Source organism: Mucor mucedo (assembly GCF_025094135.1).
Source record: "Mucor mucedo strain NRRL 3635 chromosome Unknown EV154scaffold_140, whole genome shotgun sequence".
In the NCBI taxonomy this organism is placed as follows: Eukaryota; Fungi; Mucoromycota; class Mucoromycetes; order Mucorales; family Mucoraceae; genus Mucor; species Mucor mucedo.
The window spans coordinates 50,243-108,554 of NW_026252424.1; the positions used below are offsets into that span (position 1 = coordinate 50,243).

A 58,312-nucleotide genomic window follows, 5' to 3' on the forward strand; every position below is an offset into this window, starting at 1 on the left:
ATAATCCTTTGAATTACGCTGGCAGGCAAATCGGACCAAACAGGAGGCTTCTGTTGATATGTGATATCAATCGCGTATTTGACCCTGAAATAAGCCCCACTTCGTATGTTCGCGTAAATATTAACGGGGTCGATTGAGCCATCATTATTCAGGATCGTGATCGCGTTGATAATATCTGCCTTGGTGATTCTTTTCTTGATATCATTGCCATCCTTGGATACTGTTGGCATAGGAACAGTGCGGGGGTCGCTTGCTGCTGAAATGGCTTCTTGATTATGAGAATCGTTTGCCTCAATGCGGTACTGTTCGATTACCGTTTTCAAACTAGTAATTTCCTCAGCATTTTTTTTTATAACTTCCTCTTGTAATTCTAGCTTTTTGCAAATCTCATCCTGAATGTCTAGTTTTTTTAAAATCTGCTTTAACAAGTCTGAGGTTGATGACTCGAATTTGTTCGTTTTAGGAGGCATGTTTTGTACTTTGTAAGAAAATAAAAGATTTTTTTAAAAAAAGTGGCGTATCTGTTGGTGCTTTGTTTACAAATAGTGACTTTAAATATTTTGACGATAATAATTTAATTTAGCTCAACATGATGTTTTGTTTCAGCTTTACTCTTTAACCTACCATGCCTTTTGAATGCCCCGATTGTAAAAAAATTATCACAGGCAGAAATCGCAACAGCCATATGAGACTCCATGAGTCCGAAAGGGCGATAAATGACATGACAAGCACCGTAATGGATTTTCACGAAACAGAGTTTGGTTACAAACGTCAAAAAGTAAACCAATCAAATTCAAGTAATTTGTACCTTCAATCGGATGTTGACGTGAGGGATGATGTTGTCGTGAATGACGATGTTGATGAGGGAAAGACTGATTTTGGCAGCCCTTTCTATGATGATAACAATGATATGGATTTCGAAGTTCCAAATGATGATAACTTCCATAAAGTATATATTATCCCCGAATCGGACAATGATGACTTTGAAATTATGGATAAAAAAAACGAAGAAATCCATACCATTTTCAAGAAGCATAATGTAACGCAATCAACTATAAATGATATAGTAAAATGGTATAATAAGTATAAAAAAGAAGGTAAACGTTTCTCATATTGTTATCGATTTTGGGTTACTGAAAATTTGTTTAATTAAAGATGATTCCAAACTTCTTTCGCATTGTAAGTACCAGACTTTGTTCAAGAAAGAGTCACCATTCAGGCCCTTTGCTACTGACATCTGCCCGGAAACTTGCCATGTTTACAGCAATGATAATGAAACTGAGTGTCCTAGCTGTGGTACCTCTCAATTTGAAGAGAAGAATTTGACTTTTGTACCAAGAAGAACGTTTTTACAATTGGAAGTGGCCCCCCAAATTGCGTCTTTATATAAAAACAAAAGCTTCGTTTCTGGATTCGACACACCCATTGAGGATATTGTTAAAGGAAATTACATCAAGTGCTTAAGAAACGAACATGGCCTCTTTCAAGGACAGTACGACATTGCACTTACTTTGTTTACAGATGGGTTCCAAACTCATGATAGTGGAGGGACAAAATTAAATTCTGTCATTCTTCAAGTATTGAATATCCCAGATAAAGAAAGGTAATTACTCACAAAACATGACATCAATTCCTAAAGAGTGTGTACTCCTAAATTAAAATTATTTATATAGACTGAAGAAAGAAAACTTGATTGATATAGCCTGTATTCCAGATACCAAACATTTGACAAAGTTTTTGAGTTCATTTATTTTGGAAATGGAGAACCTTTCTACAAAAGAATGGTTGTTTATGTAGGGGAAAAAAGATATGCCTTTAAAGTGCATCTTGTTGGATCTTTTGGTGATATCCCGTCTGTGTCAGAAATGAACTTCTTATCTGGACATATGTCATACTGGGGTTGTCGATTCTGTACGATAAGATCCTCGCGTGTCAAAAACACGATGTGTTTTGGAAAGGCTACCAACGATGAGGAGGATCCTGTCCGTCTCAGAACTATTGATGAGTTTAAAAATGGAGACTTGGAACATGGAATCAAAGAACCATCGATTTTCAGAAACTTGCCATCATTCACAAGCACATCATTTATTGGGTTGGATGAATTCCATATGTTCGGCCTCAGCATTGCAAAGCAACTTGTCAAATTCCTAAAAGGAGAAGGTGAAACGATTTTGAAGCTTAAACATAGATATTGGTCAAGACTTGGAGCAAGTATAAAGGAACAAGGACAATATTTGCCATGTATCTTTGATGGTGAGATGAAGGATGTTCTCAGCAACACAAAACATGCAAGAGGTGTTGACTATATGCTGTTCTTAAAGTATATTGTGCCAACATTTGTTACTGAGCAAATTCAAGTCCAACAAACCGAGACAAGCGTCAAAAAAAATAATCAAGAGGATATAGATGCTGCTATTGAAGCCTTAAGCACCATCTCAAAAATATGCTCAATTGCCACTCAGTACGACATATCTAATGCCGAGCTTCAAGAATTAGACAAGCTTATTCCATTATGGCATAATGTTTTTGTCAAATACTTACCGGAAGAAAAGTATAATATCAATCAGCATTATCTTTTACACGTTACTGATGTAATCAGAGACATGGGATCGTTGAGAAAGATCAGTTGTCGAAGCATGGAGCAAAGAATACATAGGTTTAAATCTAGAATAAACTCGACATCGAGAGCAGAAAAAAACGCCGTCAACATCTTGATCAATGAAGCGTATGACTATTATCAAATTCGAGGCATTAACAGCGCGAACAATGTGTCAGAACAGTCTGTTGTCAACAGTTTCAAGTATGTTACAAGCATAAATCAATATAACAATTACAGATTACGAGTATTATTGTCAAGTTGGTGGGATATCCCTGAGACAAGCGTCGCTGAGAATATCCATTGCGCAAAAAAAATAGACATCGGCAAAAAACGTTTATTTGACAGTAGTTTACTTGTATCACATAAAAAAAGGAGAATGAACCAGTTTGCATTGATAAATTTGGGAGAGGATTCCAATCAGGTTATAGGCAAGATTCTTTTGATGTTTGAACACTATCAATTTCAGTCTAAACAGCAACTAGCATTAGTGCACATTTATCAAAATATACATATTAATAGAGGTGGAATATTATTTGGTGACGTAACAGAGAGAGGAAACCAAGATAAGATTAATTCTTGTTCAGTATTGGAACTTGTTAAAATTGACAGCCTTGATTTCACTGCTGCTGCAATCGTTTCAAATCTGAAAGAAAATGAAAATGTCATCTATTTTTTCTGGCCTGAAATGAAAAGAGTGGATTTTGAAATAGGAGAATCTGATTGCTTTCAAGATGACGACATAACGAATTTTTATTAATAAAATTAGCAGCAACTGGGCAGACACAACTTGTTTAAGGATTTTGCCAAAAGGTGACTTAAAAGCTACAGGATTGCTGGTTAAGTTTTATGTGTGCAACAAATGGGTCAATATTAATGCATTGAAAAGCCACTGAAAACGAACTGAATTTTTAGTTGGATTTCAGTGAATTAAATGTGTTGCTATTAATGCATTGAAAACACACTGAAAATTGGCCGTATAACCACGTCTGGGGGTATCGCAAAAATCTTAATTAATTTTTCAAAAATTACGTAATTAATTTTTGAAAAATACAAAGCGGGCCCGAAGGGCCCGCTGAAAACGAGAATCGATAGCATTCTAAGCTTAAAGATATGGAATTTTATGCTTTAATTTGATTTGGCTTGTGTGTAAATAATAAAAATGAGAAAAATAAAGGTTTTCTGTTTGTGTATTCTTTAAAGGCGAATATTGTATTGAATACTTTGTGAGATTTTTTTTTTGATGTTGTAATAATGTTGTTTACTTTCTAAGACATTCTTTTGTATTTTCAAATCTTGCGGGGCAGTCAGAATTTGCACAGATACCACATTTAAATTTACAGTATAGTGACTTCGAGCTACCTTTACAAGTGGGAGAAGTGTTTTGGCACAATTGGCATTTTCGAGGAGCTCGCTTTATACTTTTCTTGATAGGGCTATTGCTGCAGGCTAATTCTGTAACATTGTTGCTTGAGTTTATACTGGCATGGTTAGACTCCACATCGATTATCTGCAAAGTAGTATTATTTCCAATTCCAAAAATATTAGATGGATGAACTTCGTTTGGAATATCAATAAGGGTAGGTGGCCTAGGTGCAATGTTGATAGGTGTGGAAGTCGTTTGTTCTAAGCAATCACTACTTGGAGTGATTGTTCTGTTAAGTGTGTTAATAGTAGGTTCAAGTCTTCTGTACTTTTTGGCGGCTGTAGATGTATTGTATCTTCGTTTAGATTGAGCAGCTAAACGAATTGATCTTGATGCTACTATGTTGTGCGCTACTGTATCACGGTACTTTCTTCTATCTTCAAGTATATTATTATAAGAGCAAAGATGCTCAGGCGTTTTGTAGTATATGAAGTTGGTAGAGGAGCAAATCTTGGACCAAGCGGCTGCCATTAATCCAAAGTTCACAATGCCATTGGCAGATTTAAGGTATGCGTATTTTGAGTTTTCATTGGAATCATCCAACATAAGATCAAATAATGATTTTTCTTGGGGAGTATGTACCGCAGTTACTGCATATTTGGTTCCTTGACATTTGCTCAGATATCGATAAATAAACTGATGGGATGCATAGTACATGTTGGGAAGTTTCACTATAGGTATAGCGCTAAGTTCAAAAATTCTTTGTTCAGTGATTCTTGTTTTGGCGAATCTATTCAAGTTATTCTCTTTTTTTTCTTCTAAAAAGCGTTTTGATGGATTTTTGTTATTGACTGACTTGATTGTTGTGTTATTTTCAGGTAGACCAGACTGGAAATACGTATTGGGGTCATAGGGAAGCATCAGGTGGTCATTTTTGATATGAGAAGGAATTGGTGATATGCCAAATTTTTCATTTGTATGACCATATAAGTAGGCGCTTTCTAACATACTACTTCCAAAATAGGAATCAGTTCGCATTGGATGCCCAACTTTAGAACGCAGAGCATCAATAGACGAGATAACCAAGGGCTATAATGACTTTTGTGAATAATACCGTAGCGGTTTTTAGAGCCCATCTATGAAATGGCACATTGTTAATAATAGCTTGAATTAAACAAATTGCATTTAAACTTACATTAATGTTGTGAAACAGACGGTAATCATAAAGAGCCATATTAGTGAGTCTTGGCCCAGCATTAAAAGACGAAAATTTTCTGATAATATTGAAATGACAGGATCCTTCCACAGATGAAGTACCTCTACTACAAGCATACCTCATTAAACCTTTTTTATCGAAACCTTTCTCCGTGTACAAAGGCGGGCCATCAACAATATCAGACACATATCCAGCCTTAATCTGATCCATCACTCTTTTTGATGCTGATATAGACTCTTTATCAAATAGAGGATTTCCCGTTTTTATACATACAAGATTAGCATATTTATCAAAGCAATCTGGAACAAGGTTTGCGAGCTCATTTGGCGGCGGTATACTTCTTCTAACCCGCTCCCATATGAAATCTGGATTGTTAACTAAATGAGTTGCCCAATCTGAACCAATGCTGATCACATATTCTTCTACTTTCTTTTTGTCTTCTTCATTTACAGCAAAAAGACAATCTCTAAACCTGCGTTTGAAATCCTTTGCCATACCATGTCTTAGAGATATAGGTATCTGTTCGATCAAATGAAAAGCATCCTTTAATACTCTACTAAGAACCGTTGCTTTTTCGGAAGTACTTCTATGTTCATCAAGTCGAACAGGCGCGTTACTAGACGAGAAAGAGATATTTGCAGGAATGGTTGACTCGGTAAGAGTCTCCGAATGTATATCCCTGAGATTTATAGATTCAGAGGCGGTACGCAGGCATTTGTATTCCACATATGCAAGAAAGGGCACGTCTCCGAACATCTCCAAAGTAACACTTCTGTCTTCACATCCACTATTCGCTGCTTTGTATTTATCCAAAATTAATCCAGGACGTTTAACTTTCACGAACTTGATGAGAGCCATATCAGTTTTTTCCAGGGGAGTAAAAATAGAATTCTGTAAAGAAAAATCATGACTTTCAGGATTATTAGAGTCAGCAATGTAGCCAAAAGCTGCCGCTGTCACTGTTTTCGATGCACTTCGGGGGAATACACCAACAAACGTACCAACTGGAGTATTTTTTGTAACATACTCATTCACCAGTTGCATTCCTTTTACAGAATTGTAAACGGCAATCGCTACATATGCATCCAAAGCTGCGTATCGTTTTTGCTGATCACTTAACTCCAGAGCTTCCCAATTACTTAATCTAACATCATTGCTTTTTGGAAGATGAATTTTAAGAATAACATTACATATGTCACTCAGTGATTTTCTACTACTGCTAATAGCATTACGATTGAAGCAGTAAGTACCAAGCTCTAGCTCGCCATTGGTCTCAGAAACATATCGTTTCAATCTTGTCAAATCTCCACCAACATTTTTTCCAATTTTTCTTATTCTTTTGGAAGCTATGATTTCTTTGAGTTTTCCAGGAAATGTATTTCGATCAAAGCTGAAGTTTCGGAAAAGGAAGATAGTATTTGATTCCTCATGATAAATTTGAACTAAAGCAACATGGCTTGTTGGGGCACGGGTTGTTCTAAAATTGGGAGCGACCCATTCACAGTCAAATCCGACAAAAATCTCGCTGCTGTTATCGTCAACATCAATAGTATCTAAAATTTTCTGACATGATTCATCTATCCCTTGCGCTGTATCTCTTATTTCGATTGCGATACTTTCAGGCAATACTGCTGGAGGAAACTGATCTTTGTTTGATAAATTTGCATCGCCTGTAGATTTGTCAATCACAATTGCTCGTACATTGTCTGAAAGAGAAGGAATATAAGCCTCGAGTGTATTTTTGTCTGCAGCTACGTTGTCAGTATAAAACACCTGTGGCATATCAAATCCATAACGTCGATAACTTTCCATCATAGACCCAAAACTTCCGGATAGTTCCTTAAGAGATTTTGTGTGAGCCAACACTTGCATTCGTATTTCCTCATATTCGTTCATAACAGTGTAAAGAGAAGAAAACACAGATGTACCGTTTGTTTTGCCCATGTGCTTAATTATTTTAAAAGAGTGATCTCCCTTTAATATAATTCCATCAGTCATTGAAGTCAACTGGTCCATGAACGGGACAAATTCTTCAATAAGCGACGAATAAACATGAATAAGATAGTTAGCGCAAGGAATATATCCTGCATACGTTTGCTTATCACCAAATGAAGAAAACTCATCATACGACACACTGCCACCATCTCTTTTTTTTCTTAGGCAGTCAATCATGGTGGGATTTTGTAATTTTTCAACCATTTTGTTGTAATACTGGAATTGAAGCTCATCGAAATGTTCAGTATGCATAACTCGTAATACTTTACTCAGTCGCTGTGGCCCAACACCGCTTTGAAATAAAGGTCGCATAAGTTTTGCAAGCTTAGTAGATATTCCAGAAGATTCGGTCAAAATGGCTGGAAATTCTTTGGCATAAATTCTAGGTAACTGTTGCACTAAACCCTTATCATATCCGTTGAAAGAGTGGGGTGTTTTGTCGTTGGTGCATCTGTATCTTACAGTCATCAGGTAGAAAGAGCTTAATAAAATTTAATGTAAGTTGTCTACAAAGATAATCGCTAAAAATGACATAGCTAAATACTTACTCATCTAAATCAGTAATTCTTCTTGCTCTAGGACATGTATTCCATTCTTTAACAAAAAACGTGGTAGGTGTACTACATTTTGGGCATTTTAAATTTGAAACAAGGTGGTGAGGAAACCACAAAAAGACTCTTGGCTGGTATAAGACATTTGGTGTTAACTCTAACTGATCTTTTAGGGCAAAGACAGGATTCTTCCTTTGTACTCAAAAAGTTCCATTTTGGTATTCTTTTGGTGGCTTTGGAAATCGAGGTGGGTCCTTCTTGTTGTCCTCTTTTATTCTATCTTGAATACTCTTCAAAAATTTATCGATAACACTGTTCTCTTGTACCAATCCAGCATCTCTATCAATCTTCTGCATCATATCTTCGTCAAGTTCTTCCAACAACTCTTCTTCTCCGAAAACATCAGTTGTTGCGTTTTGGAAATCATTTGAAGAGGATTGTTCCTGATCGTTCGATATCTCTCTTATTTCTACATTATCGCTTTCGCTTAACTCGGTTGAAGTTGTGTTTTGGCGGCCGGTATTATTATTACTAGAAGATAAAAATAATAGAATTATCTTAAATGGGCGTTAGAGTTTTAGAATGTATGTGGATCGTAAAGAAGGGTCATTTCTTACTTCTTTATCTGTAGCCGTTGTATTCTCAGGAATAACGTTTGTTTCAATAAAATCTTCGGGATTCGTGTTTGACACAGAGGTAATGTTGTCTGTAGACGCAGTAGTATTACTTTGGTTAGTCAAAAAGGCCGTCATTCTAGACTGGTTCGCACTATGATTTCGAATAAGAGTTGCATTGGTTGTACCGAAAGGACGTCCACGATTAGGACGTACTCTGTCTTTTGTTACTCGTGGTTTAGTGCAATTAAACTTTCCCATCGGTTACTTTGAGGTAAGATGAAACTAGATCAATCAAAAGAACGTTACTGAATTTTTTTTCTTTCTTTTTTTCTTTTTTTCTTTTTTCTTTTTTGACAGCTTTACATGTGACTAGTGTTTTTGCACTAATACATAGCACTATTATCTCCAACCATTGCTCTCTCATATTTTTTATGGAACCGTTAGTAACTTGAATACTCAAGCTTATTAAAAAAGGTGATGGTATTTCATCCGTATTATTAATGCGTGAAAACTAGAAAATGTATCTTTTGAACTCCATTACACTCTTTTTTGTTCTCTTATTGGCTATCTTACACTTGTTTTATGGCCCTCTTATTGGCCTACATATTAGAAGCTGTATTTAGCCTATCAAAGCAGCCCGTTTTCTTTTAAACTCCCTTACACTATTCAAACTCCCTTACACTCTTTTCTGCATTTTTATTGGACAGCATACCCCCATCTACAAGCATACGGCCTGAAAATTAACTGAATCGAACACTGAGCTGAATTTCTGAATTTCCTCTGAAATTTGTCTGAGCTGATTCAAGAACTTCAGTAGCCGTTTAAGTGTATTCAGTGTCCCAAATAAAATTTCAGTCACTTTTCAGATCACTTTCAGAACGTTCAGATAACTTTCAGCATTTTTTTATTTACAGTGAATACATATATAATCTCTCTTTGTCTTGTCCCCACCTTAATAATTATTCTGTTCTGCTCTTGCCCCGCCCCGCTCCTGACAATGACAAAGAAAAAGTGTCCATCGTTCTGTCACGCAATGGAACAAGTTTCGAAAATCAATTGAACAAAAACTCTACCTGGATTTGGAAACGAATCAAACGAAATATCCCACCTCCTCTTATCTTATATTCCAGTTTGTATAACCTTTTTTTGTTATTTGGTTCCCTTAAATGTACGAAATCTGGTTTACCTTTGTTTTACAAGGTGGCATGGAAAAGTGCAGTAAATGTTCTCGTTGCAGTAAAGGATGGGCATGTGTCAGATCCCCCGTGTCTGTCTTTTAACCATGTTCGTGGTAAAGATCGAGACGGTCTAACTTTGTATAGATGTATCAGTGTCGATCTGCTCTCCATAGATTTATGCAGGTTTATTGTGCTTTGTCATTGAACAGATTAGAAAAAATATCTGCCAGGAGAAACTATATAAATGTTGTTGAGCAAAGAAAACTCCCTGTAGAAACATGGCTAGGCGATGAGGAAATGGATTTTCAGAAAAATTGCGTTTTTATAGATGAGGCCGGGTTTAATGTTAACATCACTCGCAACATAGGATGGTCTAAAAGAGGAACACCTACAAAAGCCATCGTTCCATCCGCGCGAAGTACATCAATTACAATTGTGGGTGCTATTTCAGTTGATGGTGTTATATATATTTCACTTAGAAAACCTACATCATCTGTTGCCACTAAGAAAAGAAAGGTTGACGGTAGAAAGGTGAAGATTAATGGCCGAGTGGGCACGCGGTCATAGCACTTCCTTACGTATATAAGCAGCATGATGGATTGCTTGGACCGAAATAGGCTCTTTGGCTACTATCTTGTAACGTATAATGCATCTATACATAAGCCAGCTACAATTCGAGAGCTTATTGAGAATAGAGGATATAAATGCGTTTATGTACCTCCTTACTCTCCGTTTTTAATTCTATACAAGATTTTTGGTCCAAAGTAAAGGCAGGTATTAAAAGGAACGCTTTGGATTCAAGTGATCTTTTAACACCGAGAATAACGGGGTCTGTTATCAACGTAACATTGAACGAATGCTGCGGATGGATTAAACATTCAGTATCTTTTTTTCTTCGTTGTATTGTTAAGAAAAAGATGTTATAATAACATTCACAAAAATTAAATTCTCTAAAAAATACAGACATTTTGCAGAAAAATTATCAACCACATTTGGAAAATTTAGCGTCTTACTTTGGAAAAAATTTAATCATTTATTGGAAAATGAGGTGTGAAATCCGGTAATAACAAAACCCAGACTTTAATAAGGTAGTTATCGTTCTTCAAAATTGGGTTGTAAAAGGCATATTTTTATTTATTTTATCTTTTGTCTAATTTATACTGTATTTGAGTGAGACACAATGTAACTGTTACCACCTAAGGACTCATGTACTCTTCAATTACTCTACCAGTGTAAGGGAATACACTAATATTATTTATCCTTCAATTTCATGTATACTCCGGGCCGGACAACAGCACCATAAAACACATCGATAATGTCGGAGTAAAAAACATTTAATTACATATTTCGTAATTATGCTTAGAGCATCCCCAGCGGTTTGCTAAATTTATTAAATTTGTTTTTTTTTTAACAAAATGAAACTCCAGCCGTTTGTTAAAAAAAAGCTAAATTTGTAAACGATCAATTTTTTTTTAAAAAATAAATAAATCTGACATTCTTTCAATTTTTTTGCCTTTTCCCGATAAATTTTTAAAATAACAATGTCGTATCAACAACAACAACAAAAGCAATAAAAAAAGCAAAAGGAACAGCCCAAGGGTAATAAGCGTGCCCGTGGCAATAACTGGACTTTCGAAGAAGACACCCAGTTGTGTAAATCTTGGGTCGAAGTCGCAACCAACCCAAGTTAGGGCAACGAACAGAAGAGTCCTGACTTTTGGAAGGCTGTCGAAGAAGACTTTGAAGTTAACTTCTTCAAAGTCTACAAACGTCCTCTAACTGAAAGAGCAGAAAACTCTCACCAGAACAGATTCACGACGATTGCATCTGCTGTCAACAATTTTTGTGGGTTTTTTGATACTTGTATCAGAGGCCCTGCCTCTAGTGGATCTGATCCCTCTGACGCCGTATATAATACAACTGAAAATTATTTGACATATGTAAAGACTTACAGTATATTTTTGAAACAAAAGGTTATTAAAGCCACTAAGATATACACTACGCAGGAAATGAGTGACTGTGTAAGATTGTTGGGAACATAGACAAGCATCTTTATAAAATTATTTTGAAGATGAACAAAATAAAACCATCAACTATTTGTGACGGGAGTTGAAGTTTAAACGAAGCTAAATTTTTTCCAGCATGACAATAACCCTAAGCATACCTCCAAATATGTCAGAGCATACCTTCAGTCCCAAGGTTATCAAGTTATAGATTGGTCGCCGCAATCACCTGACCTCAATCCAATCGAAAATATGTGGCGATCATTAAAAATTAGATTGAGCGAGTACGAAACACCGGCACATGGTATACAAGAGCTATATGAACGGGTAACCGAAGTTTGGTATGACCTTATAACAAAGGAAGAGTGCCGAAAGGTCATTGAAAGCATGCCAAAACGTATTGAACTGTGTATAAAGGCTAAATCTACTGGACCAAATGTTAAACTCAAGTTACCAAATAAAAATCCATTTTTTTTCACCCGTGCAAAACTTTTTCAATGTAACGCTTGATTTTGATTATATTAGAACCTATCCATTTATAACTCGGACTTATAAATTAAAATTATATTATTGTAGTTGAAACGTGATGCTTTTTAATGATATATTTTGCATTATATTTGTTAACTGGGAGTTTCCTTAATAACGTAATTTCCAAAAAAAATTGTAAATCGTTGTAGCAGTTTTGCTTGACACTGTAGGAACTATTTTGAACATGTCTAAGCTCATGATAGTGGGATCACTGCCAGTGTCAATCAATGTTGACACACTAATGTTGTTACTTTGATACAGATTTTTGGCTTTGTAAATTGCGTGTTGGCCACTTTGGTTAAACAAACCGAACATCCCGCATCATCTGTATTTGTAGCAGCATCCACCTGTTGTACGGATGCTGTGTTTGGATACTTCTTTGAATTTCCGCTCTTTTTCAATTTATCCTTGCGGAAACAAACCTTAGACTCATGTTTATGGCCGCGAAATTCGCAGTAAAAACGGATAGGTTTTCATTTCCGCTCGTATTGTCGTATATAAGTACCTTTGTTTCTTGCTGGCATACTTGGTTGATATGGATGATGAGCTACAGCTAACAATGTATCCATAAGGTTCATGTCGGTGGGTTCTTCATCATCCACATACGGTTCTGCCGTTGTACCAATTGGCTTCAGATCTTCTTCTCATCCACCTTTTTTTTCCGATTCTAACACCGACTGGGTGGCATATAAAAGTGTATCAAAAGCTTTCACCTCATTTTTACTGAGTACAGTACATCTATTTTTTAATGAACAATTGTAGTTAAAACGGACATTTTCAGAAGTTCAAAGCCCGCTTTTTACACTGGTAATTTTCATATTTTTTGATGGGCAGGTCTAACTTATGGAGGTAAAACGTTTTACTGGGGTATATTTGATGGATTTTTACGAATATTTGCATTATAATAAACCTCAGGGACATCTATGGGCCTGCCCATTGTAAATATCTATTTTTTATCATCTGTAAAATGTTTTGCAAAAATTAAAATCTTGCTCTATTTTTTTTTATGAAGAATTCGATGACAAAGAAGATAATAAGGGGTTTCAGTTTTAACCCGCCGGACTGTTCGAATTTTGTTTAACGATTCAGTTAATTAACAAGAGCCAATAAAATGCTTACAAAATTTTAACAAACTGAATCCCGATAGCGACCTTTTCATTTTCAAGTTTATGAACGATTTTTGTATTTTAAAATCCGAGCGAATAGAATTTTTCCTGACTCCACATCGTAATAATGAGTAATAGTTACAATAAAAGAGTTCAGATTTCCCGTACTTTTTGTAGGAAAATAGCCCAAAAGAAAAACGAGTTGCTATGAGCAATAAATCAGAAAACTTTTAATCAGATTAAAAAAACCAAGCATAATTATTGAAACTGTTTTTTTCTCATGTTCAAACTCAACCGTTAAAAAAAAAAAGTCGAAATAAGAGTCGAAAATATCAAACAACAAAAGAGTTGGTGTGGTATTTGACAAAATATTACATAGAAAAGTAATGAGATAAAAGTATCTTTTTATTAGGGGTGTCAAAACACTGGTAATAGTTCTTAAAGGATAAGGTGGATATAGGTTATTAACACTGATGTTAATAATAAAGTAGTTATGAAAGTGAGCACCAGACTGGAAGTAGTCAACTTAAGAAATTTTATAACATAAAGTTTTTAGGATAAGAAGATAATCAACGATGATTTTAAGAGGGCGTAAGTAATATAAATATAAACTGATTGCCAAGATTAAAAAGAAAAGTAATTATGTTATTATAAACAATATCTTATATACGGTTTTAGTAATAAAGAGATTCGAGCCGAGTGTGAAGTATGAACTTGGAGTTAATTGTTATATGAAAAGTATAGACTTAAGATAAACAAGAAGTATGAAAGTTGAGGGAAACACAAAGGAGTCAATTACAAGTTATTAAGAAACTAGATTTTTAGTCAAGATAAAACTGAGGGAATATTTATTAAGAAAAAAAAGGGACGTAATTATAGAAAAGATCCTATCCTGTGTAACACCAAGTCAATTTAGATTGGCTGCAACAGGGGTCAAAATAGACTGAAAGAACTCTTCTGCTATGAAATAATTGATCCTTTTTATATTGCACAACTCTCCTGAGTTTTAATGATGAGTCAACCTTCCTGGTTTTGGAATAGATATATACTTTGTTTCCTGCCTTGGGTTAAATGTATACTACTCGTTAGAATTGTTTCCAGATAACGTTGTCCCATATCAGTGGATCGGGAGCATGAGTATTCTAATAAATCTTTAGTATTACGAGACACTTATTTATCAGATCATGCAACGGTTACTGTAAAAGATGCATACTTGTTTGTCAAGTGTAATTGGCAATATAACATAATAGTTGATCATTTATTCTTTATCTTTGTAATGAATAAACTACGATCCCAAATATAAAATGTCTTATCGATATTTGTATATTTGGTTGTAGAAGCTAAGTATCCATTAATTCATACACTATTTCTTTATACTCTCTATCAGCAGTGTAACTATATCAATATATAAGTAAATGAACCATTTATATTAATAGCTGTTCTATTCTCTCTCTGGGTAGCTAATCCATTGAGAGAACTATTAATATTAAGTTTCTCTTTCTTATAATTCATGATTGATATGAGAAGTTTATCTTCTCGATCGGTGATATTGTAACTCAGTGGTATAGCATTCTGCATCCAACTGTCATTCGTATATCGTATTTAGGCCAATCATACAATCTTTTATATAGAAGTATGTACTCGAAGTAGGATAAGTTGTATAGCAGTATACAAGCGTATGCTGATATGCAACATCAAAGGTTGTTTTAATTCCATAGTTTATTTATTTAAACGATTTGCTTAACTATTCTTAAGTGAATCGTACCCAAATACGACAGTTGGTCGGGTGTTTTTTTTCATCGAAATTTTTCGTTATTTTGATTGGATAATTTTGAAGTCACAAAACATTAAAAGAAAAGTTGAACAGCCTGCGGGTTAAAACTGAAACCCATTAATATTGCTGAATTTTGTGTAGACTCTGAATTCATCTGGGGGATAAGTTTTTTCTTTTTTAAAACATCAGAGTAGAAAGTTGTTAATTTTAAAATAGATGGTCGGTTTTTCATTGTCAACTGTCCGGTTGACCAGTCGTTTTTAATTTTCGAACGGCGGGTTGACCGGTCGTCTTTTAATTTTCGAACGGCGGGTTGAACGGTCGATGTATAAACGTTGAAAATTGGCCGGAGCGGTTGGTATATCTAAGCGTATACGACGTATATGCCATCTGAGGTTTCAGCTTCATATGTTGTGCTAACAGTTGTTCTAGTTTACCACAACAACTATTTGAGACAGATTGGGAAGCAATGTGTCACAAGCGTTGTAATAGGGTCGGATTTAAGCCATAAAAAGTTTTATCAGAGTTTTAGAGAGGCTACAAGAACTAGTCTAACAAAACCATAGCGACCTTGGGTAATCTACATTATTTGATATTTAGAAGATATGTCTGAATATTACAGTGTTAATTCATTTTTTGAGGCGTGGTTAAGTAATTTTCTCGGTCCATACATAGCATCTATTTTATAATAAACATTTTAAGGTGAAAACGACAGTTGGGAAGTTTAAAGCCCGATTTCTACACTAGCAATTTTTAATTTTTTTGATAGAAAAGTCTAATTTATCGCAATAAAACGTTTAACCGGGAGATACCTGATATATTTTTATGAAATTTTGCACTGTTAAACACCTCCAGGACATCTTTGGGTCTCCCCACTATAAATGGCAAATTTTGTTTTGCCATCCGTAAAAAAGTTTTGTGTGAAAAGAAAACAATCGGGCTCTATTAGTTTAAGAATAACTCTGTAATAAAGAACACAATAGAGCCATGTTTCTGACACATGTTAAATTCATAGAGGAGATAACGTTTTTTTTTTTTTTTTTTTTTTTTTTTTTTTTTTTTTTTTGTTTTGGAAATCGAAGCCAAAAATTGTTCATTATATAATATATGCACTGTAATAAAATCGAAAGAATAAAATTTGTCACAAAACCATCAGTTTCTTTATTTTAATTATTTAGCAATCTGGTTCTCCCCAAAAATTAATAGTTATGATGTTCGATAATGACAACTATTACGAGCTATTGGGGATTTTATTTTTAATGATTATCTTACTATTCTTCAATTTTAATTAATTGATTGCACTCGATTTGAATTAGGTGCTGTACTTGCCCTAGTTTAGGTGTGTTTTGCACATTAATGCTTGGGTGGTTTGTCGTCATGAGCCTTTTTGCAAATTTTGGATTAAGAGCTGAGTTGCCTGTTATTTATGGCGTACTTGTTAGCTTTTAGACATATTTTTTTATTTCTTTGAAAGAAACTTTATCATATTTGCCTCTAGAAGGCTACTTTTTTTCCCAGTAATGTATTTAACTTCTCTAAGTTTTTGTATTAGTTTGTTTCCCTTACTTATGTAATGTTATCCTGAGAAAAGTGCCAAAGAAACGTTAATTTGAATTTTTTTACACATTAACAGGCAATTTAATAAGTGACTATGTAATAAAATGCCATATCAACAGTGGATATCTGTAGGATAAATTGTTAGTTTTTTGCTTCGTGTAATTTGATGTTCTACTAACTATCTCACGTTAGGTTTTAACCGATAAGCAAAAGCAACACTTTTACACGCATTAGCTGTTATAGAAGCCGTACGTAATGCTGTTATTTCCTGTATGCAAAACATTGCAACGTGTACACAGTTAGTATTGTAGAATCCGTAGTATGGGTTGGTTTTCTGGCAGAGATATTATTTTGAAATGCTAAAACTCAGTCTGAATATTATTTCTTCTATCTTGATGTATCAATTTAGTATGTTGGTTTATATAATTTTATATGTTTAAAAACAAACTGATACAAGAATATGCGTTTATAAAAATTTAAAAGCTTAATTGAATAGAAGATATTTACTTAACAAATTTTACTATAACTAGAGCTTTTTAGCTCGCGATTCCTGTTATTTGTTTCTCGTGGACAGGGTAGAATATATTTAACTCGCTGAAAACGTGTTGAGGTTTGTACAATTTTTTTTTTTTGTACAAAACTTGAGTCCACTGTAAAAGCATTAATGGTATCAAAAAAGGCCAGGTATAGACCAGGTTAAATATTAACATAATAAAATGATACCGTATTGTTTCCCATTGTTGCAAGGCGTGTACAATATATTGTCTTCCTTTTTGGTTTATTAGACGGAGTATAAATTACGTAGTTGTAAGCCTTAGAGATTGAATGGAAAAAAATAAACAATCCCAAAAATGACCCATATAAGGCAAGATACCCTCTGCCATATAAAAAATAAAAACCTTCTCATTATGTTCCAAGTGTTGGTAATTTGAATAAAATGCTGAAACGAGAACTCAACAATGTGAGAAAAAGAAAGGAAAAGATAAACAAAAACTCTAGATGGTGACATTAGACCCTATATAAATGACTTACAATGATGTTGAGTCAAGAAAATCTAGTAAGCTCTTTTTTCTTACGAAGAACGGCTTTCCCAATATTGACATAATAATGTCTTGAGACTTTATCAATGCTGTTTTATTTGTACAGAATTATCTCTCCATAACAGCAGTTGAGAGCAGCCAATTTTGAGAACCATTTATTATGTCATCTTACCCTCCGGGAACCACGTATTTTTACCGCAGCGAAGCGCAGATCAAAAAATATGTGGTCGGAGGGGCCGTCTAATAAGCCTTTTAAAAATGGGATCAGCGACCCGAAGGGGAGCCCCATTTGTTTTTCGAATAAAAATTATGAATACAAAAATCGATATCAGACAATGCGGGAATTGCTCAATCACCTTAGCCTGTAAAAGTCTATATTTCTAAAAGAGAAACCATGTTCGATATGGCGATATAAGAAAACAGTGGCATGTTTACATTGAACTTCGTTCGTACACAATTAGTAGTTCGTTTCGATTTACAGGTGATCTTTTGAAATTTGTTAAATGTTTTGGAACATCCCACAACTTTGGCAAGTAAGAATAATATTCAGGTCAACAATAGTTCTAATGAATTTCATTTCTTTGCACGAATGACAGACCTATATTAACTGATTGTTAGTCACAGTCATATGTGTTATTGTTTCTGTAAATGACCTTTGAAATGCGGAATTAATCAATACAGGCAAGTACAAATTTCCGGTTCTGGCTCCCTATTCATACCTGGGGTAGGACAGAATTTTCAAAAAAATTGACCAATTAATTTAAAGGTACTTCATCCAATCATATCCTCAATTTTTGATAAGATGGGCGCAAAAAATGTTAAGATAGGCGCAAAAATGTTAAGATTTATTGTTAATCTTAACATATCATTTTTTTTATCTTAACAATTTGTTCTGTTTCATATTATCAATGTCGTCGGTGATGGGTAAAAAAAAAAATAATAATAAAATACGGAACCATATTTGGTGTAGATCTTTAGAGTTTGTATTTAATTCGCTTATCCATCGCATAATGAGTTAAATAAAAGCTCAAAGGAGCACTTATTCTTTAGTGTATAACTGTACAATTAATTTCAATTTACTTAAAATTGACATATCATAAAAACTTTAATTGGTTGATTTGACTCTTCCTACTGTCTTCATTCCAGTGTTCTTTTTTCGAGCTTTGACTTTACTTGATGATACGTAATGGAAAGTGTTCTAGCATCCTTGTATTTGTTGTAGTGCCCGTTGGCACGTCCTTCATTGAAACACTTTTTCCAGTCCATGCGTTTGTGGTCTTTCATCCAGGCCATAACAAATTCATCAACTACATCCATATCACGTTTTTTTCTTGTGGCTTGATTTGTTGCAGTACTTCAACCGTTTGGTTTCCGGCTTTTGGAGTCACTCCATCAGGAAGATCTGGAGGAGGAGGAAGGGCTGTTACTGAAGTGCTTGAAGATTGCTGTTGGTACTTGTACAAACATGTATCCATGTACACCAAACCTGCACGAGCATAGTCTATCGCGTGTTTCGACGACGAGCCATCTTCATTCATAGCTTCAATTATTCTTTCGAATGGTGTTTTGATTTGAGTGCAAACATCCTTGAGAACGTCAATAGTGGCATCATGTAAACGTATTTCCTGATCGACTGGTTGTTTCGCGATGCTATATTATAACTTTACAGTGGAATCATCCCTGTACTCAAGACCAAGAAGAGAACATTACTGCGCTGAGAACACATACTCCAGCGCAACCATGGGAGGAAGAGGCTCGTGAAGATGGTTTGCAATGGTTGATGGAGTTAAAAAAAGATGTTGCTGTGCCCAATACTGAGACGGTAATTGTTTGAAAAATTCACCTTTTTCAGTATCATAATAATCCTTTGTAAAGACTTCTCTTATCGATTTCAGGCAAATGGTCAGTGCAATTGGTTTAATATTATCAAAAGTTTCATAAACATGGTTACAGTATTTCTGAATGCGGTGCATATACAACTCATCGACAACGTTTTGGACCTCTATAATAACTGGTGGTAGCAAATGTGATGGGGGAGTCACTGGACCATAAATCATATCAGCACGTTTACCATCGATCCACTCACAAGGGCGTGGCATATACAGACCCTTGGCGTGCTTGCCTTGTGATAAAAAATGTTTTAATATATAATGATAGGACGCTTTAAAATAGCACAATGATTAACAATGATTGATGTTAAAAGCAAGTTCATTACGTCTTTATTTGCGAGCATTGCCTTCAACATTTGATCACTTCCGGGTTTATGTTTTTGAGGTATCATAGCGTTAAGAAGATTGTAGTCTTCTTAAGAAGAAGATTAGTGAGATTTTCCTTTTTATATTTTATTGTTTTTTTTGTACCCATCACCGACGACATTGATAATTATGAAACAGAACAAATTGTTAAGATAAAAAAAATGATATGTTAAGATTAACAATACATCTTAACATTTTTTGCGCCCATCTTTTAAAAAATTGAGAATATGATTGGATGAAGTACCTTTAAATTATTTGGTCAATTTTTTTGAAAATTCTGTTCTACCCCAGGTATGAATAGGGAGCCAAAAAAAAAGTAAAATAGAAATGACTGTTGAGGACGTCATAGATTACAATAAAAGAATCATCACATTAACATAATTATGGATGATCATGTATAGATATTCATGGCTCACACTTCGCCCCATTTGTTATAATCAGAACCGTTGGTGTCTATGCACAAGGTGATTCGCCTTGTGACGAGTAAAACATTATAATACCATAAAAGTATAGTACAATCCCATAGGCGGAATATTCGGTTACTGAATATTACACGCACTAAACTTTCTCTTTGGCATTTACGTAATGTCACCTGCGGAGATGAATTTAGATCCTCACGTACTTTTGTTTTTACTTTGTAAGGCAGGAATTACTTCATAACATATTTATTTAAACAGACATTACGTATAACATTATATCATATTCCTCTAACGCGTCACATATATTATCCGAAAGCCATTTAATCATTTAGTATAAATACATGTAGTTTTTGCTAGTAGAATTCCCAAATCTAAATTTTCTCGAAATAACAGATATACACAGTTCTAACAGTATTTTCTTTTGTTCCCTTAATTTACATTTTTATCTCCATCCCAAACAATGACCTTGTCCAAAATAAAATGTACAAAGTCTGAAAACCAAGTAAAACACTATATTTTCTAATATTGACCTTTTTGGAATAAAAAAAAACCACCTTTTTAAAAAATAAAAACCGTCTTTTGGGGAAAATGAAACTGCCGTTTGAGTAAAATCAAACCGCCTATTGGATAAATCGAAACCGCCCTTTGTGAAAATTTATCAACCGCACTTTTTTTTAAAAAACCGGCCTTTGGCGTTGGAACGACCGTAAAAGATTAAGAAAATATGTATATACCACCTGAGCCATACTATATATAGTAATTTCTTTTATATACCACCTGCCAGATTGTACCCGGACAATCGATACCCGGTAGGTGGTAGATAGCCCATTATACGTGTAGATATGGATTAATAAAACGGCATTTTTTAGGCTCTTAAAGTCAATTACCACCTGTTTGTTATGTGAAGTCTGGCAGGTGTTAAATAGGCAGAACCCTCCTACAAACAATTCTTTACAAGATTGACAATGCTCTGTCTAGTAACGTATTTTCTTTCATACGTTCCATAGACAAGAAATGGCCGTGCAAGTGTTCTCGGTTAACCTTATCAGATTGGTCTACTGCTTGTACCCGTAAAAGCTTTCAATGCTTGAATCTTAATTGGATTGGATATTTATTCTTACATCTTGATCGTTTGTTCTCTTTTTCCTCAACGATTTCAATAGTAGTCTTACGAGCAATTCCATGCTTACAGCGAAAAACTAAGTATGTTAATTCACTTTTATCGACATCTAAAGCAAACCTGTTTTTGAAAGCCTATATTTGAAGTACTGTTTAATCTGTGCTAACTGTCGACGAAAGGCCTCATTTGTAGCATTTTAACAGACGACATCCAAATTAATTTAATGTAAAGTAAAGTGAAGCATAATATAGTATTACTGTGTTCCTATTAGCTATTTACGTTTACCGTAAGTCAAAAAATAATAATTTATTGATCCAGCTCTACACCTTAAAAAAAAGGGTGATAATTAGCTTTATGAGCCTAAAAAAATGCCGTTTTATTAAGCCATATCTACACGTATAATGGGCTATCTACCACGTACCGGGCATCGATTGTCCGGGTACAATCCGGCAGGTGGTATATAAGAGAAGTTACTATATATAGTATAGCTCAGGTGGTATACAGGTTCTCTATATGCTTTTGCTTTAGATCCAAAGCTCTCAACAATATTGTTGGTATACGTCGTAGCCATTTCAATGCAAGAAGCAGTTACGTATTTAAGAAAAGGACCACAAAGCAGTCAATAAAACAGGAAGATCTGAGGTCAAGAAGACCAATAGAAAAAAAAGTGATGTTTGAGAAGTATAAAATAGATAGAAAAACAGAATGAAAAATTAATAATAAGAAACGAGTCTCTATTAATACTTTATTAAAGTTACAGAGAGAAAGTCATTGAAAAAGGGAGGACTCTTTTTATATCAGACATCTGGCAGATTGAATCTGGTGATGGATAAACAATGGCTTGTTTCTATCTTCTGAAGCATGGCAATTAGAATTACATGGTATGAAGTCAAGCCATATTTTCGTATGTTGATTGACCCTAATTATTAAGTGACAATTTCCCAATATATAATTTGTTAGTATGAGAGTACCGTTCGGATATTATAATTCAACCATACTGAAGGTCATTCTATACGACATTTATTGGAGGAAAACGACAAAAAAGAGCGGTGCCAAACAATGTGACCTTTTCCTTCGCAATAAAACAAAAACAATCACTAACCAGATTGTATCAATAAAAACAACATTCTTCTGCTAAATGTCATACACCGCCTAGGTTTCAGTTGCATATAATCATGCAAAATGTCTCAGACAATTATTGAAACCCAACTAGCCCGTTGTCTCTGTTCCACCTGTTCCCTGTTCTCTGTCTCCTGTCACACATGTCACTGTCAAACATCAATATTGTTTCCTGTCTATCGTCTCGGTTCCGAATAAGGTATCTCCGTTATCCCTTGTCCTTGTAAAACCCATTTAACTTCCGTGTCCTTTGTACCTCTGACTTTGAACTCCATTTTAAATCACTAATAATATCAGCCCATGTTATCCTCTGCATCTATCCCCAAAATTATCTGTATCTAAGCCCGCTACCCCAAAGATGTCCCAAACTCAATATGACTAATAATCTGTCTCTGTAAATCTGATCCCCGAACCCTTCTTTACCTGATCTGTCAATTAATATAAATAACAGCAAGTTTATTTATTCTTATTTCTGTATTCAAGATCTTATCTATTTTTCCTGCTTTTCTGAATAAACCTTTTTCTACCTTCATTATTATATTAAAATTATTGGTATCGTAACTACGCAGTCACAAGGCGAGCTAATTTTCAGTCACAAAAGTTACAAAAGTTAGGATTTTTAATGGGGATGCGGGGGGACCCCTTTACCCAGGAATACGGCCCATAGTATTAGCATGAAATTGTTACCTTCTGAAAAACAATGTTCCTTTTTTTTTCTACAGCATAATATCTTAAAGTATAATTTTTTTTAATACCGTGAATTCTGTTACAGCCCTATGTTTTTAAAGCGTTATTTTTTTTTACTTCGTAATATTTTTTAGCAGAGGTACAAAATTAGAGGCTTGGAAAAACCCTCCTTCGAAGAATACGACCCATAACATTGAGCATTAAACTAAAAAAAAGAGCGTATATAAAAATTGACTATTTTGGAGAGAGTCATAATATAAAAGTGACTTTTACTGAAAAAGTCATTTAAAAAAAAGTAACTATGGAGATTTTGTGTCAAAGGTTACCCTTCACCCCAGTATAGCAGCCAATAGCATTAAACATTATTTAATCGAGGTTAGAGAAACAGTCTATGAACACGTTTTCACAATCAATATGTTATTATTCGAGTAGAACTGAAAAATTGTTTGTTTTAGGTCGATGGAGGGGTCGCCTTTGAAATTAATATTTTGGATTATGAAGTCTTTCATTATGAAGCAAAAACATTGCGCATAAAATAGTTAATCAGATATATAAACAATTAATACTTTTGCGTAGATCAACTTTCTTGCCTGAGTCTAGGGATGTCGTCTTTTTCCAAATATTTATACATGTATTAAGAAACATCAAATTTTTCTCCAGTGTCAAACTGATAATAGGCAGTGTAGCTTAAGCTATAAGGGTGCATTGATTTTATGATTAATTAATATATGTTACGTTCTTTATTTTAAAATCAGGCCTGCGGCAGCACGAGGCTTTTTCAAAGCACAGCGTACCGAACCATAGTGCAGGTCAGAAATTTACCGCAGCGCAGCGAAGGTCAAAATTTTTACCGAAACGGAGGTTTGGTTTAAAAAAGCCTCGTTCCTTTTTATATATATATTAATACTAATAGATATATAATTTTCTCTTTGCCTTGTCCTCACCTTAATAATCATTCTGTTCTGCTCTTGCTCGCCCCGCTCCTGACACTGAATATAAATTCAGTACCAAACCCAAGGAAAGAGCACTAGGCAACATGCTACATCCATAGTCTCGCCGATACAAATGTTATACAGAAGTGGAACGCATTGTTTATTTCTGAATTTCTGAAAATCATAATGCAGAACTTTTTTTTTGTTGTATTTCGATTGAAGATATTAACTTTCTAGAAATGTTAAAAACATTTCCTATACTTGTTCTTCTTTGCTGTGTGGTATAAATGGGTACACAAAATATTTCCATATATGTCGAGTTCACGATCACATTTTTGATCTTTTTATTGAGATGAGACATTGCCTATGTCTTTAAGAAAGCATCAATAAGACCTGCTAAAATTCCCAAAGTATGTAGATCAAAACCTGTAGATATATACCAAAGCATTGAAATTTGGTCGCCATATATAGAAGTATACAGTTGAACATATACGGGGAGTACAGGTTCACCCCGTGGGATTAAGATAATATTAAGTATCATTGGGTATCATGTTCTGAACAGGCCGTACTTTTAGTTACAGGTGAATCCCGTAAAAACTGGGGCTTCATTCAAACTTTTTATTTTCCTTTAAATTTTACTCGACATAGATAGAAGGTATACAAAGCTTAAAAAAGGACTAGTACCTCCTTCGGAAGTACAAGAATCTATAAAAGATGATTTTGCAAGCAGGGAGGTTAAGAAAACGTACTAAATGTAAATATGATTGGCTAATCTTAGTTATATTTATATTATAAAGTAATTCAGGGATAAAAAAAGGGTAAATCTTGATGCACGGTCGATTTACACGGTAGATTTGAAGTGCCGGAAACAAAAACAGTTTGTCAAAAAAGTACCCAAAACGTTTTTTGCGTTGCTTCGATTACTTTGTTTGGATTAAATGTTACCAAGAATAATATAATCCACAATCATCCAATTTCACAAGACGTTACAACATATGCCATTCATCGCAAGCAAAGACCCGAAATTAAGGCCAGAATATATTCTCTTCTGTCCAGTGGACTTAATGAGCCTGTCGCCAGTGTTATGGATGTAAGTATTCTTTTTAATAACAAAAAATAACTCATGGGGTCATTACTTATACGTTATTAGACCCTAAACGCTTTCAATGTAAACAATATCATCAAAAAAAATATCCAGAACATCCAATCTTTGTAATTATACGACAATGGACGAAAAGAGAAGTATTCGGTTTTCACCGAGCTGGAAAATCTTAGGTACGTTATTTGTATCCAGGTCAAAGAGAACGAAGAAGTAAAGGGAATATTTTTCATTCACGGGAAAGCAATTTCTCAAGCTAGACGCTGGTCCGAAGCTATAAAAATTTGCGCCACCTACAAGACAATTGCCCACAAGATGTCCCTCGTGAACCTTGTTGGAACCAGCAACGCTTCCGCATTCAAAAAAGGAAACAGTTTACAAACCTTTGCTGTAGCAGCTGATTTTGTGAAAAGCGTGACTGAAGATACTTAGCAATAGATTTTGGAAGAATTAAGGGAAGCTGTTTGGCCAACTGAAACCAGTTTCAGGTTGCCCTCCGTTATTGTCACTAACAACTAACAAGCTTGCCACAATGCAATTGAGACGGTATTTCTAAAAAACCAGCATCTGCCTTGTCCATGTCATTTTTGAAATACGATGTCAACAAAGTCGGCTATTGGCAAGGTCGCTTCGGTAGAATACAATTAGCTTATCGCTAAAGCAGAAAGTGAATTTACGGCTATTGTGGATAGCTCGGATTTAACTTCCTTTCAAAAAGCAAGTGATCGCTTTCAGCAGATCATCACAACTGTTGGATGATTTAAGGAAGATGGACATATAGCGTTGTCATATTTGATTGATGTGTAAGTATTTGTAATTGTACATGCTCCTAAATTATGAATCAAACTTAGATTTGTTATTTTAGTTTGATGAAGAAGGACGAAACGAAACGATGGGCTCGGTTTTATGCCAACCAGCTTGTTCATATGGGAAATAGAATTTTTGGCAGAGCCCAAAGTTTCCATTCCGGATTGAGGAAAGATTTGGGAGGCCGATCTGCTTTGAGGAGGTGATTGACAACCAAACCGATGCTTGCGTACTATTAAAAAAAGGTATGATCGATTTAAAATTATTTGTCTTCGGAAACGTGGTAAAAGAATATAACGCAACTTTTAATTTTTAGAGAGAAGATAGGTACAGAAGATTGACAATAGAAAGAATAAGTATCAGCTCTAATATTTTTGATGAAAGTCGGGCGTATCAATTTAAGGTCTCGCCTTTAAAATTGTCCGTTTCGCGATGGATAAGATAAGAACAAACCTTGATGTTTCGCTGCAAGATTTGTTTCTGTCGAAAGGCAAGGACTGCAACTGCTGGGATCATGTTATTTATAATCTAATAGGCCCATGCATTATCAGTAACAATACCGGATTGCTTCCGTTGTTGATTGTGTATAAAAGTTGGAGATTTGAGCGTGATTAAGGTATGCTATAGAATAAGAACAGAAAGACACTAGTCTGCAAATATAGAAGGCAATAATGATTTGTGCCTTTTGGATTACGAGGAGGCTTTAAAAAAAACGACGATGACGGTAAAGCCATGGCTGAGAATGTTAGCGAGATGAAAAATGTTAAGTTCTTTTTTTTATCTGGCAGTTATGGGAAGTAAAATGAGGGGATGGGTCTGATATAACTGTATATTAAGGGGTCTCAGTTTGAAAAAAAAAATGGGAAACTTTTTTGGGAAACTTTTTTTAGCCAATCAAAGCGCTTTCCCACTTTTTCAACTTTCCCAAAAAACTTTCCAACTTTTTTTTGGGAAAAGATAAGTACAATTCTTTCCCATTTTTTTTTTTTTCAATAAAAGTTACAAAATGCCCAGGATCAGCAATAAACAGGCACTTGTACAGAAACTAAAAGATTGCTTACGTATAGAGGAGAAGTACTTGACCGAGATTCTTCATGATGACAGTGACGATGAGGAATCTCAGGCAATTAGTGCCAAAATTGTCAAAGAAACGTTAAAACGACACAAATATACGAAAGCATTGCGTTTTTTGAATGAGAATAGATATGTCTTCAAGCGAGTTCATTCTCATAAGCGTAAAGGGGACTATCTCGAGTGGCTTATGCTACAAACTGACAGAGTATTTAGAAGGGAAACTAGAATGCCAACCAAGCAAGCCTTCTATAATATATGCGATAGAGTAAAAGACCACATTTGCTATAACGACTCTGATGCTGCCAGAAAACAACGCAGTGTACATTTCCAGGTTGCTGTTGTTCTTTATCGACTGGGTCTTTCTGGAGGTGGATCAAGTTTGGAGAACGTCGCAACGCATTGTGGAATTGGAGTAGGAACTGTCCAGACGTACACCAAACGTTTTTTTACTGCCATTTTGTCAATGTCGAAAGAGTGGATTTGTTGGCCGAAGGAAGACGAAAAAAAACGAATCATAGAGGCCAACGAGAAACGATTTGGTTTCCCAAACTGTGTTGGGTTTGTAGATGGCTCTTTAATGGATTTGGAGTTTCGACCCAAGTGGAGAGACCAAGAGTGTTATACCCGAAAGGCAAGCTATGCCATCCAGAACCTGGCCATTTGTGATGATAAGCGAAGAATCAGGTACTTTGCTACAGGTATCTTTGGATCAGCTCACGATTCGCGTGTATTTACCGAAACAATGGGGGTTCATCCAGAACGTTATTTCGCCGATGGGGAGTACATCCTTGCAGATTCTGCATATGGATGTACACATTATATGATCCCCCCATATAAGAGGCCACCTAATGGAGAATTAGATTCAGAAAAAAAGAGATTCAACAAGATGCATTCTGGAACAAGAATTGCCATCGAGCACTGCTTTGGTATCTTGAAGTGTAGATTTGGAAGTTTGAGGATGATCCGTCAACAAATCCAGAACAAAGACAATATGGCCAATGCTTCAGAGTGGATCAAAGTCTGTGTAATTTTACACAACATGTTGATCGATGAACCTGAGGATATGAGATTGGTAAGAAAGGCGGAAAGACTTCTGTTGATTGAAAAAGCAATGGGAAACACGGAAGAAGAACAGGAGGACCGTGGAACTATGTCTTTCACCACCATAGACTCTCCCACTGGAATCCAGTTAAGAGATGGAGTGTGTCGATACATACTAGCACGCAACCAATAAACATGAATGAAGTATATCAATTTTGAAAATTATAATTTTTTATTTTTAAGACAAATTTGAAGACTCTGCTTCAGGTTCAGATGTGCCAGCGTTATTCAATAACTCCATGATTTTCTTTATGAGATCTTGAACAATTGATGAGGTAGGATCTAAACCAGACTTCAACAAAGTTTCAAGAATTAACCTTGTTTCAGTCAGTTGCTGCACCTTCATCTTCATCTTAGCCATCTCCTGCTTCTTTTCCAGCATTTGACTGTAGATGGTTGTATCTACGGGTTCATCCAAAATAGACTTGAAGTCCTGGTCGAAGGTAGCAGCACCAGAACTTTTCTTTGCTTTCTTGGCAGGAGGAGCAACAGTGGCTTCATCTTCACTGGAGTCAGACACCGTTTCCACTACACTGGTACTCACAGGCTCTTCAGTGGGAGTAGACTCAACATGTCTTGTCTCATCTTCTTCCTCTTCTACAGTTTCTTCCACTTCAGAATCCTGGGCACCTAGAATATCAGGAACACCGAGACCAACACGACGATCTTGAAGAAACTCTTCCAATTCATAATAATAAGGAAAGACAGCTTTAACCATTTCTAATGTAAGTGAGATATTAACAACTTAATCTGTACCCATTTTGACTCTTTACAACTTACTTTCGAATTCTTTTGAGCCAGTATCCTTAGTTTCTCCCTTTGCGCCGTTTCCGGTTTGCAAAAAAAGTAAACCTGCTTTACTGTAATCGACCATGTATTTCTTCATTCGTGCACGAATGTCTTCCATCGTACGGTAATTTACCTTTTTTTCACAAAAATAATCTAAACACTTTAAAGCTAATCTTCTCTTGGACATATGAACTCTATATGCGCCTTTTTGGTTTTTGGTTGGTGTGAGAAGGTTCAAGTTTTTTGCATTATTATCCAAAAGGAAAACAAGAAGGCGGGCATCTGATGACAAATTATCATCGCCTGCTACATCAGTTTCCCACTTAACTTGAGCCTTCTTTGTTTTGGTAGCTGTGATGGGCTTGGAAGGTGTCTCCTCTGGTTTAGTAGCTGTCTTTAAAGGCTTGACAGCTCTTGGCTTGACAGCTCTTGGCTTTGGGTTTGGCTTGACAGGTGTTGGCTTGGAATTGGCAGTACGCTTGGTCATGTTAATAGTATTAAAGAAGTCTATTATTGATCCAGGTTCAAACTTTCTTCTTTTATACTTTTAAGATAGACACAAATAACCAATCGCTGACCTGAAATCACATTGAGTCATCAGTAACGGATGTTATATTGGTTGCAAACATGCTCATTAATTCTATGTCTTTGTTCGACACTTTTCTATCTTATCTAAAATTGATACGACTTATCGGATACACATTTATAATTTTTATTGCGTATATTACTAATAGATACAATCATACTTGATCATTAAATGTGGAAATGATTTGATATTTCGGGTTTTTTCTTTGCATTTATAAAATGGGAAAGTTATCAGGGGAAATATGGGGGTCTCAATTTGAAAAAGTGGGAAAGCGATTTTATTGGATAAAAAAAAGTTTCCCATTTTTTTGGGAAACTTTTTTTTTTTTCAAACTGAGACCCCTTATTGTTGAATTGCTATTTCGGTTAATATTTAAATAAAACGAACTCCTTCCTCAATTGTGATATATTATAAATATTACACTACAATGTTTGTTATATTGCTTAAATGTAAGTGATGATCATTATTGTTCGATATGTGTTTTTCAAAGTTTTATGAAATTATATCCTACTATATTGTGAGTAATTAAAAAAAAATAACTAATGAAGTTATTATCCCAATTATTTAATAATAGACGAAGTGAATATGGAAAAACACGTCAAGGCCGAAGTTACATGTACAAACGAGGCATGAAGGTAAGTTAAACAGAAACAGTATTGCTGCATTAAAATTAGATAGACAAAATAAAAACAAAAATATACGACGAAATTGTAGATACCACTATTCGGGTTCAGGAAAGTAATTTTTTGAGAAAGAAAAAGCTGGAAAACGCAAATTCATACTTTTTTTAAATCAAAAGTTGATGAGGATGAACGAAGTGTAGAAGACTGTCCCAATGAGGATTTAAAAGGTATGCCAGCTAAAAATTATACACCTTTGTCGTCCAAAGGTAGTTTTAAATTTAATTATTCAACAAGTAAAAAAAAAATAGGAACGCTCAATATTTTATTGTTATAGAACGTACAGAAGAGCGCCACAAAACGACAGAAAAACGATGATTCTCCGTGTTGAGGAGCTTTTGCAAGGTATGTTTACGAAAATAAACTCTTTGGGAACGCGACAAGAAGTAACTGATGCTATTAAAGTATTCGAAAATGCCGATTTGGATATCAAAGGGCCTGTAATAAAAAAAAACGAGCTGCAACCCCCATATGTAATTACAAACGGAAAGAGAGGCAAGTCGAAACGTGGTATTAAAGTAGCGCCGAGAAATTGAAGATTGCGAACGATCTATTCTACAAATTCGAGCTGAAGGAGATAAAAAAAAAAGGAGAAACAAGAAATAGAAGAGGAAGAATTTGAAAGAAAAAGAAAAAAATTGCTTCCCGAAGAAAGAGAGGTACAGTAGTGCTAAAAACTGTCTCACAAAAACTAAAATTAATATCATATGGCGAAAAACAATGATACGGATTCCAAATTTTAAAGAGTAGTTGTTAATGACAGTTAATTATTTATTCTGGTAATTGGAGCTATGCTATTTAAGGCAACATGTAAACAATCACAAAAATGTTACTTTTAGGTCAAAAGAAGAGGGACGATGTTTATTTTAATATTTTGTATAACCACCTTTTGGTTTAATAACTGCCTCGATTCTTTTGGGAATACTTTCGTAATACCTTTGCATATCCTCCAAAGTGAAACCATTCCATTCCTTTTCGAAGCGGTCCCACAATTCATCTATATTCCTTGGCTTAGTCGAATAGCTGTCTAACTTAACTTTTATGTGTTGCCAAAGGTGTTCGATGGGGTTCAAGTCGGGACTATTGGGTGGCAAGTCTCGAATATAATTGATTTTATTTGTTTCCAACCATTGCTTTGTAAATTTGGAGGTGTGCTTCGGATCTCCGTCTTGTTGGAAAATCACATCCGTACCGCTTAATCCGTAATAATCAAGTGTGTCCTTGCATGTTGTGCCCAGAATGTGAGTATACAGCTCGGAATTCATTGGGTAATCCACTATGCGGCATGCGTAGCCTACTCCAAGTGATGTCATACATCCCCAGACCATTATAGAGCCGCCAGCACCTTTCAATCTTGTTCGAATATTATGAGGCTGCAATGAGTCATCTTTATGTTTCCAAGTAATTTGAGCTCCATCAGATCCCCATCTGTTTACTCTTGTCTCGTCCGAGTAGATAACTTTTTTCCAGTCATCTACGGTCCAGTCTTTATGTTCTTTAGCCCAAAGAAATCTTTTTTTTCTATTGACATTGCTAAAGAGTGGTTTTTTTTTCCTGAATGATGATTTAAGTTCAAGAGATCTCATTAAGTAAGTGGTCGAAGAATAGCCGTAAATGTAACCAATCTGTTGCAAATACTTCTGAATATCCTTAGCTGTAGCTAGATAACCCCTTCGATCTTTAAAACTAACTACTTGTTTTGTTCTCTTAGGAATCAGACTTGGTCGGCCACCATTACATTGCTCGCGATCAGGATCATTCACATTTTTCATTCGAACAACTTGAGCTCGGGATACTCCTGTTGTTTCAACTATTTGCTTAGTTGTTTTTCCACTAGCAATAAGGGACTTCACGTTGTTTCGGGTGTCTTGGCTAAGTTTTTTAGGCATTGCAAGTAGAAATAATACGAAAATAACAGTAAAACATTGTTGTGGGAAAAACACGTTTTTTAGATGGGATTTTTATAGCATATGGCTATCGAAGCCCCAATTGGATAACAAAAAAAAGTTTGGGGCAAAGCCCTTATTTGGAAGCCGAAAAAAGTGTCCGTAAAACGCCATAAACAGAAACAATTTCATGTGAAAAAGACGTTTTCTATGTTTGTAGTGCATGTAACACCGGCAAAAACGTCTAACTACTGTGTAACGTGTCAATAACATCCCTCTTCTAGGAGCATTTTTAATTTTTCGAATACTGTAGTTAATGCGGATTTTATCGTCGATGTAAGTTTTGTGAGACAGTTTTTAGCACTACTGTAGCTCTTGAACAAAAGATAAGAAAGTTGACCCTTTTTGTTTCTCTAGACCCCAACTATGTTAAAAGTTATTTGAAAATTAAAAAAGAAACATCACATTATGCTCGTTACGAGAAATGCACATATTACACGTTATATATAAACTTACATGTAAACGGTTGTTAGATTTACTTCTTACCGTAATGCCAAAAGAATGCAGCATTTAATTGGATTTATATCCAACCTAAAAACGTTATTGCTGCAATTCGTGACGTCGGGGATGATGAAAACTGTGGTTTTAGAGCTGTGGTATTAGAGTTATTTAACGACCAAAGTAAATGAATAAAGGTTAAACATCAAATGCTTGCAACCTACCTCAAATACCATGATACATTGTATAGGCCAGTTGATGAAAAGGTAATCGAATTGGAAAGAATTAAGATGGTCAAACGGTTCAACTCTAATAAATCACCATATCTCAACCAAGAGGATCAGATATTGTGGTTTAGTATGTTCGGCCGTTCACAGGTTGTAACCGATACATTCGAACGTCCGGTAATCCTCTTTCGTATGTCAAATATCCGTTGAAAAAACCTGGAGAATTCAGAGCGAATCGTGAGGCACAAGTTTTTTTTCCCTTGATTAACATGCAGCTTCAAAATGTTGATAAACCAACTACGCTCCTTTACTCGTCGTCTCATTTAAACGTCGTCGAGTTCCATTGTACACCAACAGGACGTATAAAAATTTTTGGAAAACCTGTTGTAGATATGGATCATGATCGTTTAAGACGATCATACCCTGATATCTGCAGCGAACAAGATTTTGCAATCCTTTATTACATGCTTCCTCAAACAATCTTTCTTAGTTCTTCAAAAGAAAAACATTTACTCTCAATAAAAATTCGTATCACTTATATGTCTTCTTTATATTTTTTTTAATTTCGTATCGTATTTTAAAGATTCTTTACTTTAACAGTTAATGTTTCTTAGCTTTAATCACTTCACACATACTATGTTTTTTTTACCTTATTATCTTCAATTCTTTGCATTACGAAACTATTCCTAATTCAATTACAAGTTGTACATAATTTATTTAATTTGAGTACCTTTTTAACTAATCCATCCGAAGCACTTTCTTTGTTTGCAGCATTCAGATAACTATTTTAATGCCAAAACGTTATTGTTTAAGCAAATGCTGGAGCACACAATCAAAGAATGACTCTTGTTGATACTGCTTATATGTCAAAACCTTTTTCCCAAACTTGTATCTTTTTCCATTTCCCCGCATTTTTCAAATACACGCTCAGTACATGATCTCTCAAATATGAAACGTCACACTTTTTATAGTTACTTTTGAATCGATTCACTTATATACCCAAATTTTTGGGCGGTTTTTAAAAGTACAGGACTGCTTTGCTTTTGATTTTTAGGCAGAGGGAAAGGGACACGCGTTTATTATTAAAAAAAATGTTTTTGTTATCTTTGTGTAGTAAAATTAGAATTGGGAGGAATGTTTGTAGAGACGATACGAGAGAGAAACCAGTGATTGAAGCTGTTTAATTCTTCGAGCTCGGTTTCGGTCAAAGTATAGTGTTGGCGTTTAAGTTTATGAATGTTAGAAAGCAGAGTGTCAAAATCTGTTGAGGAATTACTTGGGTTGATGGAGAATGGTTGAAAAAGTGGGGTCGAAAGAAAATATTTAATTAAAGGTTAGTAAAAACATGAAGCCGTAATGATTTCAATAGTATTTATGTTTACCTTCAAGTACAGAGAACATAGACATATCAAGCTTCAACAAATACATGTGTTTGCATTATTACACGGTACTTTTTGTCGTTTTAACTTAAGATTTTTCAATTTTTTTAACTGCTTTTTGAACCTTTTTCTATAAAAGGTTCCCAAAAATTCATAATAAAATAACTAGTTTTGTTCTTTACTTTAATCTGAATAAGTCTTAATACTTTAAGTGTTTGTGATTTTGTATTTATTATAATTGCTTGTAATTTCCTTCTATAAAATCAGCATTGTAGCTATTCCATTACGTATTTAACTATACTTCTTCGAATACCTCTCTTATCTGATTTCGTTGTATAAATAACCCTCTTATACAAATATATTTTATCTTTTTAAGTTGACAACTATATAGTCTGGTGCTCACTTTTTAAGAACTTTTATCTTAATCTCTATTTTTATTTTCTTCTATTACTTTTACTGAAACTTGCCAGTAACAGAATGCAAGTGATCATTTGAAATTCTTCCACCACAACATCATACCTTACACCAGAAGTCGTGAAAGAAGAAACAACATAAACACTTCTACCATCAGAATCAGTGGTTGCAGTTTCGATCATATGTTCGAAAGCATCAGCACTGATGGCCTCTGCCTGCATCTCTCTTTTGCGATGTCGTCTTTCTTCAGGACCCATTCATCGAACTTTCGAAAAGATACGACTGATGTTTTTAGCATACTTGGGCAGAACATTCGTCTCCAAAACAAACACCAGTCGATCAACTCTACTGTTTCTTTTTCTGCCAAGATAAGTCGTCTTCAATTGGTTGTGCCAACTCTCCACATAGTTGTTCGTCTCTATATTAGTGTACAATGCCAATTGGTATGCGGCGGACCATCGCATAAACGCATTGTCTTCCAGGTACGGATTTGAAGTACTGCAAAAAATTGCGATACCCGGATAAATCGGTGATGAATGTTGTAAGTTTTCTTTTGAAGAAAGGTCTGTCATTTTCCGACATCATTGCCTTCAGATCCGCAGTGATATTGTTCTGAACGGTGTTGTTGTGGTGGGTATCACCAGGATTTACCAGTTGCCGGATTTTTCCTGTCCAAGCTCTGGCCACAAGAAACCAACACCATTCCACACTTGCGGAAGCGTATACTGCTTGGATCGCACCCAACTCGGTACTACTAACATCGATGGTGATCTTCGCGATGTTCAAAATCCCAGCTTGATTTCTCAGGAACCTCCAGAAGTTCGCCAATGGACCCATGGATTGATCGATGGTGAAAAAGAAAGCAACAGAACAACCAGTGCCAATTAAAGGATGGTGTGTTACAATGGTATAAAGAATTCCGTTGGAAGAACTGGTAGTGCTGTGTGTGGCGTCAAGACATACACTACGAGCTTGGAGTAGGAGATTCTTCTGGAAATGGTAAATAAAGCCGAAAAAAAAACGAATCCATAAAATCGCGGCCTTCAAAAGTCTCGAAATTCTCTTGTTGAAGCTCGCTTAAACAAGCACGGACAGATTGGTGATGATTTGGATGTCTTTGATAGCTTGCTTCTTGAATTCTTTTGTAGATGTTGTAGATTTCATCAGCATAAATCAAAGTAGGACGGTGGGTGCTATCACGAGCAAGAACATTATTTCTAATGTGAGACATTAAATTTCTTTAAATGTTCACTCTGGTTTCTCTTTGACTGTAGCCTTGCCGGAGACGCTCCTCGAACAAAGCCCTTACGGAGACCAATACAGGCAAAAATGGCAATTCTCTACTTCCAATTTCGTGGTTCTGGTTATCAGAATGAGTAATTGTAACCATTGAAGGATCACTTGGCAAACAGACGACCTTTAAAGTGGCTGGGCAGTTGCTCTTCTTGCTTCTCTTTTGCAAGCCGCGTACATGGCCGGAAGCACCACCTCGAACAACACCAGCATGTACTCTTTTAGATCCTGAAAGATGGCATACATAGTATTCTCTGAAGACATATGTTTGCTGTTTTTGTCCACCATTTAAGTATCCAGTAGGGGCATCTTGATGTTTGTCAAAATTCTATTTTACACCGTTTTTGGAAACAGATCTTGAATCACAGTTTTGTATGCCTCGATAGGAACTGTTACAGTAACACGAATATGACAATAAGGTTGTAAGTCCATTGATATTTTATTCGAATAATTGGAAACGTAAGTTGAAAAAGGAGACATGCAGGACAAAGATAATTTTATAAAGTCTGTTACTGGGCCCGATTGGGAATTAAAACATGTACAATGCAATAAAAAATATAAATTTCAAGTATCCATTATGTTAATCAAAACGTTGCTTTTAAAAGTAAATAACATCAAAGGCTTACATTGTACCGAGTTGAATTATCGATGCCATACAGAGTTCTTTACTACATTTCAAGAGTATTTACTGTTGTGTTTTGAGGTAAGTAAGATTATAAGGCAGTATATTAGTAATTCGAGACTGTTCATAAGATTGTCTTTATTATGAAATAAAATGAACAATTATTTATATAAAAAAGGCTATCTGCTGCACCACTATCTTTAGTGTATCTTTGAAGTTGTTATGATTTTCCCAGTGTGTATCCTGTTACCTTTAACTGCTTATTTTGTAAATATGTTACACTTGGAATTACTGTCATCTTGAACACATTGTACTTCCATATTTTTAGTAAGCCTTAGTCACTGTGTTCTTGTAACCTTGTGATATGATAGTACTAACTATCTATATTGGATAATTGATTCCTTAATCATTCTTAATGTATTGATGTCATAGATATGGATTTATTTAATGTAGCAACAATATAGCAGATCACCACATTTACTTAAGCTTAAAATATCGGGGTCTTTTTTTTTATCCATATAGAATACCTCTTCATGTATCCATAAAAATATGACATTTAGGTTGTTCTCAAGCAAACAAAAAAAAATTCTGATCTGATCTGATTTGAAGTGCCGAGTTATGTTCTATAGGGTTTTGTGCAATAAAAACTTCGGTGGACTTCAGATAGATTTTTTTCATCTGAAGTTTACTGAAGTTTTTATTACACAAAATTCCATGGAAGGCAACTCGCACTTCAGATCAGATGAGATCAGAAATTTTTTTTTTGCTTGAGAACAACCTTAAAAGAAGAACAAGACGGGACTAGGCTACAGATTTTTGATGGGCAAGGAAACCATGGAGTTTCTGAACCGGTTTTTGAAGCTAATGGCTACATTTATTCTCGCGTTAGATCAAACGCCATGTTTTTTCTACGTCTTTACGATGAGCCTTTGGTCCCTAATTAAACTTAAATATCCAATAAAACTTTACATATGCTATTACTTCTTTTTTTTCAGTCAGTTCCTTACTTAAATTTTGGATTTTCGATTCTCAGTCAGCTCCACAACCAAAAAATTTCGGGCGTTTTTTCTCCTTAATTTAAAAATTTAAAAATTCTTACTGTAGTTTTTGTAGCTTGGTGAAAGTATTCGGGTATTTAAGGGCGTGCCATTTCGTTGATAATGAAGAACTAAGCCTTCCTTTATATATTTGTTGCTTTTAAATGATTTATTGAAATGACAGGTACACGCAGTCAGACTCCCGCTGCCAGCAAACGTCAGTTACTGTCATGAACCAGGTACTTTGCACTTTGCCCCTGACCACGAATCCCCGACTATTGGAATGTTCTGGAATCTCATGCTGAGATTGAACAACGCCAGTGTCCAGAACCTTCCAGGACCTTCCAAGACTATCCACGCAACGAACCTCCGCTTCCAAGAGATTAGTAATCATGACTCGTTTCCAAGTATCTCCGACGCCAAGCAATTAGTAATCATGACTCATGGGTTTCGGCCACGTAAGCTGAAACCAACACTAAGACTAATTAAGTAAGCCAAGATATTCTTAAATGCAAACCCATGTTATCTGAAAAGATATAAATACTCCCCCTTTTCATTGCCTTCCCCGTTCCATGTCGATTATCTTGTATCCTTCCCCTTCCCTGTATAATCTATTATTATTATTAAATACTTTGTAAACCACTCTTCCTTTGTCTCGTATAACTAGTAGGTATCTTCTGATATTATTGCTATAATATATTCCTAGCCACGTTCCTGACAGTTACGTTCTAAAAGTGATAAAAACACGAAAACAGCTAAGAAGGACGAACAATCACCAGAGCCGGATACGGCACAGAATCGTAAAAGAAAAACGCCCGTCAATCCGAAATCAAGCGAGAAGAGACCACGGGTGTTAGCAGCTGATGTACAATGGTGCATTCTGAACGTCAGTGATCTTACTTTAAAGGTGTTTGCCCTGGAGTATGGCCACTACGATCGCAGGCGCTGCCACGCTCGCTATAAGACAATGCTTACTAACATGTCCGAAGAAGATCATTCTCGCCTCCTTGAGGAATTTGAAAATTGGTGTCTCACGCTTGATTGCACAGTGTTTTGGAAGGAACGCCAGCGAATTCATTCTTTGGAAACTACTGCGTCCAACTGCTCCCAAGTGATCAATGATATATTATTATCTGATTCCTAGAGCCTTTTGGAGCCTCAGAATCAATCTCCAACAGTAGAATCACCAACTCCACGTCCAACACAGGAAACAACTGCATCACAACCTATAGCAGCAACAACTACAACTGATTTGGATCAAGAGCATGCTAACATTCGAAAAGGGAGTGACAACGAAGAGAAGCATTGGATTGTTGATGGGAACGATATTACTTCTCTTTTCCAAAAATACCGGCATCAAGCAAACATGATTCCTAAGCCTGTCCCTTTGGAATCGAACATCCAGGAGATATTAGCCTTGTCGGGTGTACTCTTCCTGGCGAATGAACAGCATAGCGAACGCAAAGTGACTGTTTTTGGGGAACAAGTGCTCAAGAATTTGCTAGAGTGTCAGACTCAATCGCTACTGAGCAAAGTGCCACACAATACCCCGAATTTTACCAATGATGACTTCATGGAAATGGTGAATGTTGTATCCGCTATTGACGAGGAGGGTATGTCTCCAAAAAGTGCCACGCTCCGCCTCTTGACTCTGGCTACTAGCATGGATCAATTCAAGTCTAATGTTGTCGAAGGCATTGCTGATTTGTAAATATTGTAGTGTGGTAGAGAAAAGTGCGTCTAAGTATTAATATTCTTCCCCATCTATTTTCATTGTAGGTTGGTGAAACTACCGCTTGACCCCATCGCAGACAAGAACCAATTTGGAGAAGTAGACTTACAAACCAGGTATTATGATCCATTGCTGTCTTCCATTTTGGCAGATACTACGAAGAAGGTCGTGTTACGATGGCCGAATAAGAAGGATACATTAACCATTGGCATTCGTCCAGACGCCATTGTATCTACCTTAGTCCAACGTGCCTTTGGGCAATCCCTTGGTTTCGGGGAAGTGAAGCTTGGAGCTGAAAGCACGACCAACCATTCCCTTTGTATGGACACGGTAAAGCTCACCGTATTATCACGCAACAGCGTACTGAAGTGTGGCCACCCCATTCTCACTTTTCAAGTTAATGGTAAGAAGGAAAATGTTGCTACAGTGTTTATGGATCATAACCATTTCACAATGTTTTGTAGGATTTCATTTAATTTTTTACATGACGCAAATGATACATACTAATTTCTTTATCATGATTGAAATTGGCCGCATCACCCTGCCTGAATCATTGTCCTGCCTTCACTCGTTCGTCACACTAAAAAATATCCGTACGCTATTGCGCGTCACCCTTATATTTTGGCATTGCTGTTACCAAGCAGATTCACCAACAGTTGTCGTTGCACCTGTCAGTACGCCATCCCCAATGGTTACATATCCAATCCAAGTCTCAACGTTTTCTCCCTCTGCAACTCCAGATACCACACAATTATTGCAGATGATTAATAACACCACTTCGAAGTCTCGTGACTGTAGCATCCAGTATAATTAAAATCCATGCTATCAAATATATTTTTACTAAAAGTATTTGGACAAAGTGACCAAATAAAAAAAAAACCGACTTAACTTGACTTAAATTTATGCCTGGCATTTCTTTGTCATTTTTTCATCAGAAGTATTGTATTCATCTACATATTGTATACTTGCTGGCTTGGTTGATGCGAAATAAACGACGCTACTTGTTAATGTGCTAAATCACACATATAGATTAGAAATGTAATAAATTCATGTCTCATCATCACTAATATAAAATAGCTAAATCATGATCAGGCATAAAAAAGGAATTCGCTAAAGACAGTCACTATTTAAAGTGTCACGGTGTCGTAATACTAATGTCCAAACGTAAGACATGTTATTGTTATTATTCCTCTATTGACTATGCGTAGCACTAATTGTCCAATATAGATATTGTTATTGATAGCATACTTATATCGTTAAGAGTAGTATCCTCAGCCTCGTCCATTCCATTTATTATAAACACTCTTTATTTTTTCTCTTCTTAAATCTTTAGTTAACTTTAACATCAAAACATTCTGACAAGAATTCCAATTGATCCAATTGTTTTTTTTATACCGTTTTTCTTCAAAACTATCCCCATTAAGTCTACGTTTGCTACAAAATATACAAACATCGATAAGAAGTTCTTTATTTAGGATCACATATCTACCCATGTCTTAGATATGAATAATCAACAGAATGGATAAATGATCAGACATAACTACATGTTCTACCACATCCAATTATACATGAAAACCTTATGCATCTTTTAACAAGCTACCGTTACACAAAATCTTACCGGTATTCTGTATTTTAAACAGAACAATAAGAGTGGCCCAAATCGGTTGATTCAGAGCGACGTTACTTGAAATCAACTCTAACCAGTAGAATTCATTTAATGTAAGGCGGGAAACTTAGTATAGATTTATTACAAAACCAGAAAGGTTGACTCAACACAACTATCAGGGGAAGTTGTTCAATGAAAAAATGATCAATTATTTCATCGCAGCAGAGTTCTTTTAGTCTATCTTTACCTCCAATAAAGATATTCTTTTATCTCATTACTTTTCTAATGTAACCATTTTGTCATATACCACACCTTGGTTTTGACTTAATTCTGATTGAAGTGGTTTGGGCCATTGGTCGGGGCTTCAAAAATATAGTAATGGCTAATCTTGTATAGGATTGTCTTTGATAGATTTGACCGGTTTGCTTAAAATTACGGAAGATGTATCAGTAGTAATGTTATTTTTGGTTGTGTTATATAAATATGTGGGTTGAACAGAAGTAGCAGCTGGAATACTGTCAGGACGATCTCTTCGTGATAGAAAATTAGGGGATAAGTTTTTAAAACATCAGAGCAAAAAATTGTAAATATTAAAATAGATGCACGGTACATTGTATGGTCATTTTTTAACTGTCAACTGGCCGGTTAACCTGTCAGTTTTTTTATTTTCGACCGGTGGGTTGAACGGTCGATGTATAAACGTTGAAAGTTGGCTGGAGCGGTTGATATTTCTAAACGTATACGACTTATATGCCATATGAGATTTCAGCATAATATGTTGTCCTAACAGTTTTTGTAGTCTACCACAACAACTATCTGACACAGATTGGGAAGCAGTTTGTCACAACTGTTGTGATAGGATCGGATTTAAGCCACAAAACATGTTGTCTGATTTATAGAGAGGCTACAAGAACTATTTTAACAAAACCATAGAGTCCTCGGGTAATCTATATTATTTGATATTTAGAAGAGATGCCTGAATATTACAGTGATAATTCTTTTCTTGAGGCGTGGTTGTGATCGAGCTTATATACAGATATAACTTTATCAACAATTCTTTCTTTCCTATTTGATAACCTTTCTATAAATCATTATTGCATTACTATTTAATTAAATACATGCTATTACACTCTATTTACTACGCATTGACTACTAATCAATATATAGAAAACAATAGTCATATATTTGTTCCAGATAATACAATCCAATCATATGATTGCTCGTCAAAAACAAGATTCTCGCAGGTACCATGAGATGCTCGATCTTTAATGGACAATACGCCTATTGTATATTTGACAGGCTTCACTCTAATGATTGATATTCAGCCAGCCCTAAATATATATGTAAAGAACCCAATTTATTGTATAATTAAGACACTAGTTTATTTTTGTAGTTTGATAATTTTACTTCGTCAAATTGCTTATTTTTATTCTTAATTCGTTGCTGTATCTCTCGAATTTCTCAGGTGACTTAAAAAGGCTATAACCATATCAGAGCTAAAAAAAGGTTTATCCATGCTCATACCATTTGTGATATAAGCTTAACAATAAATGTCATAGTAAGAACTATAAGGATATTATATCACAAGTCTAATTTAGTATGTCTGAGAAATTCTTAAAATTTAGTTTAAAGCAAAGATAGTTAAAAAGACTTAACCTTTATTAGAACAAAACTAAACTGGTGACTATGTAACAATCGTATACATTTTTGGTTAATCAATGATAACTTCAAGTTAGCACTAGAGATATGACCACATCAAACAGTCTTTTATATAAATACTCGTATATTTTATTTATTAATAAAGAAATCAGTTAAACAGTCTCAAACTACCCTATAGTCCTTTTATAATTTAACTTTACCTTAAAACACAAAAGTGGCTAAGTAGTATTCTCGGTCGATACAGAGTATCTATTTTAGAATAAACTTTTTTCGTTAAAAAATAAACTTAGGAAGTTTAAAGCCCGATTTCTACATTAGCAATTTTTAAATTTTATGATAGAGAAGTCTAACATATCGCGTAAAACGTTTAACCGGGAGATACCTGATATTTTTAGGAATTTTTGCAATGTAAAACACCTCCAAGACATCTTTGGATCTCCCCACTGTATATGGCAAATTTTGTTTTGCCATCTTCAAAAAACGTTGTGTGCAAAGAAAACAATTGGGTTCTATTAGTTTAAGAAGAACTCTATAATAAAAACATAATAGAGCCGCATTTCTGATTTCGAAAAAAAAAAACGCTATCTTCTCGATGCATTTAACACGTATCGGAGCCAAAATTTGTTCATTATAACATAGATGCATTGTAGTGAATATTGCAATTGTTGATTGCATAAAGATTGCAGGAATTTGTCCACCTGTTGCTCGGTGAATAAAGATATGGATAAGAGACTGTGGCAATGAGTCCAATCTGATATATGCAACATCAATGCTTTGATTGACCTGTATTTGTCTGTCGAAGCCTCATTTTGATCTTATTGTCATCATTTGTAGCGCCTCGAGAGAGTTGTCTCATAATCCTTTTTGTAAACAGTTTCCAGCTCAGCAGTACAATGTCTGGAAAGGTGAGTATCAACTTAGTAATTGGACGAGGTAAGTTTAATTGGACATGGTCGATCCAATAATTCACGTTGCTCACTAGGTATTGTTAGGCCTCAAGCTCAAAAGTTTTGAACCACTGACGAATGTTATCATCGCTAATACGATAGAGTGCATCTGCTTTTCAGTAGTTGCTAACGTGTTTTGTGACAATTTTGAGCATTCATCTCCGACTAGTACAAGTAATTTAAAAGGACAATTATTCTTAGCCAGATTTTTTCATGTGGGGGGATTTTTTTTTTTAAGAAAATTTTTCAGCGTAAGTAACATTGAGCCTCCGGCAGGGATTTCATAGGCCGGCTCTAAACGACTTCAAATCAATATTTCAAGCCTTTGAATACATAAATTAATTTTAAAAAGGGTCACGCATCTTAAGAATATTTTTTATAATATATATTCTAAATTACAAGTAATTTTACTTAGTACATAAAAAATGTTTAAACTCTTTTACCCTTTTTTTTAGTGTAAGTAATATTGAGCCTCCGGCTGCGATTTCATAGGCCGGCTTTGAACAACTTCAGATCAATATTTTAAGCCTTTCAATACATTTATTACTTTGAAAAAAGGTCACGCGTCTTAAGAATATTTGTTTCAATGTATATTTTAAAATTGAAATAGCTCTACGAAGTACACAAGAAAGGTTGAAGTCGTTTCAAGCCATTGCTTATGATTAAATAGCCTGTGCGCGGTTTTTTAAATCCTTGAACACAAACAGTGGATTATTTCAAAATCCGAACACGGCTAATGATATTAGCGGCAGGTTATTATTGGCCTAAAAACTTTTTTGTACAGGTTGTGACATTTTTCACCCGCCCCCACCTAAAAAAAAATTGTTGAATCCAGAATCTTTTATGTTTTTTTATTTGATATATGTAGATTCATTAAATAATTCCAGAACGTTGACGCCAAACGTTTTCCAAACAGAAAAAGTCAGATCCTTGACAAATAAACCACCTTGACTGATATGACAAAGCATTAACACTTCGGCAAATTGAACAGCAACATCTCCCCACCGTTCTGTCTGATAGTATGGCGCAACAGCTCAAGCATGAACTTGTGTTGCTGCTTACCTCTTTCAGTCTCGGTATGAGGACCACCGGAAACCCGTTCAACATATGGTGAAACACGGATCGATAAATGGGATTTCAGTCCGTTGCACAATGACGAAAAGTTCATTTTGGTGGTAGCTTCTGTTTCATCAGCAGCAGATCTTCTTCTAGTCAAAACGGTCGTACGATGTAATTCATTCATAGCTGTGATAGTCTTTAACACAGTTATATTTAATATTTGCTTGTAGTAGTAAGAATTGTCAATTTTTTCCATTTATACCACTGAAGCGAGTAAGCCGAAATTGTCAAAGCATTCAACCATCGATCTACAGGAATCATGATTTTCATCGAACAATGAAGGGTTAAAAAAGATTGCTTTTTGCAAAATTGTTCGGAGTAGTTGTACGAGGATTTTGAAATCTCTTCCGACAAAAGAGCGAAATGCGGTTAGTAAAGATGTAAGGTGGCGATGCAATGCTTTGGAGTTGCAGTTTCGAAAAAATTAAGTTAACAGTTGAAGCTGTTCAACGTTTAAAAAAAAGTCATGAGCGAGTTTAAAGCAGTATTTGGTTATTCCCAAAAGCAAAGTTTGCAAGATTTCTACAGACAAATCTTGAGACGAATCGACCGCCTTCAACTTCAACAAACCCTCAGTACCTGTCAGCTTGAACCCGATTTTTCCCCATTTGTTCGAACTTCCAGCTTCTTTTATATTACCTTGACTTGTTACCCGCCCTTTGTTAGGAAGATAAACCGGGGAGGCACGCTCTGGTTGTTCCGGGTTTACAAAAGAAAGAAAATTTTCTAATGCTCTTGACTCAGCATTGTACGTTTCGGAGCTATACCTCAAGGCTATAGGTTTTTTTCCAATGGTCATAGGCGTTGGGATCAGCTTGCCGATAACCAAATCTACATGCGTGATTAGGCCTTGATCCTTTGCTTAAGGCTAGTTCCGCCTGACGAACGTTGTCTCAACAAAAAAACAGTACAGTTGCAATCACAAAAACATTTTTTTGAAGTTCGGCATCATACATCACTATTCCTTTTTCCAACTCGAGTAAATCTTCTGTAAAAGGCCTGAACATTTCCACTGCGGTGACTTTGTGATAACTGGTACACAGAAAGAAATGATTTTCGTACTTGTTGTTCTCCTCAAGATCGAACGCAGCAATTTTCATCACCCAGCTGTCGAAACAGTTCCATTTTTTTAGATATATTTCCTCTATAACTCCGAACACAAAGAAATAGGAATTAACCGAACTGTCATTTGTCAATTAGAACTGACATAGGATACTCGCTCACGAAATATAAGGCCTTCAGCCATCACGACCAAATGGCGTGGAATCAGTTGTTGAAAGATGTAAATCTCACTTCACCATTATTGTCAATTATTTTGGAGCATAATCGAGGATGGCAGTGTTCATGAAGCTGCAAAACCGTCATACAAAAGAGTATATCTGTTACAGAAATGTTGGATCCAGTTGAATCAATAACTGCTGACAGAAAATTATCTGTAAAATCGTTGGGAAAAACATTGACAAAGAGTCCATCGTTCACTGTCAAAAATTTAGCGATAATATATAGCTGTTGTTGGCGTTGTCGTTGATTTGGGCGGGTACTGACTACATCCCCAATCCAAAAATTCGTATCAGCATTTGTGAATTCTTTAGCTACTAATGGTGACTGGAAATGTTTATTATCTTCCCTTTTCCGTCTTTGATTCAAATGATAACACTGGTTTGGAGTAAAATCTGGCAACTATTTAAAAAGTCTAGTTTCTTGCTGATTAGCCATAACCAAACGCAAATGATGCGAGGGCTTTATGAAAAATAATTCCACTGACCGGTCATATTCGTTTGGAATAGTAGCCTCATCAACTTCAAGACGAGGGAATTTTCTTCTGGTATCATGGCTTTTGGAAATATGATCATCCTTCGTTACGTTGCGCAGAGGATTAAATCCTTCTAGTTTTTGCTGAATATAATCCCTTTCTTGATGGGATATCGTAATCAATTCACGCAGCAAATGCGTGGTTTTCTTTATTAATCGGATGGATGTTCTGTCACGTGAACCCTTAAAGAACATCAAGATCTTCATCTCCATTTCATTTTTAAAAGGATACAAAGGATTAGAGTTAAAGACAGACGTACTTTGATAGGTATTAGGTCCTTCCACTTGATCATTGCCTGACTCAGAAAGAGACTCATCATCAGATTCAAACTGATAGGCAAGGTTAGCATCGTCATCCTCTTCCGAGCTATCAAAATAATCATTGGCATCGGCGGTTTCAGTGGTTTCATCTACTGGATTATGGTTATCGTTTGTAGGAGTGCTATCATTAATTTTTGGTACGTATATGTATTTTTTGAAGTCTTTTTTGTTTTTATAGTAATTCTTACTAAACACGTGCGTTACTTGCACGCCCATGGATAATTCTTTGATGACGGTTAAAGTTAGTATTCGTTGTGAGATTTATGTTTTAACCTGTGCAGAGTGTATCATTATTGTGAATAGAGAATACGTTCAAAGACATTGCTTTGCGTTGTGAGTATAATTGCAATCATGAAGTTTGACAAAAAACTTTAAATGCCTTTATTTATAGATTTGGTCTCATCCAGTGTAACAAAATGCTGATGCTTTTAAATTACATTTTTTCTTTTTTTTTCTCCTTTCTCTATTCTTTCTCCCTTTTTAATAAAAAATATGATTAACTTGGGTTTTGTTTTTAAGAAGCCATCGTCACAAGATAATTAATAAACATATTATAAGAACCTTATTAACTGCTGATTAATCAACAGGAAGTTGAATGCAAGTATTTCTTTGTGTACTTTAGGTAATATATACGCTTTTTTGTTAATCCAGATTTTCTGTGCATTTATTAACATATTATATCTTCTCCAAGGCTGCTTTTCACTCTTGGCGTTCAGAATCCTAGTAAGATATGACATTTCCATCTTTTTCATATCATTTTCCCCTCTGTTTCTCCCTCTCTTAAAATTACAAGGTACGCGTGTTAAGAATAATACCAATACTACCTTTATGTTCTCTAACGTGCCTTTTACAATAGTGTCTTCCTCTTTTATATTTTGGTATTTGCTTTGATCGCGTTACGACTGAACATCCCCATCCAAAGCAACCGTTTTTTTATGATAATTTGTATACATTTTTAACCAATAAAATTTTAGTATTTTGATGCTACGTAATCGCTTTTATATCGTTTTTTGACGCCGAACAAAACCACCAATAGACCCCCTATAAATTCCTAAAGAGCACCCCCAAAGACCCCCCAGCTCACTTCCCTCCATTCCCAAAATAGTCCGAAATCATTCACCGATGTTTACAAATAAACCTGCAAAACATTCCTCTGGGTGTGTACATTATTATTGTAACGTAACTCTGCATATTAGCTGATAAATGTTACTATCAATTTGTACAAATAGTTATGAATAATGTTACCTTAGTATCTGCTAAGGTAAAAGTTTGTAAGTAAGGAAAATAAGCTACCCAAAGAAGAAAAGTAAGATAACGAAAAAAAGAGAATAACGACAGGGACTGAAGATTGACTGCAAGCAAAGCGAATACAAATTCAGATAATTGAATACAACTTCAGTGCTCTACCATGTTAAATTGGATGCCACTTTTTAATAGCTGCACGTCAATTTAGCGATAATATAAAAATGGCTCTTAAGCTAAAATACACACATAGTTCATGACGACCAAACACTCAACTCTTAATTCACAAAACACACATAACTCTGAAAAAGTCAGTGCTAAATTTTAATCCTCAATTTTCGTTGTGGTCACAGAAAAAGATTCTTTCCCTTCGATTATTATCAACTTTTCACATCGGGCTACTTTTTTTGTATCAACTAGATTGCTAGTTAACACATTGAGACAAGTAACGTTTTACAAATCATGATAATTTTTCTATAAAAAACGATTTCTTTGCGATTTTGCTGCTATTTATTTAAGAAAACTAACTAATTCAAGACAAATCGTAAGAGCTACATGGGACAGAGTTGTCGTGACAGAAAGCGTCACAAAAAATGAATGATTTGAGTGGACAATCAATTTCGCTTGAATCCAAAGGTGTTGATGCCAGTTTGGGACTTGTGTCCGTGGTATCTGGCCTCAAATATCCGCTGATATTCTACGTTTTGAGGTTTTTCAGAAAGGGAACGTCTCATAGAGTAATTGGTAATATATGATTTTAATCCGCTTCGAACTTCGCCTTACTGATAGAGTCTATTTTAATATAATCAAGGTGTTTAAACGTCTCGGTCTACACGTTTGAAGATTTCAACAAGACTTTGGCTTCGGTAAGAATTGGAGTAACTTCTGTCTCTCCAATTAGGTAAGTTGACCATAATTGTCATGTAATTCGTGTTGCTTTTCTGCGGGTTGTATGCTCGCCTCAGAAGATATTTACCCTTCATCCGTGGAGTACATGAAGTGAACATTTATTATTTTAGGTATGTCTGGGACAACTGGAACAATATCCACTTGATAGACGGAAAAAACAAGCAGATTTCCAAGGAATCTTTTTGTGAGATCCTTGAGGATCATTTCGAGGATTTGGCTAAGCAAATTTCCAACCCATAAATAATATTCAGTATCACAATTTTACTAACAAAAATTAAAGTTGTATTGAAACTCTTGGTGCCAATGTCCAATCCCATCGCGGTTCCAGAAGCAATAGTAAAGAGATTGAAAAAAAACTCGGCCGTGGCCCGATCTGAAAAAAGAATTGTGACCAAAACTCCGAATCCTGGAGTTAAGACCTCCAATGTCCTTTCGGAGTTTTTGATCTTGTCAGATCTTGCTGATGATACTATTCAATTTGACGCTACCCTCTTTGGTACTTCCAACAACATGACACATTTCCTAATTTTAAATATTGGTGATTAAACAACTTTATTGTGACTTAAAAAAACCCCACGTAAAGTAAAAATAACCGTGAATCAATTATAATGAACTTTTCTAATTATACATAATTACAATAAGCGCTAAAATGTCTACAAGCTCAAATATGAGAGACTTCATGTCCAGATTCCGTGTTCAAGACAATTCTCTAATGTCTTTTTCTTATGTGGAACGAAAATAAATTCTTGATTTTTAAGCCTTTCACCTTAAAATAAATCTGCGATCAAAAATTGAAAAATATCGCAAACAAATTAGAGCGGAAATAACGATCTTTTTCTAAAAAATATCGCGATTGGCGATATCGATAAAATTTTCTAAAATATTGTTATTGGTAATATCGATCAAATTTTCTAAAATATCGCGATTGGCGATATCGATCAAACTTTCTAAAATATCGTTATTGGCAATATCGATCAAACTTTCCAAAATATCGCGATTGACGATATCCATCCATAAATCAAAAAAACAAAAAAATATCGTTGGATGGGGTAAAAAAAATGGGGTAATTGATAATCGATATAAGAAAATCCGTCCTGCATGGTAGTGACTTTTATTAAATGTGCTTTGATCTGTTTTTTTTTACGTTCTTGTTATTGTTATTATAATGTCCGTTCTCGAAAAATAGCACTGGGTCTTTAAAATCTTTATTAAGAGGTATTCAATTGTTGAGTACACTACTTTATATATTAAGCTCTTATGACTAAGAATTTAATAATTAACGCAATTTCATGTTTTACATTATTTTGGCCAATCAATGCTAATCCTCGCCGTCCCTCCCGGGACGGTAAGCTAAATGACCCCCTCACGGGGATCCTAGAAAGGGTAAATGGGGTCCACAAAAGGAATTAGGCTAATCTGACGTGCGCAGCTCAAGGCTTGATATTATGATATGGTTTTTATTTTAAAAGATATTGATAGTGTTTGGTTAAAGTATACTTGTTATATGTTTGAATTAAATAATGTATGCATCAGAGTAGCCTGAGCATATTTGCTATACGGGTTTTCTTCTTTTTCTAATAATTTCAACTGCATCTGCTTCACACCCGTATCTTCTTTTGATACATATAGGTAAATCGGCTCCAAAAAAATATAAGTCTTCCATTTTTCGAACTCAAGACATTGCAACATACAGCTGACCATGGGTGAGCATGTCATCCAGATGAATACCAACGCAATCAATGGTTGCACTTTGAGATTTGTGGATTGTTGACGCAAAGGCAGGTACAATCGGAAATTGGGATCGGGTGTAGCTGGTACCAGGTACTTGTCTTGTGATTGGTTGGATCCAGTAAATTTTCTCTTCTTCTAAACCATCTGAATTTCGGATTATTTTTTTTAAGCAGATATTATCATCTTCGATAAATTCGATAGTAGCGCTTGTACCGTTGACCCAACCATGCGCAGTGTTTAAGTTTTGAATTAACATGATTGGCATATCAACTTTTAAATAGAGAAACTGTAGTAACCGTGTATCTTTCAATGCTCGAGCTGCTGTACCTTTGGTTCCAATATATGTATCGTGGGATTCAATGGCGTAGCCTTCACCCGGAAATTCAGCGTAATCTTTTTCGTTTGCAGTTCTTACTCTATTTCTGGTTGTATACAAGCGCAAACAATACACTGGTAAATTGGATTTCAAGATGGTCTGTCGTTGATAAATTCAATGACTGATTGGTCAATGTTGTATAATCGAACTTTATCTAAGATTTCGATAAACCGGATTTCTTTTTGGCGTATAGGATCAGCTAAATTGTATCTGTTGACGGATTTATAAATTTCTGACTGCCACATTGTTCCTTCATGTTTTTGAACAGGTAAAAGCTGAGCTATATCACCAAAAAAAATTGTCTTGACACCACCCATTATAGAAGATCGTTGAGTTGACTTTATAAGTGCTTCATTTATGGAATCTAACATCTTTGAACTGATCATGGAGTATTCATCTACCAAAAGCAATAACTTTGGATATAACTTGACATACTGATCCAGTGACTGATAATTTGGTACCATTGACTTGTTGGTCATGCCAAAAAACGATGCAGGGTGAGACCTGTGATATTATGAGCGGCTACACCGGTTGGAGCTAATTTGAAGACCTATTTTTAATGGGATTTATTAAATAAAAAAGCTTGATGGACTTTTTATTTCTTACAAATCTTATACCCTTTCAAGCGGAAGTATCTTTCTAGCATACGAAGCACATACGATTTTCCAGTACCAGCAGCACCAGAAACAAAAGCAGCAGAATTAATTTTTATTTCTCTGATTAATTGATTGTACAGGCTCTTCTGATCTCCTTTTGCACTACTCAACATAACCCGAAGTTCGCCTCTGCAAACTTGAAGTCCTCGTTCTACATCGGCAACGTCGTCAAGATTTTGAATATTTACATATCTACTTAAAGTAATACCCCCAACTTCAAGATTTACCAGGTGCTCATAAAAATCTGAGTACGGATAAAAATTTTAGCTCAAAAGATAATTTAAAAGATTACAATTAATTACCTCGCCATGTGCCAAAAGGCTCCTTAAGCTTTTCAAATGTCGTATTGAAAATTGGATATTTCAAGACAATTTGCTGATAGTAAAAATTTTCACCGTTCATTTCACTTTGGTTGAATGTTCGCCGGAAGAGCCGTTTACCACGTTTTAAAACATATTCATCTTTACCCGAATAAACAATTTTAGGTAAATCGCTATCATGGAAATCAGTGGCAACGTGATCAATTTCATCTGGTAGAACCTCAGGTCTTTCATCAGAATCATCGTTGGTACCAGCAGCCCTGGTATAGAAACAAAAAAAATCAGAAAATTTAACATCTTTTGCACCAGATCTCTTTTCATAGATTTCTAAAAAAAAGATCCGGCCATACTCAAGGCTAATCAGCCTTCCCGGGGGCATTTTTTCTATCCGACGTAACAACTTTTAAGCCAATCATATGACATAGTTTTTTATTACATAAGCATACGTATTAAACATAAATCATAAGTGTATAATAATAATTGGTAAACGCATAATTGCTGATAAGCGGAATATTTCATAGTTTTTTAAAATGTAATATAAAGAGGATCATGGTAGCTTGTAAATGATATGTATCTGCCACCGTCTTGAGTAGTAAAGTTGGTATATATATTATCAATGAAGGTCCCATTGTTTGTCGTCGATTGCATATCATCTGGCATAGCCGAGCGGAGACCATATTTATTGAGAAGTTGAATAAATTTGGTTCTTTCAGTTGATTCGATGTTAAAGTTGATATTAAAATCACCACCGATTATTATTTTGTCGTTCCCAGTAATATGCAATTCTATAATAGGGTGAGCTTCATCTATTTTAAATTTTGGTGATATATAGATGGATAAAACAAGCATATTAACTGAACTAAATCCGGCTATAGAAATACTCCCTTCACTGGATAAATTCAATACTTGTATTTTGTGAAGTTCGGCGGTTGAGCTAAATAATTTTTGATGAGACACATGGCGCCATAAGCTTTGGAAAACCTCAAATCTATTGTATCGACCCTTGCAATTTCGCTAAATCCTGGAATATCAAATTGTTGATTTTCGGTTGTCCACGTTTCGGACAGCAATATTATATCTGATGACATATAGGTTGCATCATGAACTATTTGATCAATATGCGCATTTAAACTTTGAACGTTATGTGATATGATTTGCATTGTTGTATGGGGAAGACGTAATTCGCGGAACTTAGGCTTCAACTGAACTGTCTGTAATCTAGCCAATTCTATTGCAAGATCATCTTTTGGATCTGGGGCTGTTGTAGGAATAAATTTTTTGGCGATGATGAAAAGGCCAGCAGCAGTGGTGGCTCTTGAACAGGCAACGTACATTTTAGATCTCTCTAACTTCTGACCTCTAGTTCTGCTGAGATCTAAAAGGACGTTGGGGTATGTTCCTCCTTGACTTTTATGTACTGTCAATGCTTCTGCTACAACCACCGGGAATTGAGTTCTTTGAACTTTTATGACAGGAGAATTCCTATCCACTTTAACTGAAAAGTTGCCGTTTGTGTAGTCTAAAGGTACCCAGTCGTGTGGCATACTACTACTGGCGGCTACTTTGTTTCTTTGCATCTTTCCCGATCGTTCATCTTCCATCCGTAACCATATCCGAAGGGGTTTTTTAATACCTATCAAAGATGCTGTTTTTGATGATCCAAAATCAACTTGTTTTAAAATCCCAGAAGTTCCGTTTACCAGTCCATCAGATGTATCGATGTTAATGGTAATCATTTAACGTGCACCAATACGCAAGTTCAGAAGAAAAGGTAGACCCCCTGTTTGTTATGCGGAAGTTCTTTTAATTTTTCAAGCAAAGAGTCTTTTACTGTAGCATCTGAACGTTGTAGGGTCACTTTATCGTAACATGCCGACTCATAAATAGCAGTATTCATGCTACTCAGAACATCTCATTACATTGAGCAACTTCATCATTTGTAGAGTAAAGTCTGATTATTTCCTTTCCATCTTCTCTAGCTTCATCAGGTATTGAAGAAACGTACGGCTTAAGAACAGTTTAATATCTTCTTCAGTCATTGTACCACGAGCCATGTTGTTTAAGGCTACCGCAAAATGAGCATCATCTTTTTGGCGCATGATTTCTGTCAGATAATGAACTTCAAATGAGAGCCACAATTCTTCAAATTTTAATTTTTTAATAGCATCACCCGGAAAACCTTTATAAAACGCATAGTCATGTACGGGAGCGAGTTGATAAAAATCACCAAACAAAAGCATATGTCTTCTTCCGAAAGGACGGTCATGCCCAAAAATATCTCTTAGTCGTTTATCAATCCAAAGAAGATGTCTAGTGCTCACCATGCTTATTTCATCGATTATCACCACTTTTAATTCAGCTAAAGCAACAGTCATAGTGTTAGAAATATCAGCCGAAAGTTCGTGGATATCTGCGTGATTATTAGGAAAGTGAAATGCCGTATGCAGAGTTTGACCATAAATATTAAATGCAGCTTTCCCAGTAAAAGCAGTCAGAATCACAGAATTACTTGTCAAATCCCTATCTCTGTCAACATCGTAATGTCTGATGAGAGATTGAAATACTGTTTTAATGAGCATGCTCTTTCCTGTTCCAGCGCCACCCGTAATAAACAAGTGCAGAGGTTTTTCGTCACAATTTTCATGGCGGACGTGATTCATGATATGTGTTAAACAGTCTCTTTGCTCTACATTTAGCTTAGCCAACAAGGATTGATATTCCATGTTTTCAATTCGATCAGGTCGGGTATATCTTGCTGTTGATACATTTCCATTTCTACTGGACGATGCACTAGAGGAAGTTCTCGTGGTTTGAAAAGTTTCAACAGGAGTTTGTTCATCTTCTGCACTGGGATATCCATTAATTTCATGGTTTATATCAACTGCAATATCTCCTGGTAATGCGTACATTCTGAAATCTTTTTCATTCCCGCTGTTAGTAAAATCAGACTGGTCGTGTTTATCCGCATCATCTTCATCATCGTTTTCTTGATTCATAGCATCTTGAGCAAATTTTTCAAGCGCATCTTCATCAAGAACACTAAATTCCCAATGCCGTAATAGCAACACTTCAAAATTGTCTTTGTAAAAAGAAACAACATCAATTTCATCCAATTCTTTCTTCTGATCTCTCCAAGGGTGATACAACATAAGCATATGATAAGCGAATGTATATTCATCTTTCATGGAATCGGGTTTGTAAAATCTGATAATTCTCGATCGTTTTCTTTTTCTTATAAACCCCATTTCTTTCTTGAGATCTATCCAGGGATTGCTGCCACCATCTTCTCGCTCTTCTTCGTCGGCAGTATTATCTCCTTGATCGTCATTTTGCAAATCAGGGTCACGGTGTATAGCTCTTTTACTCGATTTGGGCCTTTTTTTAGAGTATGAGTAGTAAGCAGTAAATTGAGCAAGGTTGGTTTCTTCGAGAGAATCAGGTCTATTTTGATAATAATCCAATAAGCCAGACAAATATATGTCTTCGGAATCAGGATTAAGTTTAAGCAAATCAGCTTTAGGTTTTAACATTCGACATCTGTTTTCTTCTTTTCCGGTAGGAATATACACCGTTGAGCGGCTAGTTTCACTCATTCGAAGTTGTAGTAGATTATATGAAGCTTCTTGTGATGATACTTCGCACAAATTATAATATTTGGATGTTAATGATCTCAATACATTTTTTATTGGACCAGGTTTGTTGACGCTTTCAGCTAAAACTGTCTCAAGTACTTTTGTCATCTCCTTGTTTGATTTGTTGATGTAGTCAACGATGTACATACAACAGGCGTAAGGATCCAAATGAACTGAATATCCATATTTGCTTGATGCATGTGAAGTATGATAGAATTGTAATTGTTTATAAAAACTTCGCTGACGCTTCGTTTTAACAACACTTTAGTGCATGGCAATAATGATCTGATAGCAAGAATATAGTTTTCATAGTTGATGTCAAAGAGAATAAGAAATCATCAATGATAACCGTTCTCTATGGTCGATAATGTTTCGGCTTGTTCGGATAATAGTTTTTTTATAGATTTACCTAATTCTATATGCTGTCCTCTTTTTTCTACTTCTTCAGGAGTTGGCTTTCAGGTAATTCGGGTAATGTAGTCAATATTCGTGTTTCTTTCATCGGGAAAAAAAGGAATATTAAATCTACAGATTTTTTTTTCCATTTCTCTTTAAAGACTTTTTTGAAACAGGTAAGTGTATGTTTATGTGTCTGTCGTGATTTCACCAAATTTGTTAATCCAGGATAATTGTTTTCGGCTGGATTTAGTGTACAAGTAACCATCTTATCGATAAATTCCCCGACAATATCTTCATTTGATCCATCAAAGACAGGAGCATTTGACAGCCATACCACATATGTACATGAGGGCTACCTCGATGTTGAAACTCTATACGATAATAATAATCATCTACCGAATGATCTCCAAATGGTCCATATGGAGGTTTCCATGTTGATTTGAGATGACGGAAACGTCTGTCAAAATACCGAGCACATGTTGGAGCATCAGCTTGTATAAGTCTAGCAATATCATCACTCGACAGAGCTGCAGCTTCTTCTTCTGTAATGTCATGTTTGTCAACCAGTTTTTTAAGGATCACAATCAATTCCAGCCACTTGGTCTCTGCAGCTGACAGTGTTACAAACAATGTTGGGATTCCGAGTTGTCTAATCATGGCCATAACATTACATTTTTCGGTTTTCCAGTAGGCTGGTGAGCTTCGAACACCACTAAAAACATTAAAAGCCTCATCCTTTTTGATTTTGTTTAAAACAATATCGTCTTGTAGAACCTGATTTGCTTTTAATGAATTATTATTCGGTCTGCTTTTACGCATAATTGTTGACACACCTCCAACTAAACTTAGCAGTAATCTTTTTTTATCCATATAAAACAGGTAATCTGGACGTACTGCACGACGATCAGCATTTCTTATGAGGGATTTTGTTAGACAAGCATACGATAAAGGTTTTTCATTGTGAGTAGGTGTTAATATTTGACCACCAAATATTTGCGGGAAAGCCAAAAAATCTGTATCTTCGTCCATTAGCAATGATAATGCAGCTGATTTCTCTCCTGGCGCCATCTTTAAACCACTATCATTTGCATCTGGTACTTCATCACCTGAAAATAAGGTTTCACTACCACCAATGGGTATGTCTTCCTCGAATATACCATTATCGTCTCCAACCCTATTATTATCCTCATCTTCATAATCTTCAAATTCAAAACTACCCGGGATTTAAATGTGCATGACTACTAAGCCAGCTGTCATCAATAGTGACATTATGTTCTGATATGCAGGCTGTGATTTCAAATAATGGATAGCCTCCCATACATATCTGGGATTAACATTTCCCTCCATATAATTATGAACATCCGACATTTTTCTTGCTAATCTAACTGGAATAATATTTGTGTCGCTCAAAGGACGAGGTAAAGATGATACAGATGTGTCAACTGACACAGGGATATTGTTAATAGCCCCTTTGCTTTTAAACTGGCCCCTTACACCAGCAATAGTCCATACTGACATAAAGACGTGCCTTGCTGCAACAAGTCGCTCTTCGATTCGATTTAATTTTGTAATAGCACGGGGTAATTCCTTTAATTCAAATCCATTTGCTGTACATAATCTGGGCCGTTTTAACATTCTGATATCAAGAAAACATGTGTTACAAATATCCCCTCTAATTCTAATTCGTCCATATCAGCTTCCACAACTGATGATGCTACTGAGCCAAATACATCCTTAATAAAATCAAGTGAAGCTCCCTTATCAAAAATAACGCCTGCTTTTAATTTTTTCGACTGAGAAGGAAACCAGGTTCCGTTGCAACAAAGACAATACATGTTGGCCCTTCTTTTATTAATTTTTGATACTTGGATCTAATATCGTTAAATGCACTCTACAATAAATTTCTCGTGTTAGCATAAAATGTAAATATTAAAATAGTATTTACCTGGCCTGTATCTTCTTCGATTGCCTCCTCTTCATCGACCTCTTCTTGTTCTTCCAGCACTTCCTCCATCCCTTCGCTCTGATCAACTGGTTGGGTAGAGCTTCCTTCTCCATTGACGATGCTCTATGTATTTGATTAGACATAAATACCCAATAAAATTTTAAGAAAACTTCGAGATTTCACTGATAACGAGCACGCCTTCTTTCATTTTCTTCATTTCTGAACTTATCGGTTTTCCTTTGCTTCTCTTTTCGTGAATCTACGACGCTCTCGTTTTCTTCTGCCGTTAAGTGGTCGCTTTCTTTTTGACTACGCTTGTTTTCTCTGTCTTCTAATCCGCACTTGTTAATCGTGG

At 35.5% G+C, this 58,312-nt stretch overlaps 9 protein-coding genes across 9 annotated transcripts; 4 read left to right on the plus strand and 5 right to left on the minus strand.

Moving 5' to 3' along the window:
- Window positions 1–3,857: 3,857 nt before the first annotated feature.
- Window positions 3,858–7,869, minus strand: EV154DRAFT_569009 (uncharacterized protein; the record flags this gene model as incomplete). The annotated part of the gene is made up of 5 exons (XM_051606110.1): window positions 3,858–5,011; window positions 5,077–5,098; window positions 5,158–7,654; window positions 7,722–7,793; window positions 7,850–7,869. 5 exons carry the CDS (start codon window positions 7,867–7,869, stop codon window positions 3,858–3,860), a joined length of 3,765 nt encoding a protein of 1,254 aa, XP_051452623.1.
- A 10,965-nt stretch (window positions 7,870–18,834) lies between these two features.
- Window positions 18,835–19,808, minus strand: EV154DRAFT_486298 (uncharacterized protein; the record flags this gene model as incomplete). Its single annotated transcript, XM_051598836.1, has 3 exons — window positions 18,835–19,177; window positions 19,256–19,644; window positions 19,743–19,808. The coding sequence occupies 3 exons, from the start codon at window positions 19,806–19,808 to the stop codon at window positions 18,835–18,837; spliced, it is 798 nt and encodes a 265-aa protein (XP_051452624.1).
- An 853-nt stretch (window positions 19,809–20,661) lies between these two features.
- EV154DRAFT_486299 (uncharacterized protein) lies at window positions 20,662–22,030 on the plus strand (the record flags this gene model as incomplete). Its single annotated transcript, XM_051598837.1, has 5 exons — window positions 20,662–20,703; window positions 20,986–21,010; window positions 21,209–21,404; window positions 21,593–21,607; window positions 21,706–22,030. 5 exons carry the CDS (start codon window positions 20,662–20,664, stop codon window positions 22,028–22,030), a joined length of 603 nt encoding a protein of 200 aa, XP_051452625.1.
- A 12,992-nt stretch (window positions 22,031–35,022) lies between these two features.
- Window positions 35,023–36,324, minus strand: EV154DRAFT_569019 (uncharacterized protein; the record flags this gene model as incomplete). Its single annotated transcript, XM_051606111.1, has 4 exons — window positions 35,023–35,563; window positions 35,622–35,816; window positions 35,898–36,220; window positions 36,289–36,324. 4 exons carry the CDS (start codon window positions 36,322–36,324, stop codon window positions 35,023–35,025), a joined length of 1,095 nt encoding a protein of 364 aa, XP_051452626.1.
- A 2,029-nt stretch (window positions 36,325–38,353) lies between these two features.
- On the plus strand, window positions 38,354–38,530 carry EV154DRAFT_386490 (uncharacterized protein; the record flags this gene model as incomplete). Its single annotated transcript, XM_051595048.1, has 1 exon — window positions 38,354–38,530. A coding segment is annotated over one exon (177 nt), but the record flags the coding sequence as incomplete, so codon positions are not given.
- A 312-nt stretch (window positions 38,531–38,842) lies between these two features.
- Window positions 38,843–39,052, plus strand: EV154DRAFT_390592 (uncharacterized protein; the record flags this gene model as incomplete). Its single annotated transcript, XM_051595107.1, has 1 exon — window positions 38,843–39,052. A coding segment is annotated over one exon (210 nt), but the record flags the coding sequence as incomplete, so codon positions are not given.
- A 114-nt stretch (window positions 39,053–39,166) lies between these two features.
- EV154DRAFT_576859 (uncharacterized protein) lies at window positions 39,167–40,097 on the plus strand (the record flags this gene model as incomplete). The annotated part of the gene is made up of 3 exons (XM_051606508.1): window positions 39,167–39,258; window positions 39,331–39,686; window positions 39,748–40,097. The coding sequence occupies 3 exons, from the start codon at window positions 39,167–39,169 to the stop codon at window positions 40,095–40,097; spliced, it is 798 nt and encodes a 265-aa protein (XP_051452629.1).
- A 4,249-nt stretch (window positions 40,098–44,346) lies between these two features.
- Window positions 44,347–44,738, minus strand: EV154DRAFT_569021 (uncharacterized protein; the record flags this gene model as incomplete). The annotated part of the gene is made up of 2 exons (XM_051606112.1): window positions 44,347–44,504; window positions 44,558–44,738. The coding sequence occupies 2 exons, from the start codon at window positions 44,736–44,738 to the stop codon at window positions 44,347–44,349; spliced, it is 339 nt and encodes a 112-aa protein (XP_051452630.1).
- A 300-nt stretch (window positions 44,739–45,038) lies between these two features.
- On the minus strand, window positions 45,039–47,069 carry EV154DRAFT_486302 (uncharacterized protein; the record flags this gene model as incomplete). The annotated part of the gene is made up of 4 exons (XM_051598838.1): window positions 45,039–45,470; window positions 45,908–46,294; window positions 46,334–46,971; window positions 47,021–47,069. 4 exons carry the CDS (start codon window positions 47,067–47,069, stop codon window positions 45,039–45,041), a joined length of 1,506 nt encoding a protein of 501 aa, XP_051452631.1.
- Window positions 47,070–58,312: the final 11,243 nt, after the last annotated feature.